At 38.3% G+C, this 60,671-nt stretch overlaps 2 protein-coding genes across 5 annotated transcripts; one reads left to right on the top strand and one right to left on the bottom strand.

The window, feature by feature from the left end:
- Positions 1-7,784: 7,784 nt before the first annotated feature.
- EDARADD (EDAR associated death domain) lies at positions 7,785-22,604 on the bottom strand. 2 transcript variants are annotated; one of them, XM_041414214.1, is made up of 6 exons: positions 22,523-22,604; positions 18,257-18,318; positions 17,021-17,060; positions 13,981-14,069; positions 11,043-11,088; positions 7,785-8,578 (listed from the first exon to the last, which is right to left on the bottom strand). In XM_041414214.1, exons 1-6 carry the CDS (start codon positions 22,551-22,553, stop codon positions 8,202-8,204), a joined length of 645 nt encoding a protein of 214 aa, XP_041270148.1. In that variant the 5' UTR covers positions 22,554-22,604; the 3' UTR covers positions 7,785-8,201. The 2 variants fall into 2 exon arrangements, with proteins under 2 accessions (XP_041270148.1, XP_041270156.1); XM_041414222.1 differs by having other exon boundaries at positions 7,950-8,578; positions 18,257-18,315; positions 22,523-22,579.
- Positions 22,605-31,139: 8,535 nt separating this feature from the next.
- ERO1B (endoplasmic reticulum oxidoreductase 1 beta) lies at positions 31,140-60,187 on the top strand. Of its 3 annotated transcripts, XM_041414144.1 has the most exons (17): positions 31,325-31,387; positions 32,679-32,703; positions 35,756-35,875; positions 38,799-38,882; positions 39,299-39,340; positions 43,493-43,575; positions 45,417-45,490; positions 48,025-48,145; positions 48,237-48,283; positions 49,359-49,370; positions 50,201-50,227; positions 51,620-51,712; positions 51,865-52,111; positions 52,922-52,991; positions 54,229-54,315; positions 55,703-55,836; positions 56,502-60,187. In XM_041414144.1, exons 2-17 carry the CDS (start codon positions 32,698-32,700, stop codon positions 56,560-56,562), a joined length of 1,308 nt encoding a protein of 435 aa, XP_041270078.1. In that variant the 5' UTR covers positions 31,325-31,387; positions 32,679-32,697; the 3' UTR covers positions 56,563-60,187. The 3 variants fall into 3 exon arrangements, with proteins under 3 accessions (XP_041270068.1, XP_041270086.1, XP_041270078.1); XM_041414134.1 differs by lacking the exon at positions 32,679-32,703 and having other exon boundaries at positions 31,140-31,387; XM_041414152.1 differs by lacking the exons at positions 32,679-32,703; positions 55,703-55,836 and having other exon boundaries at positions 31,140-31,387.
- Positions 60,188-60,671: the final 484 nt, after the last annotated feature.

Genomic DNA, 60,671 nt, shown 5'->3' with positions numbered 1-60,671 from the left:
GCCCAGAACTGGACACAGCACTCCAGATGTGGCCTCTGTAGGGTGGAGTAGAGGGGCAGGATCACCCCCCTGAGCCTGCTGGCCACACTCTTCCCACTGCACCCCAGGGTACCATTGGCCCTCTTGGCTGCAAGGGCACTGCTGGCCATGGCCAGCTTTCACCCACCATCACTCCCAGGTCCTTCTCTGCCAAGCTGCTCTCTAGTGGAGCGGCACTCAGCCTGTGCTGGTACTTGGGATTATTGCTCCCCAGGTGCAGGACCCTGCACTGACCCTTGTTGAACCTCATTATATTTCTCTGTGCTCAACTCTCCAGGCTCTCCAGTGGCCCATGATGACTGTGGTCACTTCTTTGACCAGACCCAAACACAGTTTCAAAGCTCACACTGGGTCACTGGCTACCCCAGGACCTTTGTGTTTCTGAAAACCTGGAAATCTTATACCCAACCCTTATATCCAACCCAATCTTTAAAACCACCGCCCCAAGGCTGGGCTTCCATCCTCCTGTTCCCTTGCAGGCCCCACTAAGAGTGATTTTGGCAGTACTGGTAAGGTAAACAGGAAGGCAAACAAAGTCCCTTGCAGTTTTACAGCTTATGATGTGTAACAACAGTCTACTCAGAGAAGCACTACTTCAGGTTCCCCCTGTTAATATGCTGGATGGGGAAAAGATGAGCACAAAAATAAAGAGTGCAACATAAAAGCCTCACAAGTTTAAATCACCATCTCCTATTCAATTAAAGGCATTTGGTATTTCTTTGCCTTGCAAAAAGCAGTGTATGTGGCTATAGAGAATTTAGAATGGCATTCAGCCACTTGTCACCAAGACCTCTAGAGTATCTTAGCTAGATAATATGCAGTCTTCTATTCCACAATTAACCAACACAAAAGCCCCATCTCAAATCATCTATCTACTTGCTAGAGTTCTGCTGATAGTTGTAGGACTGCTGCTTTAATGGGTACCTCAGATTAGCTATATAAGATTTGAAGGATTAATTCACAGAAGGGTATGATGACACTTCTTTTGAGGACAACTGCAGAAATGAGGTACTCAGATAAAAGAGCAGCAAAGCAGATTGCCTGGGGAAAGGTACCTCAGAATCATGCATGGTTGTGAGAGAGGCCTGACAACTATTGTATGTAGTCAGGTGCTAGCAAAAAGCCTGCTATTCAACTGTTCCACATAATTCCACAGCACTACTTAAAAAGAGAACAAATAAAAGGTCCTGAGCCTGAGCTACCACTTAGTTTTTCTCTGAAGCTATTTTTCCAGCCACTCTAGTTGAAAGTGTAGATCACTTTAATAAAACCAGACTGACATAAATACATGAAATACACTCAATTGTCAGTGTGAGACTGCAACCTCAAAGCAGATTTGAAAGTTCAGGTCAAACAGCAAAGACAGAAAATATGCTGAAAGGTTGCAATAAAAAAAAAAATGATGCTGAAAGGAAGAACAATAAGTGGAAATGTTTCTAGAACCACAGAAAAGAAAGTTTTACTACTTTACTACTTCTTGCTCAGGGCTCTTCTACTTTTGGGAAGAAACAATCCAGAGGAGCTACAGTGATTTGAATTATGCACCAGTTCCTTGCTGAAGCAGAACAGCTGTTTGATTAATGTGATTTTAGGCTGAGTCATAGGCAGTTAATGAAATTTGCAGGGAAGTCCCTATTTCAGCTCCCGAACCTGATGCAGCATTGACAATGAGTCAGTTGGGCTACAGCTTCAGCAGCTTTGTACTACAGTGCTGTTGCTTTGTTCATAGACTGTCTTCTGATCCTGCTGATTTCTTGTGACTGCTATTTTTAGCACCATTTACTAATGGCAGTCCTGACAGCAAAAACAAAGTGTTCCCTTATTTCCACAGTCCAAGTCCTAATTCAGGTTTTTTCTTCTAAATTTGATGTGCACTCAAGCATTGCTGGGACTATGTGTAATCCTGTCAGCAGAGACTTCTCATGTTCCAGCAGAATTTTGCTTGCTGGAAAAACAGAAATGCTTTGTCAAAACAGATGCAGCCAATTTCAGCTGAAGTAAATACAGCAGCTCTTCTTGGCCATAAGGCCTTTCATTGAGGACCCTGTTACCCCTAAGAAATTTTGCCTACCTCTCCTGTCCTTGATGCCAAGCCTATAACCTGTGTCTCTCAGGATAGCAAGCCATGGTCCAAAGTCAAGGTGAACATACATGGTCACATTTATTTGGCCTGGTATTTTATGCACAGTTCCAATTATAAAATTTCCATCAATAATGGAAATCCCTAGACTTGACATAAATAAACACAGTCTCCATTGAGAAACCTGCTCATGGAAGTTACTCTCGGCTAGTTTTTTTATATTGTTGTTGTACCAGAATAACACAATTTTCACTAGTTTATACAGTCCTACAGGCCACAGGGGTAAAGCCTCTAGCACATTGGACTGTTCAGCAGACATTTTGTGCTTAAGAACTTCATATGCTCTCAAAAGACTGACATTGTGTCTTCTGTAGTTTTAGTAGAGCTGTTTGTGCATTACAGCATTTTCTGATGGAAATCATTCCCCAGCTTCTTTGAAAAGCTTTAGACTCAAGGAGGACATAAGTCACCACTTTTTGGTACACCAACATTAAAATTTCAGTTGACAGCCCAGCTGGCTCAGCTTTTACTTAGCTATGAGTTAATCAGTGGCCTTCCATAACTCTTCCTTGACATGTCACTATTTAGCTTCAGTGATCATTCTGATCTTCAAGCTTTCAGTTGCAAATCATAGGAAAACAAAAAGTAAGGTGTTTTTAAATGAGCTTACAGATTCAAAAGCTTAAAATGCTACAGCTGCATCAGGAACTAACAAGTATTCTATTTTTTTGTTGCAGTGCCTGCTTTTTAAAGAAAAATGTTTAAGAGAAGCATAAGAGCAAAAAAGATACAGACTAGATATGAGGGCCAAAGGACAAAGAAGACACCAAGAAGTCACTAGACCTCTTGAAAACCAATTATAGGCCATATAACCCTTAAAACATACTCACCCCTTCTTTCTTAAATCAGTGACACGACACTCTAGGTTTCTTGAAGTAGTCAGGGTCACTCCATTTGCATTGCAATAGCTAGGAGCACCAACCTGTGCCTGTGCTGGCCCGGTCTGCACACCACGGCACACCCCCACTCCCAGGCAGTTGTGCCACGATCTGGACACAGTGCCAAGTTTTATCTCCCTGCCTACCTAGGGAGATAAATCCCAGGAAATATCACACATCTCTGCCAAGGGAAAGCCTGTGTGATGTTCTCCAAACTGGGGACTGTGACCAAACCCAAGATCCCTAGAACTCCAGCTTCACACCTTCATCATCCTCCTTGCAGTTGCTCCTGGATATCCCTGGTGGGTCTCTGCAGTTAGAGATGAGCTCACCTGCCCTGAGCCCTGCTGCATTTTGAAGGGAGACGTGCGAGGGCTGTACTATCACCTCTCACCACGAGATGGTAGGTGTTTCCTGATGGTTAGAGAGAATCAGGCTATTAATAGACCTTTGAGATAGTGAACTTCTCTGCTTCAGAAAAAGCAGAGGCAAAAGTGAATAAGGACCAAAAAAACCACCGTTTGCAGGATTGTGAATGAAGTACGGGAAGCTCACGTATATTAGGTGCAAAGACAAAAATAAATTCTCAGCTTAGACTCAAGATATTTTTACTAGTGTAAGGATTTGGGTGTCCCTTTATTATCCTAGCTCTTTCTTTTAAAGAACTTCTTAGTTATGTATTTTTTGTCATCAACAACATGAAACGTCAGAGTTTGCGGTTTTTTTGAGACAAAAAGCATTCCCAAATTAAATATTGGGTAATTTTGTAACAAACTCATAATAAAAAAAGAATAAGCAATTTCACATGAATGTGTAAAGTTGTATATACATTCCTTGCTATATATAGATACACAGAACACATTTACTATCCAAGTTACTTGCGCTGATTTTTAGCATTTAAGAATCTTGGGCAACTCTCATTACCACAATAACAAATATACATTTCCTCAAATGACCTGCCTTTGAAGTTAAGAATCATTGTTTGACAAAGGCAAAATACAGAGACCAAGCTAGTAAGTATGCCCAGCTGGTAACTGCCCCTCTGCCCCTAACAGAGGGTACAGCAAACCTTTCCCAAGGCTGTCTACTTCTCTTTGCCATCCGTTTCTATTGATTTCTCACTTTGTGGGGGTCAGTTAAGTTTCTTGTGTGATGGAGTCAGTCCCAGTCCTTGGTCAAAATACAGGCAGATGCTACCAACTGCACCTCTCAAAGTAAGTTCTTTTAGCACTGCTGATATTCAGCCGGTCTGGCCACTAGATCCATATCTTTCCTATCCACTTAAGGCCAACTGACCTTTGCCATGGAATCAAGACTAGCTGAACTCAGGGACTAGGAAAAGCACTTTTCTGTCAAAACAGGCAACAAGCTCACATCCTCATTTAACGGTACTCTGCCCTTCTGTCCAAAACTGAGCCAAAAATTAAAATTTAGAAGATATATTGAAAGCAGTTATGAATAACTAATTGCTTTGCCTTCATCGACAGAAGAACATGATCTGCTACAAAAATTACACAAGTGGGCTGCTCTTTAAGTTATTATAAATGCCATGCACTTTCTTTGACCTTGTTTAAACAATTCTTCTGTCTGACAAATAATTTCCAGCTATGTCTGACCACAAGTCAAGAGTGCTACCCTAGCTTAAAGAACCATGAGGCAGAATTTACATTTCTTTCCTCTTGCTAACAGCTTGACTTGGAACTGTGGGAGGCCTTTTGAGACAGTGAAAAATATGTAGTCTGTAGCACAAAGCACTGCCCAGGCCAAGCTGTAGCTCTCCTTTTTTCAGTACTGGTTCAGGAATAACCTTTGGTTTACAGTTTCTGTGCAAGTTATTTTGAACCAAGCATCTGGGACCATACTGACTATGCCTATCCTTTATGGTAGGTTCCAAAGGGCAGTCCCAAACCCATCCTGCATTCCTCTCCACAGATCTAAGGGAAGTGCATGCAGAGAGTAAGGCTTTCTGGACCCTGTCACCATTTTATGGGGATACCCATGGTTGTCCTCACAGGAAAACTAGGTTCTCCTGGAGCAGAGCACTGTAACTTTGTCACTGAAGAACAGTTATTAAGCTCATTTTATCTTAGATAAGCTTACAGGAATGAAATAATACAGTGGTTTGGCCAGCTTCACAGAAGTCAAAATGGGTGACAAAGGCCACTGATCATCCTGCAGGCACAGAGACAGCAGGCAAAGAACTGGAAATCCCTGAAGGGAGAGCAGGTCTTATACAGGAATAGGAGAAGGATATGATGGAACAAAAGTAATAGTCTTTTTAGTGTCCAGTATCAGACTGATTATTAATTCAGGAAAAGTTCACCCCATACAGGTTTCATACCTCTTAGTAAATCAGCTACAAGTTTCTGTTCATCATCTCATCAAAATTAACTCATTTTTCATATGGAAAAGATTTAAAAAAATGCATCTTCCTTTCTTCAACAGCAGTATGTGTTGCAAACTTAAGTGTTTTAAGGCATCATGAATTTCATATATACGGTATTTTTTACACAGAACAACTAATTGATAGTTCAGTAATTCCAAGGTGACTGGTGAGAAGGAAAACAGCGGTTTTCCTAGCTGTAATAAAAACAAATACAATAAAATCAAACATTGACAACTATATTTCTTCTAAAAATAGTACACATTGAAACAGAAGACATAATAAATTGAACACTCAGAACCAATATCTTGTGAACAGATATAAAACTAAACAAAGAGTGTGTACATCTCCATTTATGCCATACAAGGAAGAAAATAAGTATTTCAAGTATAGTAATGAGTAATCCAGTGTGTGGTGAAGTTTAAGGCTAACATTTTCAACCGTCAGAGCTGAATTTATACAGAATCCACCTATGAACTCTCAGAAGCAGCTTTATTTCCATCCAACATGAACTCTTGCATCTGACATTGACTTTTGAAGAGCTTCAAGGGATCAAACTCATCTTCACAAGACATCAGAGTTTCCTCAAAACTTTACAGATTTTACCCAGAAATCAGGAAAAGGGGTAGATTTCAGTTGAACACATTAATTCAGGAATGCCACTGCATCATTTCATATTCCCGTTCTGATTCTTAGGTGAGGATTCCAGCTCCTAGCTGGTCTGAATCTACCAAAGTACAGTATATTATAATATGTGGTATGTTATGGGAGGGAAAAGCTGTGTGCATTTGTGCCAGCACTCATCACTCAGAAGAGCAACTTAACACACAGACAGATCCTAAATCCTGCATGCAGTTAGCCCAAGGTATGGGAATTATGTTGGACAAGCTGCATTATGAGCTATTTGCACATTGGCAGTGGATGCCTCTGCAGGACCTGAAAGCAGCAGTCAGCCCAGCCACAGCAATAGTCTCCCAAAGCTGAATCTAGAGCATCTAACTCAAGATAGAAGAATATTAGCAAAAGTTATGAGCTGACAGACATCTGTTGGGAAACACCCACTCTTAGAAGAGAACCATTAAACACTTGAACTCCAACCCCAACAAGACAGAGCAGTAAAATTTTCTCCTTAAAATACAGCTAGAAAACTAGAGTTCTAAAGAGTAGCAGCTTTTTTTGAGGACTGGTTAAAAAAATTCATTACAAATTCCAGTGTTTTCTAAAAAAATTAAAAATTCAAACCTCAAATTTAGGTCAATTTCTTTACCCTGAAACAAGACTTTCAGCTTCTTGAAGTCACTAAAATAAAGCTAATTTTATGTCAGTCCAGAACAAGTGCCTGACTTGAAAATGTTAGTCTTTACTTCTAGCTCCTCTGTAACCGTATCACTCAGTATCTATAAGTAAAGTATTACTAGAGGTCCCTTTTCAAACTCTTACAGTAAGAAACTCAGCATACAGCACTAGACTTCCCTCAGCTTTGCTACTAATTCTTATTATTTCTACTCAAGAAAAGTAAACAGTGTATCAACCTGCATCCCATTCTAGTTTTGCCCCACATCTTGACCAGTGCTTGGGTATATACACCTATGTACATACTACATTGTCTGAGATGTCAGAAGAATGGTGGGAAAAAGGCCAATTTTGAAACATTTTAAATGTAAACAGTATAACTCAGACAATCAAAATCCTTTAAAAAAATCAGTCTAAACCACTGTAAGTGCTTTAATAACCATCCACCTGGGCTGTAGGTGAATTCAGCTGTTAATTTTCCATTAGAGTGGCTTTAATCAATATATAGTGCTAGTTTCACACAAGACTGCAACTGCCTTGGGTAGGACAGAAAGTAGGCCAACCCACAGAACTGTAAAGAAAACCACAGCCTGTGAAAAAAGAAGTTACAGTCAATACTAACAATACCCTGTGGTGCCAGCATCTCACACTTCAAAGTGAGAGGGATTTGATACCTGCACTCAGAGTGCACACTGTCTTTAAACCTTTGGAAAGCAATTTTAAGCATAGAGCCTTTTAATTGGTTTTTTTGGCCCCTAAAGGTTATGGCTTGAAAAGTCTCTCTGAATTTCATGATTTCTCTTAGAGTAAATATATAGCCTATGATGTAGTAGCATGTGAGTAATTATTTTGTTTAACATCTGTTGTTGTTTAATGTCTACTCTTGTTCATAGAAGAGACTTAATTTGCTCAAATCTGAAGCTGAATATTCAGTTAATTGTAACATTCAGATCCAAATTGCTGCCTGGAACACTGAGGTGTTCCTGTGCCAAAAACAGTGCCACAAAGCTTAAAAAACAACTAAAAAGGAAGAAAAAGATTCCACCTCATTTTCTACTAGGTAGAACATACAAAATTGTGCAAGGGCTACCAGTAAGACCAAGGGACTTGCCTTCTAACTGTGGCTGTCCCAGTAACAACAGTACACAACTGATATGGTGCACAATTGTTGCAGTAAAACAAGCAGTCAGGCCTTTTCATTCCTTTTCTATTTAGGAAGGCTGTGAACAGCAGCAAAGAAACTGAAGGTATTTGCAGACTGAATAACACAACCTGGATGATTCCATCCACTTTTGGAAGGTTATCTTTGCAACCCTGCGGGCATAAAGCTTACGTTATGTATTCAGTAGATAAAGCTTACACAGTATACAAACCCTCAGTACAGGCTTTCTCTCTCTTGCAAGGGAAACTTCCAGTGTATAAGTGGTAGTCAGCATTTAACACGTACAGACTAACAACTTTCTTTGACCTAGAAGTCATTCTGGTAAGTTCTGTTCCCTCTCTTGGGCCATTCCTCCTCCACCCATTTCAGCAGCACTTTTACAACATCAATTCTCTTATAAAATTTACAGAGATCAATCAGCTGTTCCACAGTCCGGTCACTATTCCGTAGCAAGAATTCCAAGGTGGGACTTTGGGGCTTTTGTTCAAGGAAACACAATTCATCATAAGTCATCCCCCACTTGCTTGCCAAATTTCTCCAGTTTTTCACTGTTGGATGGCAGGGATCCAGCTTTAGCCTCACTGTGTACAACAAGTCCTCATCATTGAGCATGTCACTGATGGTTGGTGCACGGAATAAGCACAAGGAGCAGGTGACATTTTCCTTGCAGGTTTTCTTGAGATCTGCAGTGAAAACCATTACACGGGAAGAAATTAGGATCTATTGCTGTGGTATCATCAGGAACAAAATATTGAAAGCATAACGGGTTGAGGAGTATTATGTTTCTTTGAATTCCTTTTGAAAAAGTCAGAACAGTGATATGCAATGCCTCTTCTCATTAATAACTCATTAAATTAACTTTCTAGAACTTCTCTCTTCACTACACTCTAATCAAAAGCAGGTTTAATCAAAAAGACAGTAATTTTGAAAGTACCATATTTATACTTTTCCAGAAAAGACATAGGATTCAATGCAGTGTGTGAGCTAGGACAGTCCCCTTTTTTATTTTTGGAACAACGTCTCTTCCTTGAATCTACCATAATGCCCACTTACATTACCAGCAGGATTATGTGTGCATTCTGTGCATCTTGTGTACCTGTGTTGTAGAATGAAGGAAAAGGTTTTGCATTTCTGAGCTGCTACCTTCATAACAAGATGAAATATGTGCACCAGGAGAATCTCTGCTGACAGATCCAAATACAGCTAACATCTAGTACTTAAACACAGTGAAAAAAGTAGATATATTCCATTGCTTTGTAAGGGCTCTTGCAATAAAAACTGTCCCTGTTTTACCAAGAAAGCCCATTTTAAATGTACATCATGAAAAGGAATAAAGTGCATACTCCTTCATATGAGAAAAACAAAAATACCAAGTTGCTGGAAAGAAGTGGTGATATATTCTAAAATCTGCATCAAATACTGAAAATTGCCATTTAGAAATCTCCTACACACCATCTCTCCCAAAACTGGTAACAATGTGGTGCTATCAGACTATATTATATATTAATACCCCTTAAACCACATAGAAACCAATTTGAGTCATACCTCTAGTCAAACTCTTATACCTAGACCTTTAACACTGCAACAGTGCAGGACATGGTCTGAGCATTTTGGCTGCAGATATGACCTTAACTCTCCCTGCTCCTTTTTGAAAGCAGGGAGAATCTGGTATCTCCAAATAGTGGACACAACCTAGAAGCTTTTCATAAAGTTTCTGTGCTCCAGCCTCATTGTACAGCTTGAAATAGGGAAGTAGCTAGTCTTACTTCAGACTAAACTCTATGAAAAAGGGGCTGATAGCAATCAAAAGATTGATTAAAAACAATAGAAAACAGTGACACACAATTTACAAGTGCTGTATCAGAGGCCTGAACTGTATCTCTGGCAAAGGATAAATCTGGTAGTTAATGCCACCTACTCATAAGGACAACTGCATCTGTTCAGGCTCTTTGCTTGTGAAATTTTGTGGCTCTTTCTTTTAACATCAATTATTTATTTTCAGTAATTACTGTCAGATTGTGTGAAAATTCCAGAATATAATGTCTGCATGCATGTTCTATTTTATTTTTAAAGACAGAACAGGCTATTGCTAGTTTTGTAACATTGCTCATCGGATTGTTCTTTTAGCAGGCCAAGGACAACTTCTGAAGTTTTCAACAAGTTAGGACGTGCAGCAACAACACCGCTGCAGACACAACTTATACAAATGCTTAGATGCCCTGTTAAAGGGAAACATGTTCTGGTGACATCTTAGCTCACAGGTATTCCACAGGCCTTGCAGCTGTTCTCTGCAGGAATATGTATGTTAACTCTTCTGTTCTCCTTGTGCACTCTAAACTTGCTGAAGTGAGACAAAACTTTCTTGCTTTATTCATACCAACTTTTACTTATACAAACAAGGCAACATGAATATAATATAATCCAATCAAATTTCTGGCTGAGCTTACAGGGCAGGAGAGCACTCTATCTGAACTTCATCTTATTTACTCTGGCAGGGTTGCCAGGGTAAGTTTTGTCCCCAGTAGAAACAGGGAAGAAGGGGTAAAGAAAACACCTCTGTAAAAGGGAACAGATATAAGTAAACAAAACCAAACCAACCTGCTTCTTGTGCTATACCATCTGGAAGACTATCAAAAGCATCATAAAGAATCCTGCTTGTCTAAGGTACTCCTGTGCTAGACACTGACAAACACTACCCAACTAATTGCATGATCCTAATGCTACCTGATAGGACAAGCTGCCTTACTAATAGGAAACTCTCAGTTTCTTACTGTTAGACTAAGAGAACTGTATATCATACACACACACCCCTCCCCAGCAGAACTCACTCAAATGATGGGATAAACACTCACAGCCTACTGCCAGCTTCTGCTCTCTCCTGACAGCTATTTACACATCACTTCCAAAGGCAGTGGTACTAAATGTATTTGGAAAGCCCAAGTTGCATATTTTGTATGGTCTTCATTATTGATCACCATCCTCTTAGAACAAAAGAGGAAGCTGTAAATTACACTGGTAAGGAAATGAGCTCTATAAGCACTAATTATCCAGGTAGTTATTTCTTATGACAAATAGCAGTTTTTAAAAAAGCACTTTGAAATAAAACCTAGGAATAAAATATGGAGAACAATAAAGTTGACATATTACCTGAAAGTGATTTGTCAGTATGGTTTTGTGTGTCTTTGTCTTCTGGCTACAAAGCAGAAAACAAATATAAAGTAAAAATAAAACAATGTAATTGAACATCAGAATAATATTTGACTAATTTACAACTGGCAGAAGATTACTTAAAAGAATCCCAAGCTGCTTGTGAAGTCAGATAGGGAACATACATGTAGTTTTGAGGAATTGCTAACAATCTGCAGTCTTTTCAGGCAGCATTTCCATGCTTTGGCTCATAAAACAGCCCTGTTGGTTGGAGGCACTGAACAACAGCGTTTTTATTAATGATATGCTATAGCATTGCATCTTTTGACTAACTCTCTCTTAAACACCCAAAAGTTATTTAACAATTCATATGGTTTGATTTAAAAGATTTTTAAAATGTTTTGCAATGCAAAAACCAAGAATTTTGTAACAAGCAGTAGTAAGGGATTGTTTTGTTGATCTAGGCAAAGTGGAAAATTTTTTTTACAAACTTCTTTATGTACACAGGAAGCTTTTATAGACAACAGGTGGACGTGAATATTTTTGCAGCTCACATCTAACCCTCTCTCCTATTTGAAGTTAACATTCCCTCAATTATGTTTTGTCTGCTAATTAAACATAATGAAATTACTTAGCAGCTGAGACTGTAACACACGTTGTAACATTTAAATTCTACTGGTTAGCAACCTCTAAAAACTGGAAGGACAGCCCCTTGGTTGTAGAACTGTGGGGAAACTGCAGCTGCCCTTACTTTAATTATGCAGGTGTGGAGCCAGGTGAAATAGCTTTCTTCTGTTGAGGATTTAAAGATGAAAGTAGAAGGGGATTTTCCCCTTAGATAGCTGCAATGAAGTATTGTTGATCTTTTTATATTGTGTCATTCTTCTAAAACAGCAGGCTTCTTAATTTTGCAGGTTGTGCATACAAACAAAAGTCAATATATGGGTAACAACATAGTGTAATAAGATACTTTAGTCCTACCTGCTACACCTTCTTTACTAAGAAATCCACTAAAAATAGAATACAGGCAATTTCAGTTGCTGTGGTGAACTTGCATGCATTCACAATCTAATTATAAAGAAGGTGAACTCTCTCCAAAATATTTACAGACTTCGTTAAGAGAGGAAAAATTTGCATACTGTTTTCAGTGTTTCTTTACTCCCTGAAACTGCAAGACCACACATGCAACATCAAAATGTCTGCTGTCTGCTCAAGAGAGATCTAACACTGCACATGCCAATTGCAACTGAATAAGCCCTGCCATTATCTTCTAGCAGTTTACTTTTCTACCGTGACAGCTTTATCTGGACAGTGCTTTTAAAACACAAACTTGGCCTTCATGGCAACATGTGAGCACACAAAGTTAAAAAAAAAAATTAAATCTGAAGTTCCTGATTATAGTAACTGTCTCCACTCCCACAAATGCCTTAAAAAGGCAGAATGTTATTACTGAGCCTCAAGGAACAAATTCTCAGAAGACTAACTCATTGGGGAGAACGAGGAACTTCCCAGGACAGCCCAGCCTCCCCAGAGATCTACTTCAAAAGAAACAAATAAGCAAATCAAAAGAAACAAATAAGGAAATTTAAAAAAAAAACAAAAAAAACCCAAAACAAACTAAACAAAAAAAAAAAGCACACTAAAAAACAAAAAAAAAAAAAAAAGCAGATACTGTTCACTTAACTGCTGTCCTGAACTTAATTTCTCAGACTTTATCAATTCATTGAAGTTCAAACCTTACTATGAAAGCCAATGCCTAAGTGCCTTTATATGTATACATGCCTTATGAGGCATAAAAAATACGAGTGGGTAGTACTGCAAAAAGTTCAAAGAAAAGCAGCGATACTTACCTGTGCCATGCATCTGTTTTCAAAATTCATATTTTTACTGATCAGTCATAATCCAGTTTATCAAGTCAGATGCACTCAGGTTTATTCAAGATCATTTTCTTGTAATGTAATTGCGATAAGACAATGTAGTGTTACTTCCAGGGAAATGAAGGCATTAAGCAAGAATATTTTTTGCCCACAATGAAGAGCCAATCATCCTCTACAGGTCTAATCAAAGCCATACACTTATGTCTTCAGACACACAGTCTGAAGGTAAGCAGAAAGTTTTCCAGCTCTGTGGAACCATTACTACCCTAATACACTGAATTATCTTTATAGTGATTCTAAGCTGCCAATAAATGCTTTCTTCTTGATGATGGGAAGGAACAGTTACCTCCATCATCTGTGAAATGCATACCAAACCCATGTTTGTTTCTGATGGAATTCAGCTGGGACTCTGGCATTAGGAACTCCTTTTAATTCTTCATCTTGCTGGAAAAGGCTCATTCATTTCTCTTCTCCAAGTTTTCTGCTCAACCCAAAGAGAATCAATTTGAAATTCAGCAAAAAACATTCACTTGAAAGATAATAACCATGGAGCATGGGAGTCACTCAGCATTGCCCTTCCTATGGCAATGAAAGATGTCACAAAAAGTGGACAATGTTTCATCTATGGGAAGAGCCGTGTTCCCAAAATCAAAGCAAAACCATCTAATGCCTCCCTATAGACAAAATCTAGGATTCCTTACTTCTTCACTTCTTCTCTGCCTGGCTTTATTTTCACCAGGAAATATTTTCATCAGAGGGACATGTTAAAGCATGCATGACAAAGCTTTAACACTTTGCTGGATCTTCTTCAGAACACCCATACATTGATCAAAACCTATTCAAACTAAAAAGTACATGTTAATGATAAAATCATCTCTTTTTTTGCTCTTGTCCACAAAAGCCCCCTTTATTGAACTCTTGAAAAGAAAGCAAATTTCTGGTCTGTTTTACTGAATAATTTTGTGCTCTCCAGATACAGTCTGAAAATATACTTATTTGTTAACACATTTACTGAATTAACAGCAGTAACTTAGTTCACATTCAAGTATCATTTTTCTTACCTGTTGTATTAGGCCAGAATCTGATGTGAGGGTCTTGATGTTCACAGATGCAATTTCCAAAGTAACTTGATCTGTTAGGTATTCCTCATCTAAGGCAAAGAGCGTGAAACACTGGTCTTCCACTCACACACAAATTTAAATAGTAAGACTATCAAACAGAAATTATAGTATAGGTGTCTAATATAAAAAATTTAACTCCATATCATGAGCTAACACTGGGAATTGCTAGATTAAAAGCCCAAAATGTTAAGTCAGCAGAGTCTGTAACAGTCATGCAGAGAACAAGTGTGAGAAGAAATATAATCCTTACAGAGATTAGATATTAAAGTAACAGTTGTTTTCTAAACAAACATCACACTATTTTTAAAGCAAGAGTCATGTTGTTCTTTCAGAAAGCTGACTACAGAATATTAACTAAACCAATAGAACAAAGTAGGCTGAAGATGTCACAAGTCACTACAATTTTTGTTTTGCCTTTCTCATCACACTTAAAATGACAGCTAAAATAAGTATTGCATAAATATTTATCTTATATTCTGCCCCTTTGTGAACTGGACTCATCCTAGTGATTCCTACTACACAGGAATTTGCTGAAGCACTGAAATAATCCATTTCAAACTGTGTTTATCAACAGACCTGGGAGGCCACTGAAAAGCACAGCATTCCCTAGTACAGCACAAACTCTGCTAACTTTTCAAGCATCACTTCAGCTCTCAAAATGGGATACAAAGGATACATAAACCCTTTGTGGACCTTGTGCACTCTGCATGATTAGTAAGGTCCTCCTCATCAAAATATTTGCATAATTCCCCTGAGTCCGGTGCTGACCAACCATTAACATAAGCTTAAAAAGAGTTATATTCTACATGTTTTTACACACAAGAATGCTCCATGGGGGTGACTACATTTTTAGTGTTGGTATGTTTCCATTTGTTGTTGGTTTAGTGGCAAGATCTCATTGAAGAACCTCTATTACCTTTATGAATCATCACATAACAGAAAGAAGCAATATTTTCTTAACTCACTCAAGAATCAAAGAATTCATCCTTACACTTGCAAGAAAAAGGAAACCAAAAATCACTATTCTCCTCTTTTTCTGGTTTTGTAAGACTGTTGGAAGATATTTCATCTCTAGTGATGTCAATGTTTGGTAGAGGATCATCATTATTCTTTATGACTGTACTTCCAGAGACAATGACAACAACAACAACCACCAAAAAAACACCACAAACAAACAAACAAAAACCCACCAAAAAAGCCCCCTCCAAAATAAAGTCTGTCTGAAAATGCAAAGCATGGGCATCAAACCTGTGGAAATGATATGTGTGAAATTTGTTCTATATTTGAGTGGAAATAGTATTATCAAACACTACACTAAGGCGACCTCTGCAAGATAAGAAGTTCCCTCAACTCCATTTTACCTCCCAATCAGTAAAGGGTGCCAAGAACTTTAATAAGTTATGGCTCCAAAACAGCCCATTAATTAATTGACCAATAAAAGAAACAGACAGCCCCTCTCACCAATGTACTGTCTGTTCAAACATCAAATCTGAAACAAACATAATTGTGTGTTATACAGAATCAGACTGGCACATCTGTTGCAATTTTCAGTTGACAGTCATATCTCTAAGTTTTTATTTTTTATAGAAATAACTATGAAAAGCCATTCTCAGAGAAATAATGAAATTTACAGAAATGAACAGAATACTAAGAGGTATTTGTATCACATTCAGCTTCAAAGGGGAAATGTCAAGCTATATTAGTAATTACATAATCTTAAACTTAGTAAGAGGAAGCAAAAATGAAAATTAAATATAAACCAAGTGCACTTCCTTTTTACAGAAAGTGCTGATCTTTCTACTTATGTCTTAGCTTTCCTTTTTAAATTAGGTGCATTTAGAATACGGAATTTTGGACTTTAAACAGCCCTGGCAAATTTGAAATTTCGGAACTAATCTAATTAATTTTGAGGAGGATCTAATGAAACAGGTGAAATAAAAAACAGAACGAGGAAAAGAATTTTCTAATGTAATTGCTTTGGTGCTAATAAACGATTTTGAAGGACCAAACCACCTGCCTGAAAATAAAAAGAAACTAGTTTATGACTTCAAATAGTCTTCATCCCACATGATCCTTCCCTGCTGAGCAACACTTCTGAAGAGTGCTCATTTCCTCTGCCTGGCTTTCTCAAGCCCCAGAATAATCCCCAACTTTTCTTTAACCCCAATGCTCCCACTCGTCAGCACAAGTTTCCATTGTGACAAGCCTGGTTTCCTGTGGCTGTCCCACTGCAGACCTGCTGTGCAACACAGGGTGGAGAACACACTACCTGCAGAGTGCTCCTCAAGCAAGCCCCTGCCAGTGCATTCCCTGGACAAAACTCAATGGCAAAGCCTGGGATGACAACAAAAAACCCACCCCACACATCAAGGAAACATAAGGAGGATATTCACACTGTGTAATCCATGTATTTTTCTTCAGAACCTGCACTCCCTCACTCCATTTTCAGCAAGGAGAGGCAGGAACTTGTGCAGAGTAGACCTAATAGTAGGTTCCCCAGTAGATGGTATTAACATCAGCTGAAGGTAAAAGATGGCACAAAGAGTTTGACTGATTACAAGGCAGGGAATGCAGTCAGAGGCAAAAGAACTGAAAGGTATTTCTTGATTTTATTTCTAACAACATGAAGGTACTGGTAGTCCCTTCAAAGTCACCATCTAACATTATGATTTTTCTACCATCTTTTGTCTGAACCCTGTCTTTCAATGGCACCACTGTATTTTCCTTTCAGATCAAGAACCCAGGTCTTCTGGTGATAGTTTTAGAGTGATTTTAAGATCAAACCTAAACTTGGGAAGGAAATTTCAAAAGTTAAATATACACACCAAACTGACATCAAAAATAAAGAGGGCATTACATTTAAAACACAAATATGTAGCAAAATGTATGAGTATTTTAATCTGCTGGGTAGCACCACTGGTTTTATTGCAGATAGCAACAGATCAATGATATCTGAACAGACAGAATTCACAATACCTACCTTTAGGTACTCCTGTGTCTTGGACAGGATATTTTTCTGTCTGTCACAAAAAGGCAAGAAACACAATGTTTATTATTTTGAGTGCAATTGTGCTGGGGAAGGAAAGAGTATTTATATGTTCTTTAATTATTACTTAATTTTGTAAGTGCATAATTATAATTGTATCTCTCAAGTTGCTACTAGTTGATCTGTTCACCATCAGATACAGCAACACTCTTCTGTGGGAAACTGAGATGCTACTAACACTGCTGATTAGCACTTGAAGAAGCAATAAAGATGGCTCCTTTGTGACAGTATTTTTAAAGCTATTTTTAGTGAAAAAGCAGAGTTCAGAAAAAGAAATTTTGTACTGAAGTAGCAACGTAATCCTGACAAGGTAAGGCATGCCAGGAGGAACAGACATGACTACAAATTCTCTTTTAGCAGATTAAGCTTTTAATAAAATATTACTGCATTGAAATAAAAGGAAATATTTTCCCCTTCTGCTCTAAATTTACATAGCTGATTAAGAAGCAATAGGAAGCTATTATTACTGAGTTTAAGGAGACAGCTACTGATTCCTGGGCATGACACAACTTATTATTTTATCTGACATTTACCTCCTTCCCTATGGCCCTCGCCCTTACGTGAAAGTAGGTGTGGCTTTTACAGAAAGCCACATTTTAAAATGTTTTCACAGAATTTCCTATTACTCCCACCTGGGCAGGAGCCTGGGATGTTTGAGATCCCGACACAAGCGGTGCTCGTGAGCCAGCGCGCACCAGAGGGCGCGGTCTGGTCCCTCCCAGGCTCAGCTGGGCCTGTCTAAGGCACCGCTCTTGGATCCTACCTTTCCATGACTTCAAATCAGCTACAGGAAGTAATAATAGCTTAGTAGTGTTAAAATTTTAAGCCCTAACTGGGTTATTTTATCCATTCAAACTATGTAGACAGAAGAATGTCAGCACTAATTTTTCTCAGTTGCTGGGGCTTTTTTAAATTAGAGATGTCACTGCCACAGCCTTTGGAGGTTATCCATGGGCAGCTCTGCTGATAATACCACCCAGTTCAGCTGAAGCACCTGTTGGTAGTTTTAGTTACACTTTGACTGCATAGATTAATTTATTAAGGTTTTTTGTGCAGTCATACAGATAAGCAAAATCTTGTATATACACTCACAGTGTGAGTTAGCATCTCACTGTTTTTTTCTCACTGTGGCATCACGTAATCATAGAGAGCTAGACCAGAAACACACACCATTGTTAAGGAAAGAGTGCTCGGATCCGTATCCTCCACTGGCTCTTTTGCTGCATGATCTGCTGGAAAAAAGAAAACTTATCACTGCATAGTCATTAAAGTATTTCTGCCAATTCATATTTTGCTTCTTTGCTTGACTAAGGTAAAACAGAACTATACAGCCATTACATAAATTATGTCATATTTCTACAAGAAAACATGACAAACTGAAAAATGTCAGAACTACTAACACAGACATTAGAAACTAGAAACTAGATGTAATAAGGAGATCCAACTCTAACCTAACAAAAGATAGACTTCAAGTAAAATCTCAAAATATCTTTAGTGAAAAAAAATCACAAAACATGACAGCAAAAAATACTAAAATAAAGTAAATTTTCTAAAAGCTAAGTCCTGTTCTCCTATTGACAGCATTGAAATTTTTCCTCAAAGAAATAATTCAAACAGGAAGCTAACATACCCACTACAACAAAAATTAATACTGGAATGAACACCAGATTACAATAGAAAATTGAAAACACTAATTAAAAATATTTGAGCAAAATGTTTATTATTTGTATACAACAGAACAGTAAAATTCAACTATATTAATATCAAGAGAATCAAAACATGTATCTTCAAAGTACCTGCAGGTGAATCAGAAAATGTTAACCCCTCTGCATCAATGGCTGAATTGACAAATACTAGTGGGATACTGACCACAAGTACACTGAGAATGTGAAACAAATCTCATATAGAAGACAGGATTCACAAAATTATTCCTATAATTTAATATCATCCTGACATATTTTTCAGAAATCTCTTCTGTTGATAAGAATAAATGTTTTCAAAAATTGAAAAACATTTTAAATTATGTGGTAAGATCTTTCTTCTTGTCACTCTTACTCTAAAAGTCACTGCAAGTAACATTAAGTTTTCAGCTGCAACAAGTAAGACATGATTGTAATCAGTATTTGGTGATTACCTTCTTTGGAATATAAAAACCAGTAGAATTAGAATAGAGTCACAGAAATGAACTACAAAGCACACATTATAAACACTGAGCCCCAAAACAGAACAGAAGTTTCACAGACAATATTCCAATCAGCTCAAATTTAGCATAGTTGCTTATTTGGAGACCCACTCCTACAAATCCACTCAATACAACAGAACAAGCTGAAGCAATAACCAATGCAAGACAGCACAATAAACTGAAAATAAAAAAAGGTGACAGCAGTAGGACAGAGTTGTTCTCTCTCCTCCTTCTGTGAGGCAGCCCCACCAGCAGCAGTTCCTGGGTGTCCCTGAGATTCCAGGTAAAGCCTTTCTCAGTGCTACAGCCCCCAGGAAATCCACAGGCATTGTCCAGGCAGGTGGCACATGATCAGAGGGGCAGATGACAAAGGCTGAGCAGAGTCTTTGCACATTGCAAGTGTAAAAAAGACAGGGGCCTATGAAACTGCAGTTGAGCATTGTTCACACTGCAAATTAGGAAGCCATATGCAGAAGAAGAAAACCAAAAAAAACTAACTAACTAAACCCCTATGTTCTTGTCACATGTCTTTTTTTTGGTACATATGAAATCCCTGCTCCAGAAACATGGTATTAACAAAATGTTCTGGATAAAGCCTGCTCTGATAGCAAGTCAGCACAAACTCTCAAATGCAGAGAAGTTGATAGTCACTGGGACATGGGAAAATACAATAAGCTGGCATAAGACATTGCTTGAGGGTAGGGCCAAAAATAGAGGCTTCTAGTGGGAACTGCAGTGGAAAGCTTCAGAGGAACTGGGCAAAGAGAAGACCACCCAGTAAAGGAGAGCTTAAAAACAAGGAGGCACTGGGAGCCAAAGAAAGGCTCTAGGGAAGAAGGCCAGCCCAGGCATCCCTAGTCTCACTGTTTTTCCACTCAAAGCCAGTGGCAAAGCATGCACCTTATTGTTGGTTTATTGTGGAGGCCTTTCAGCTCCTCCTTACAGATTCTTAGTATAATTAAAACAAAAAAAAAAAAAAAAAAAACCCAAAAAAAAGCAACCAGCCAAACAAAAAAAAAAAACAACCCCCAGAACTTCCTTTTTCCCATGTAAGAGAAGCCTTGAGGCAGGTGAAGGCAGACCCCACAGAACATCCATGCTTTGGTGAACCTCACTTAGCTATGTAAGGGCTCGGTCCTCTATTCTCTGTTGTTACATCTTCATGATGCCACCAAGGCACATTTTAACACTTGTAACTTACTTTCCACAATCCAAAGGGAAGCACTGAAAAATTGGAGAAGCTCAGAGAATACAGGCATTTGAAACAAGGATTTGACAGACCCACGTGTGGGTGGTCAAGAGGTGATGGGGTACAAGGGTGGTACCTCTCAATCCTGCTTTCTACGTCTTACACATAAACATTCAGTCATGGGAATCTGCACCTTTCTTGCTTAGCATCCATCCTGAACATTTTAAAATTGTATTTCATTTCCTATACCTCAATTGCTTCCATTTATTTAATAGTTCTTTATGAAGAATAGTAATTTCCATTGTTTTGTTTAGGTTGCAGAGTACTACCAAGTCCTCAGTTTTTTTCTAAGTGGCATGTATGTGTGTGAATATTTGCACCTAAGATTAAAGGCTCCACATTTTGGGCTGCAGATGATTCATCAGGGTCTTGTTGACCACTCATAGCAGGCAGATAATCTGAAAACCACAGACCTGGTATTTTATTGTGAATAAGGTAATTTGAATGTCCTTTCTCTCTTTCCCACACATATCTGCCCCAGCATTCCACAGCTCATTTCATAGAGCTGTACTGGTGAACAAAGCACTAGAGAGGAAAGTTCTGTGTTTATCTCAGATGTAAACCATCCACAGTTTTTCATGCTGAAAGGCCAACAGAAACTGAAGGTATCATCTGACTGACTGTCTGATTTCATGGTTACTTTGACAGACAGCTTCATAACAACATTACCTGGGATCCCTCACAAAATCACTACGACTGTACTCGCCCCAACAGGATACAGACAATGGACCACATTTACTTCCCCACACTTCTGCAGGGAGCCACAAGTGAGTTGACTCAGATGGACATAAATCAGCATGTGCACATTGACTAGGACAGACATAAATCAGGCTCAGTCGTTGCTCCTCAGATTCATTTCTGCCACACAGCACCTGCATACAGCTGTGCCAGGGCCCATCCAAGAAGAGCAGCAGACTTGCACCAATGCCCACCTTTCATTCTGCCCAATAGTGCTGCTATAATGGGATGCAATGCTCTGCACTCACCAGTGCAGTTTTTCTGCTTTTCACCCTTGCATTGGAAGGAAGTCTGAAAGCAAGTTTCAGAGCCCTCAGGATTTTGACTTTTAAGCAGGAGGGGGTTCACAAAACACCAAGCAGCAGAGACAGTGTTCTCTGTTACAGTTTTACTCTGCAACGAAGTCTTGACTGTGTTGTGAGTAGTGAGTGAAGCATCTAAGATCGGCTGTAGTTACATAGTTCAACCATTCATGTAAGACCTTTTCCACACCAAGGCTAGGCAAACACATTAATAACTTAACTTAGCACAACTTAAGTAATCAGTCTAATACTAATGTTGCTCATAGAGATGAACTCTTTGACTAAACACAAATAAAAATGTTGCTTTGACTAGAGGCACATGAATTTTAGATTTGAATAGGAGGAGAGGATATGGCAAATTATACTAGAATATTCAGTACCCTGAAAAGCTCAGGTCCATCAGCACTTGTGCATTTTTGTTTACTGTCAACTACTCAAAACTTTGTCCCTGTCTGAGCAGACAGCCATGGAAAAATCTGTGATGCTGCACACCGCAGCTGAGGTGCTTAAAAGTCATTTGCACCATTACCATTACTATGTAAGCTAATGCACGTGGACTTCATAGCCACCCGAGCTCTGGACTTCTAAGAAATCGTATTTTAAAAGGTATTTTGAACATGCTGCTAACTAGCGCAAACTAACGTACACGCTAAATACTGGAGCAGGCTTGACAAGACAAGTTACACTAAATCACACCAGCAGAGCACATGATAAATTATTACCATACTTAACTGGCGCGTGTGGAGGGGGAAGGGAGAAACTTAAAAACTTTTCAGCCCGGCCGGGTCTGCGCTCCTCGCCTGGCTCCCAGGAGCCGCGGTCCCGGGTCTGCCCGGCTCGGGATGGGCGCCGCGGGCCGCACCCCGCGCATCGCCTGTCCCGGCCTGCCGGGGGCCCCGGCAGCGGCCGCCACCCCTCGGGGCATCCCCGCCCTCCCACCCGGCTCCCCCCGGCGCCGGCCTCACCTGGGGGCAGCGGGTCCTGCGGAGCGGCCATGGGGCGCGGCGGGTCCCGGGGCGAGGAACGCGACGTGCCCGGAACCGCCGCCCCGCCGCGCCGCCCCCTTCCTGCGCCGCCCCGCCGCAGGTAGGGCGCTCCCGGCAGGGATGGAGCAGGCAGCTCGGTCCCACCCATGGCCGTCGAAAGCGCGTCCGCCAGGAGCCCGCATTTCCCAGCGGGAAATAGCGCGGGTAGGTCGGGTTAAATCCTCCGAGCGGGAGGTGCTCTCTGAGTGAAAACGCGGTGTTTCGCTAGAGCACAGACACGGGCTGCACGTACCGCTCGTCAAGTAGTGCTACTTCGGATCTAAAAGTGAGCTACTTCAGCAATATGAAATCAAGTGCTCGCTGTCCTGTTCTTGCGGACATTTACGAGCCTAAATCACCGCCTTCCGACAGAGAAAGGTGGTCTCCGTTAGGGCTTAAGGTGCAGTCACAGGTGGCTCAACGTGTACGGACAGAGTTTACAAACGCAAGTACTGCAAAGCAACAATTATAAACTGCACTGGTTCCTCACAGATATTCAGAATTTGTCCTCTTATGCTACAGGCAGATCCGATACCATGAAGAAGTCAAATCTTTGGATGCAATTGCTTTGGAACCCGACTGTCATCTCTGGCAAATTCTCTCACTTATGGTTTCCATGTAAAGTAATACAGGCTTCTTAAATGGGGTCTGTGCATGAAATCGAGCTCTAAATAAGAGATTTTGTGTATTGCTATTTAGTGTACAATACAAGCAAAAGAAGCCAGCACAACTGAATTTACCATTATAAAGATCACTTTTGTGAGCCACCTGGTTTGTTTTTTAAAGAGGTAAATTTACAAACAGAATCTGTTCTGTTACACTGAGAGAGCTCCAGTTCAGCCAACTGGCTTACACTGGCATAACTAAAAGTAGCTTTTGGTCCATTAAGCATTACAATTGAGTGCTTTTCCATGGATTATTTTTCATCTCTTGTGCATGTCATAAATAATAATTTTTTTAAGTGATACAGATTAAATTGCTCTTATTTCCACAATTTAAATTGATGACGGTAGCTGTCATCCTGTTGTCATGAACAAGTATTTCTCACACTGCAGCCTGGAAAGGGCAGGGTGGGGATGTGGAATGCACCACCACACCTGTAATTTGTTTTTTAGCTAACATCAGTAATATTGATGTTTTTCGATTATTTTCTTACTGAATCTCATCTGAGATAAATGGGTTATACACACAAACATACATATCTCTATATATCTTAATCTCCAAGGTGCAGCTAACAGATCACTAAGATTTCTGCAACTCATTATGTGCAAAAACAAAGAAATTTTTTTTTAGATCTATCATTGGAGTCCTACTGTTCAAGGGGTCAGTTGCCTCTCATTTCTTCCACATTCCTATTAAAACTCATTCTCAAAAAATAAGGGCTTACTTTAAAAAGGTAACAGCAAATGAAATTAGAACTAAAACTGCTGATTCTGTGTGTTTCCCTTGATTTCCTTAGCAGCACAAGGGTTTTGGTGATGGATGATTAGGCTGAAAGCAGAAGTGTATTCTTACCTACACAGCTCTGCACAAATGCTATACTAATTATTGGAGTCTCTTTTATAACTGCGAGGAATTATACAGCCACAGTAGAGTTAAGAATATTCTAGACTCATCGAGCCTGTCAAATTTATGCTTCAATTAAATGAATGCCATGTCTACCCTGAGGACTTCCCATGTAGGTATTGCCTCTGTGTGCTGTTCAAAAATTACTGAACTTTACCCCAAAAGTAAACACAGTGACTGCAAAAACTTGGGGGAAAGATATTTACAACCTACATAAAAATGTATCCATTGATTTCCTTCAAAATATCCTCGTGTACTATTGTCACACAGATGGCTGTAAACAACAGAAGGCTACAAAACACCGGTGCTGGGGGCTAAGTCAGGTTTTACAATCAACATGGCATTTACTCTTCTCATAACTTACAATCTGTAATCTTCCTACATGAGGATTAAAAAAAATTATTTCAGTAAGCAGTGACAAAGTTTTTTTTAGTGGAACAACACTTGTTCCAGCAGCCAAAATTGGCTAATGTTGCTCAAAATCATGTATTTTAAGAATATAAATATTTATACCAGTAAATTAGATTAGCTTTTCAATTTGAAGCAGATTTTTTTAAAAATTATTTACAGAGAACTCTTTAAAATAATGAAATTTAATAATAGAAATGAATAGTCTAGATAATATTACTGCTTTAAAACTAAGGTTAGTAATCATAATTTAGCAGTTTTTCCATAGTACTGAAGGAGGAGACTGCAATTACTTACAAATATCTCTAGAGTACTGATAACAGTACAGATTAAATTGGCTGTTGTATGCCTGTTCTTGTACCAGTCTTTAATGAGTGTTGTAGAAGTCTTTTTTACTTAGCCAACTGAATAGTGCAGAAAGCCAGCAACTAGTTTGGCAAAACAAAACACAATCATATCATAAAAGTTAAGTCCAGAATGGGAACTTTAAGCAATGGCATTCCATAGAACGCTGGATTAATCTTACCAACACATTTCTAAACCTAAGTACTATCTGTACCTTATCTTGCTATAACCCTATAAGCTACTAAATCCAGCATAGCTAATTATAATGGGAAGAGTTCAGAATTTTGTCAATTTCCCTTCAAATGCAGAATTAGTAATTTCAAATAGTTTTCACAAATCAAGTCTGTGCAGATCTCCTCTCACTCCTTTCCTCTTGGCCCCATCAAAAAACCCAGCCATATTTGATGACAGAGGCTTTTCTCAAAGATCTACAAACTATCTGGTAATATAGAGCTGGAGAATTTTTTGTTTGAAATAGCAATTAACACAGTCTCAAGGGGCTTCCAACCTTCTGAGCATAAGACTGCAGACAAAACCAAGGGCAATATATTCCTCTCCAGAAAAATATACATCACCACAACAAAAAGAAAAACAAAACCATACACATACAAGACTCCCCCCACCCAAAAAAAACCAACTAAACCAAAAAAAAAAAAAAAAACCAAAAAAAAAAAACAAAACATTTTTTCCAGTTTATCCTCTGTAGCTTTTCCACGTGGAAATAAAGAGTTTTTGTTCCAGATCACAAAAGCTACTATAACACAGGGGATCAGTAATATTCCCCATACCTTGACACAGGTTGCCAATAGTCATGGTAACTGTGGGCCTGCCAAAATCACACGGCAACCTTATTTATTCTTCCTCATCTGTTTGCTTTCTACATTTCAAATATCTTCACTTAAGGAAATTCACATTGAGTAAAATGTCTCTGTGTCAACATAAACTCTTCACCTCTCCTGTATTTCAGGAGATTTAGGAAGAAACCTCCCGGCATTTTCTCTCCCAGTATCTTATAGATATTTTTTAATTGTCAGCAGCTTCAGACTGCTGCTAGAAAAGTTCTTGAAAATTCTGAGACTGCTTTGGAGAAGGGATAATTAACCAGCAGCTAAAAAAGTTAAAATTACTTTCTTTGTCAATAATGATATTGGTCTGCTCTTTATACTTCTTTTACAGGAACGTCACGATTTTGACATTTAATTGACAGAAACAGCAATATATGGAGAAAACATAAGAAATTACACATACCTAGACCATCTTATGTAAGCCTGTGGGAAATTTGTTTGCCTGGCAGGACTGCATGATATGGAAATGTTCCCACCACTCCAGGAGCTGTGCTGTGTCCAAGTCAAACACACCCCACAGAAACAGTGAAACCTTGCTTTCTCTAGATTGACATGTTGAAACTGAGCCTAATACGATTGATTTCAGGCTGCAGCTTTTGCCTCTGCAGGGACATTAGCCCCCCTGCCTGACTCCTTGCTCCATAAATGTACAATTTAGATGAGATCTATACCTCATGGTCAGATTTGCTGACAGATAAGCATGCACACTGAAAGAGCAAGTGCACAAATCTTAGGTGCTTTTTTAAACAAGATTATGTATTTTCATCACACCCACTATACTCAGAAGTTTGACAGAGCTACTAGAGTCATTCCTGTGTTGGCACTCCTTCTTAAAAAAAATATAGGTATTACAGGAATGACAATAAAACCCTGTACATTACTTCTACTTGACATCTACATTTCACTCAGATCATGCTGTTACAGAATACACAAAGCACTTTGTTAACATCCAGCTGTAACACGCACACGTGAAACATAGAAATGAGAATATAGGTGTACAGTTAAGATTTGTAGTTAGTTTTTCACCACCTACAAAAATTTCCTAAAAGTGCACTTCCTCCCTGTAGTTTGCAATTCTTTATTTTTTACTGAATTCTATCTTTCTTGCTTTTTTCCTCAAAGTCACTGTGAAAATATTGCTGTATTTTCTTACTAAAAGTTTACCTTTTTTACCACTGCACTGAATTTTACAGTATTGTTTTGCCATTTGCAGGCCACACTCCTGAGACAACCCTAGACATCCATAGGTACTTTTCAAAAGATACTTGCACCCGTTGCTGCAGACTTGAGCATTGGTTGTGGTTTTAAGGCAGACATCAGTAGGTGTGGAACAAGATGTCAGTGAGGCATGACTTGCAAGGAAACATAACTTGTATAAGGCCTAATGACAGCAGCACAGAACAGGGTGTACAAGCTCTTCACAGTAGAAGGCCTGACAGACCACAGAACTTGTGCCCTGGCCTTGGCTGCTTTCTGTACTTATGTCAGATGGTTTACTGAAAGTTCTCACCCACAGCTGTGCCTTGCTGTATCATTTAAATCTAGACTACCACAAGATGTTCCACTGCTCAACAGGCACTGCCCTCCCACTGCTGCCGTTTGCCCAACTTAAACACAAGTTTGTGACATATTGATTCCCCTGGTTTACTTTCCTAAGTTTAGGAAGGACTCATTCAAAAGTTAATTTGGAAAAATCAATAAAGGCAAAAAATAAATAAAGAAAAATAAATAAAGGCAAAAGTTTCAAGGGCAAACAGTTTCAAAATAAAAATCCACATTTCAGATTACTGAAATCCAGCTCATGAACTTGAAAAAGCAGCTAGGATTTATCAAGTTACTCCTAATGGGAAATGTGAAACCACCCTTTTTTACCATGTATGTTCACTTAAATCAGTCCATAATAATCTCTAAGATCCAGTTTTGGAATCCACAGTTGATGCCCATAGATCATTATTTCTGTCTACAACCAGAGTCCATAAGCTCAATTCTGGCAAACAAGAGCTGGCTAAAGAGCACCACTGGAGGAAATACAATAAAACTTGCAGGACTTGATCAGTTTCAGGCCAGAGGCAAGTTTGGTAATTGCAGATTTGCTGCATCCACTAAAACACTGTCTCTCTCTCGTGCACCCAGATCTGTGCCTACACTAGAGAACATCACAGAGACATGAAGAAGAGGTGACTCTGGTGTTCTGCACTTAATTCTTGTTTAAGAATAAAGAATAATGTTTTTAGTTCCTGTGTTCAAGGCTTTCTTTGCTTGCACATACAAAGAAAACATTAGTGCTTGTAAATGAAACTGTCAACATGTGTAACAGCAGCACATATTATGAAATCACAGATGTTTGTTCCTATGACAACCACTCTGAAAAATTAAGTATATAGGCTAGACTCTTCATGACCCCAGCAACCTGTAAACTGTGATTATCCCTCTCCCCAGTAAAAGCTTGTCCTCAGCCCTTGCTAAAATGTTATAACATCGTGGCAAATTTCTTTAAAAGAAAGAGGCTTAGTAGACACCCACAGCTTTGTAGTATGCTGTTGGGTTTGGATTGCAATTGTAACACTGCTTCTTCTGCAGATCTTTCCCGAAACTGATTTCACACAGAAATCTTATATTAGGATTTTTATGTTTGGGGTTTTTGAGACATTTTTATACCACTAGCAAAGTAGCATTCATAGATTTAAATCTACATTAAAACATAAAATAAGATTGAAAATACCCTAGAATTTAGAAAACTGTTAAGCTACCTTCAGCTCTGCTGTCTTAGATAATAGTCACATATAAAAGGAATATTTTTTTTACTGCCTCTTAAAATTATCCATTATATACTTTTACAGCCAATTCCTTATCCTTCTAATATGGCAGTAAAAAGCTAAACTACAACTGACTTCTGGTACAAGCATCTCTGTGGGGAAGAAATAAAGTACCCTCTGTAACTAACACAAAGTGTTCTGAACTGAAAAGTCGGTGAACACTAAGAATTAAAAATATGATCGTTTACTTCTAACTTTTAGAGTACTTTATGTAGCCCAAGTGTGTGACAAGTGTTTGATTCTTCCAAGTTTTTAGGGCTTTTCTAAATAAATACTCATGATGGAAACTTTTTTTCCAGAATCAAAGGTACAAAATGTAAACAGATACAATGAATTCACCTTAATCTGCTGAACAGAAACAGTTTCTTTGTGAGAAGTACAAACCACTTGTGATAAAGTATGGAGTACTGATACTGAGAGCAAACTATGGCAATGTAAACATTAACATTAGCCGTTCTGCTAATTTCTTCTCAAGTATCTAGCTACTGTATTGCTCCACTGATGCTGGAAGTAGGAATAGGTTCTCATTTAGTACTCTGTTCCCAAATCATAGTTTGTACTGTCCGTATTCCAGAGAGGAAAGGAAGGAGCACTTACATCATCTCTCTGGAACCAGACTAACTACTGCCTACTTCATCTTACGGTCTCTAATTCCTAGACAGCATCCCTTTGAGACATTTTCAGTAATGCAAAAATCTGTGACACACTGGCCCATAAGGACAAATGTAATGGAAAGGTCAATCTAAAAAATTTTAAGCCCTCTGACATAGTTACCCTAGACTTAATGCTTGTCTCCCCACGCCAGTAAAGGGGTATTCTCCAAATGAAAGGATTTAATAAGAACCTGTTAGCATCTGAATTGAAAATAAAATCCTAATTTCAGCTATCCTGCATGTTAAATGTTATAAATGAAAATTGCTAGTCAGCCAATTTTAATAAAAATATGAAAGATAAAATTTATTTCTCGACCGTAGTAACAGTCCGATAGCCACCACCAACAACGGACAGCGTATCACCCCCGGTCGATGATACGGGTGAACGAGAGGAAAGCACCCCCTCACTGGTGCCTTGACCTCCCCGTCCACACCAACTGCTTCGAGGTAGCAGTTCTTATACAGTTTATTTCGCCCGCGGCAGAAAGTCTTTGTTTCTTTCGGAGTTCTTCATATTCATGTTGGTTTCTTTCTCTGGCTTGGGCTGCACAAAGCCTTCGTCTGGGAATAGAACGATGCACTTCCCTGGTTCCCGGAATCTGGCATTCGGATTCAGGGTGATGATGATCCTGTCCCCCCCTCAGATAGGCATCTCGTCTGGGCCATCAGCACCTGGCGTCTTTCTTTGGGCGTAGGTGCTGTTGAATGCTCATCCTTGGTGCAGCTGGAGTCCTCTTTGGATGCAAATGCCGTGATATCCATCTGCTGTGGGTCATCTGGCCAAGAATTCCCAACCTGAAGGAAAAAGGGATTCTTCCCCCCCCCTTCCACAGTTTATTTCATACACTTAATATTTTGTACAGTGTTTATTTCCACGAATTACTAATTACATTCCTAACATTAAACCAGTGCAACTCTCAAGTTTTTCACAGAAATATGACTTTTTGCATTTCTGGAAATGAATTGCAGATATAAACATTTAACTGTTGGGAGCAAAAGACTGGTTCTGAACTGCCCCAACAATGGGGCAGGGGGTCCTGTGGCCCTGCCCAACTCACCCATGTAGCGCTGGGGCAGCACGGCTCCAGCCCGCTGGATTATACTGGAGTGCACTGGGATATAGTGGGCGGAACTGGTTTGTTCAGGTCTGGACTGGGTTGTACAGACTGGATCAGGCTTAGACTGGGGTTATAGGGAGATCTGCTGGAACATACTTGGTTTGTTCAGTCTAGAGAAGAGGAGAGTGAGGGGAGACCTCATTATGGTCTTCAACATCCTCACAAAAGGGAGTGGAGGGGCAGGTATCGATCTCTTCACTCTGGCCACCAGCGAAAGGACTCAAGGAAATGGCGTGAGGCTGAGTCAGGGCAAGCTGAGGTTGCATATCAGGACAAGATTCTTCACCCAGAGGGTGATGGGGTGCTGGAACAGGCTCCCCAGGGAAGTGGTCACAGCCCCAAGCCTGACAGAGTTCCAGAAGTGTTTGGACAACACTCTTGGGCATGTGTTGTTACTCTTGGGGATGGTGCTGTGCAGCGCTGGGAGCTGGACTTCATGGTCCTTGTGGATCCCTTCCAACTCAGGGTATTCCATGATACCGGGCTAAACTGCTTGATACTGGCCTGGACTGGGTTATACTGGGATGGACAGAGATATACTGGCCTGGACTCAGTTTAGGCTGGGATGGACGGGGACCTACTGAACCCGACACGTTCCGGGGGGTCTGCCTCGGCCGCCGCCGCCGCCGCTTCTCAGGCGGCCACGCCGGCGCCGCGCGCACGCGCCCAGCCAACCCCTCGCGCGCCGCCGCCACTTGTTTTGGAGGCGCGCGTGGTCCTCTCCGATTGGGCCCCGCCGCCCCGCCCCGCCCCGGCCCGGCCCCGGGACGGCGAGGGGAACTACATCTCCCGGCGTGCTGCGAGGGCCCCCGCGGCCCGGGGCCGCGCCGGGAGGAGACGCTGCCGCCGCCGACCCGCGGCGCGTCCCTCTCCTTCCTGTGCCGGCGGCGGCGGGGCGAGGGCTGCCCCCTCCTCCGTCAGTCGCGGCGGCGGCGGCAGTAGCAGCAGCAGCAGCATGAGCGGCGGCAGTGGCGGCCGAAACGCGGCGGCGAGGGCACAGCTGGCAGCGCGGCTGCTGGCGGTGCTCGGCTGCGTCCTGACAGCGGAGGCCCAGGTAGGAACGGGCGGCTGGCGGGACGGTGCGGCAGGTGGCACGGCAGGGAGCGGGGCCGGGCGGGGATGCCCGCGGCTGTGGGTAGGGCTGCGGAGCCCTCCCGGAGGGGCAGCAGGGCAGAGGCGGGAGGTGAGGTCACTTCGGGGGGTCGTAGGGCGGAGGGCAGCTCTGGGCCGTGTCAGGGGTAGGCTCCCCGCGGGGAAGTCGGGGGATCTCTTACTGGAGTCTGTAGCCCACGTCCTTCCCCTTCCACACCCTGCGGCTGGCACTTGCCGGGATCCAGCCCGGGTCCGGTGCCGTCGGTCTGCGGGGAGAAGTTGGCTGAACTGGGAACCACAGGTAGCATCAGTCAGTGGGATATGCTGAAGAGCTCCGGGCTGGATCATGCTCGTGGCTTCAGGCAGAAAGTTCGGTGCCCTGATGAAGTCTGTGAGAAGCCGTATGTTCCAAGGGTGATGCCAGTGCCCGGCTTGGCTTGTGCTTAGGTCGTGTGCGTTTGCCCACATTACCGGCAAGGATGAGAACACCCCTTCCTTCTTAAAGCTGCCTTCACAGCTTTAGGAGGACATGTGTCTGTAGTTAGGAGCTCGCTGTTCTCCACCGTGTGACCATGACTGAAATGATAGCCGGTGTCAAGTAGGAGAGGCTTTCAGCTGGGCCAGAGGCGTTGGAGTGAGTTTATTGAGGAATACACCGTCCAGGTGGAGCAAAGCTTGTCCTCTGGATTATTATTTCTCTTATATTTTCTAAATTTCCATGTTGCATAATGTGCTATGTAAGTGGCCACCCAAGGAGGTGATAACTGTAGCATAGACACCTTTTATTGCAGCTTTTTTTTGTTGTAAATTGAGGTTGTCTCTGATTGACATTATTTTACTAACTATTTTAGCGTAACTAAATGCTAATTGAAATGGAGTTCTTAAAGAAGCACTTAATAAAGTGGCATTTTTTTGTGATGCTTGGCAGAGAGTTTGGTTGTTGCTGTTTAATAAAATTGCTAGCATATTGAGTTCAGAGTTTGGCTTGTGCAGGGAACGATAAGCTAACCAATAGCTCTTGGAGTCGTGTTACCTAAGGCTGTTGTCTCATTCTGCAGCCATGGCAAAGTGAAACATCTGAGGAACAAAACAAGGTGTCCCAGGTGGTCTTCTAAATGTTGAAGCAATTAAAGTACAACAGCCTGATAACACTAATAAGGTTGTTTATATGAATAGATTGCTTATTATTATATGCATTTATTCTGCTTTTTTTCCCCTTAATATTAAAGTGCTGACTGTGTTTTTCTTTCTAGATTTCATAAGGAGAAATTGATGCAGGTTGGACATTGACCCTTTCTTCTGAAAGGTTGATTTATCTTGGAGAAGATAAGTTAAAAGTTTCACTTCTCCAGTATAGCTCTGATACCTGTTCAAGAACTAAACTAGGTTTGACAACACCTGGAAGTACTTTGATAAGCATATCGGAAAGGTAGAAAAAATAGCAGCTACACCATGTCAGATGATTTCTTGAACATCAGTGGTAGTAGGCTAATGCTTTTAGAGTTATTTAGAGCTCAAAGTAATTAACAGATGAAAAGAAACCATGATACTTGTCCATTGTAATAAAATTGTGATAACTTACACTATTGTTTGACTTTATATTTGTAGACTAAGTTAACTAGTGTAGTTCAATTAAAAAAAGGCAAAGTACCGATGGTGTGAATAATAAAGTAGGTCTTGCAATGCATAGTTTTAACTGTGTAGTACACTGTTCTTATTTTGATGTCTCCAATTTGAAAAAACAAATTAATTGGAAGATCCAGATGCTGACAAAAATGGAGCCATTTTCTGCATGTTCTTGGAGTGTTGCACCATGAGTGAGAGCGCTGAAGCCTGCGCTTAGACTAATGAAAAAACCTCTGACTGGGGTACTTGAAGCCAGTGTTGCTGTTGCATCATTGTGCTGTGAACTAACTTCACTGCTGTGCAGTATTAGTGTTTCATATATGCTGTTAAAGTATTTTATAATTTGTGGTTTGGTACAGACACAGCTTAGTTTGATTTTAGAGCATGCTTTCCAAGGAAGCATTGGTTTTGCTATTTGATGTGTACAGGGAGCTAACTGTTCCAGTTCTGAAAAAGTTGTGAGGAAAATAAAAATGGAGAAGTTAGTTTGCTTGCTCTGGTACTCTGAATTAATTTTTCTCTTCATAATTTCCTAGATCAGTTCTAGTTTTTGAGGATTCATTTCTGAAACTTCATTGATCTAGGTAAACCGTACTGCATTTTCAAAGTTGTTCTTAGAATTGAGGTCTTAGTGAAATAAAAAGGCTGTAGCTTTTTATTTTTCCATGAGGATTAGACACTGAGTGTAACTCTTGCATTTACCTGGGACATTTTTCCCCTGAAAAAGCATTTTCCATTTTGCAGAGATGGTAAATTGATTTTTGTAAGCAGTGGATAGTCTTAGAAGCTGGTCATCAAAATAGTTTCCTACTCTTTTTCTTCTCAGTCCAAAAAAAGTCCGTATATTATCCTATTTATACAGTTCAGTAATATTTGAGCAAAATGTTCAGAGTTATCTCTTTGCCTTTTTTATATTATAAGGAAATGTTATGCTGTTTGCTTTGTGGTATAGTGTTACCTGTAAGGGCTGCACCTTTACAGATTTCTGTCTATGTGATCAATAAGAAAATTTGAAGTTTTAAATGAAATTATTATATATTCAAGTGCATGGGAATTTTATTCCTGTAAGCATCATTAATAACAAGTTTTTTCTTCTTACTTTGAAGCTGGCAGTCATGTGGACTGTGAAAAACCTGTAATTACACATTGGCTCTTTGACAATTGTTTGCCCAGGTTTGATTAGCAAGGCAAGCATAACAGCAGGAAAAATTTTTGGTTAAAGTATCTTTCCTTAAATTAGCTTTACTTCATTGCCATATCTGCTCTACAGAATTGTGACAGCCTATTTAGTGCCTCAGAAAAAGTAGGCTCTACATAAGGTGAATTTTCCACTTAAGTGCTTTATTGTCATATCCTCACCTCTTTATTCTCACAGAGAGTTGGGGGAAATCCATTTTCCAGGCCTCCTTTATGCTTTATAAAGGAGCATAAGCCTACAATTTGTTTTCTAGTGGCTCTTTTACATCAAGCTTGGTTATATAAGGGTATCTGTTCTGTAAAGTACAGGAGTGATTTATCATGCATAAAACAGATTAGATGATTTCATAATCTCATCTATGTGAAGTTTGTGGAAGAAAAAAAGGCACAAAATATTTTTGTCTCCTTTTCCACACAGCATTTCAATAGTTAGAAGTTCTTCTAATCCCATGCAAGGTATAAGATGTATTTCTGTTTTAAATAATTTCTAGGCTATAATGGATATCAATGAAGAACAGAAGCAATAAGCACCAGTGTTTGGTTCCATTCCCTTTTAAACATATCTGAAGCCTTCAGACATGTTTGTCGTAGTTTAAGAAGCTATGCCTAAGAGAGTTAGTTTAGATTTATATAACTGTTCAATATATAAGTATTTCCACCTTTCAATAAGACATTGCCAGGGTCTCAGCAAGAGTATTTTCATAGCCTAGTCTGCAGCGCTAGTTGGAGCTGCCTTCTCTGCTACATGCACAGTCCTGCCTTCCCTTTCTGTGTTGGCAGTAGAACTTCTGCACACACAGTAGCGTGTGCTGCTTTTCATAGAGGTGATCTTTACCTATTGCAGTAGTAGTACAGCTTGCTGTCCTGGCACAAGAAGAGGGATGAGGCCTGAAAAAAGTCATACTCGGTTTCATGATAGATTCACAGCATTGAAATATAGATCCCTCTGTGTGGTTTTCCGTGTTTATTTTTTGAATTTATTTGTGAAATTGCAAACTTCTTGTGTACAGAAGAGAACCTACACTCCTTTTCCCCATGCCTCTAAGGAAACTAGATGAAGTGTTTTCACACTTGGAGAAAGAAATATGAAAATAAGATGACAATGTGTGATTGTAGGGTTTTTTTAGGCAATTTGACTTGTGAGCATTTGGTAGGAGAACAGTTGATATGCAACTTTGCTAATATACCATGTATTTGTAATTTGGAAAATCTTGTTGCTCATTCTTCAGAAGGTTCTATATGCTGGAAGTGACAACAAATTTCAGGGGTGAAATTGTTAATCTTGCTAACTCTGATTTAGCAATGCATTTGGAGGTGGGCTTAATTTCAAAGTGCTGCAGTTTTACTTTATGAGGTGTGTTACAGAGCATTTTGTCATGAGAAATACCTGCTTTGGAACTGCATTTCACTAGTCTTTCTTTCAATCGCCCTGTTTTTCTCTTTAAAAGATTTTTCTGCAGTTAATATTTCTATATTAAAAATAAATGTTTATGTATTTTTTCAATAGCTCACAGGAGTCCTAGATGATTGTTTATGTGACATAGAAAGCATTGATGACTTCAATACTTTCAAGATCTTTCCCAAAATACAGAAACTGCAAGAGCGTGATTACTTCAGATATTACAAGGTACACTTAGAATAATATTTTCCTGAATAATGTAAATAAAATGCAGAAAATATAGGAAGGATTGCATATCAAGTAAACTTGCCAGTGTTAAGCTGCCTATTAGAAGCCCACTGCTCTTTAATTTGGTTGAAGCAGGTTTTCAGTCCCTGACAGTTATGTTGGTTATAAGTCTTGTTTGCTATGTTCATCCTGGAGTCAGTGACAGTAAATCATGACTGCTTTGATTCAGTTGTTAAGTGGTGGTTTTAAAGATAGTGCCTTTGGAAAAGGCACTGGAAAAGGATCATATTTTAGCAATTTTATGACAGCATGAAGTGCGTATCTTCTAAGAAATGTGTGTAATTTGAAATGGAAATATTGCCATGATTTAGTTTTCTAATAACATACTGTCTTATTTCTGATTTTAGTGTTTGTTATTCTTTTGAAAAACAGGTAAAACCGTTCCTTTTTCAAGTAGTATGTTGTATCACTTTTTATTACTTGAAGCATTTTTTGTCTGTATTACTATCCGATGTGCAAATGAAGATTTGAAGCCTGATACTTCTGTTTTCAGATATGCTTAACTTGAAAGTGAAGTTGCATTTTGACTGAGCTAATCAGGTGGCTACCTGCCACTGGAAAAAGGATCTCACACTCCTCTAGGGCAGCATCCTGCCCCTTTGCTACTTTTACCTCTCAGTTAGACCAGTGCATCTCTTTAGCCTGGTAGATATTTAGTTTGGGTGTTTCCATTTGTCATTTGGTAGGGGGTTTTGTTGGTGAAGTTTTATTGATTTTGTTGGGGGTTTTTTGGTTGGTTTTGGGGTATTTTCTCCTCAGGATGTAAGAAGTCATCTAGCCGATCTGGAATTGAACAAATATTAAACTCGTGCAAGATGGGGTTATGAGTGTGCAGAAGGAAAAGAAAGCACTAGACTCTAACCTTTCTACCCTGAACAAGCAGTGTCATGTACCTTCAACTGCCTCTTGAATCTCCTGCTACATGATATAGTTCTAAATTCACTTTTCAGGAGAAACAGGATATGTGCAGCTTCAGTACTAATACATCACGTAGTAGTGGTAATGATATTCTCCAGAGGCAACAGAAAGATACAAAACAAAGTACATTAAGCTGAGGAGCAACAGGTGTATGAGACTTCATACAACAGTAACTTCATCTTGCAAATTTAGAGCTAGTGTTCATTTCAACAGCAGTTCTGCAGATCAGACTCTAAAGGTGTGCTGCAATCCTGCCTCATCTATCATACCAATCTTCCTAATAGATGAGCGGTTCCAAGGGCCTGTGTACAGTGCCCCCCAGCACCACACTTCACTTAGTACTTCCAGTGGTGGCAGGGAAGAATTTGTGTTGAACTAGCAAACTGAGTAAGTCAGTCAGAACATTTTTCACCCTTTCCTGTTTCAATAAGCAATGGCTCCTTTGATATCCCTGTGCAGAATGATGGAAGTGCTTTGAAGCACATAAATGGATGTGGAAATTTTGAAGGTAGGTGTTGTGGTTTAGGAATGGTGCTCCCCACCAAACCACTCACTCTCATTCCCCTGTTTTCTTCTCCCTCTCCATGCTAGGTCATGATGGAGGTGAGAATTGGAGGCACAAAAGGTTAAGATCATGGGCTGAGATAAGAAAATGAACAGTAACAGCAACAGTACTAATGACAGAGGGCATAAGAAAACAAGTGATTCACACAGAGGGGAAAAGAGTAATAGACAATATCAGATGACTCCTTCTGCCACATTTTCTCCACTGGAAAGAACCCTGGAGGAAAGTAGTTTTTCCCGGCCCCTGGCAATGATGTGTGGTGGTATAGAGTAACTCAAACAGTAATACTGAATGGATGAGGTAGTTTTTATTTAAAGGCCAGAGAAAACTTCATGAAGTCTTGCAGAAATTGTGCTAGGTGGTTTCTAAATAGTAGAACACTTCCCAGTGAAAGAAATAAACATTTGTGTCTCTAGTTTTATACATCAAAACACACAAACTGTGGAAACTTCATGATCAAGACTGTCTTTTAATTTGTGAAAGGACTGCATAATACTCTGAGTGATAATAATGAAATCCAATGCCTCATACCCTGAAGAGGATTGGATGTTCATTCTTGGACTCGTACATCTTGATTCCTATGTGTTCTTTCTGAATTAATCTGCAATTTAGGCAGCAGTATTCTGTTATTTAGAGCATTCCTCTGTGTAAAAACATTGGCTGCCTAGTTACTTATATCTTCCTCAGTGTGTAAGCATTTTTCTTGTGAGAGTTTACTTTGAAGATGGTTGTAATTTAACTATGTTAGCTGATCTTTTTTGATAGAAATTGGTGGGAGGCCAGAGTTTTATATGACAGGCCTTACTGTGAAGGTGATGTAGAATGTAAAACTATTTTGTGCTTTATTTGAAAAGATAGGAGTGAACAAGTACAAAAATAATTTTGCATTATTTTTTTCTAGGAATGGTGTTTGTGCATTGAATAGAGGAAATGGGGGGAGGCAACCTAAAATCTCTGCTTTTATTGTATCTGTGCTTGCGAGGTTTGAGCTGTTATGAGAGGATATTTGTCATCACTTCTAAGAAGTCGTACCATCTGCTAAATGTCTTGTCAGGGGTTTTTTGACTGAGGAATATCTTTAACATTTAAAAATAATAATCTTTTTTTAGTTTGCTTTTGAAATCCAAAATCATCCAAGCACTTATTTGAATTAGCAAATTTCAATTTAATAGTGAGAGATTTGATTTCTGCTTTAATATATTATGTGTTTGTGTTCATTCACTGGAGACCATTATCATTTTACTGCACAAAGCTTCACCTTATGTAGTTAGAGAGACTAATTAAAAGAGTTTAAAGGATTTCCTGATACTGATAGCTTTTTTTTTTCTACAGTTGCCTTTTGTCAGTGTGGATTGTAAACTTCTGGTTTTGTATGTTTAGGTCAACCTGAAGAGACCATGCCCATTTTGGGCCGACGATGGCCATTGTTCTATCAAAGATTGTCATGTAGAGCCTTGTCCTGAGGTATGGATCGAATAATACATAATAGAAAAAGGGGTTTTGGCTCAAAATTTGCTAATTTGCAGTGGCTAGTACTATAGTACTAGCTAATGATACAAGCACTACTAGCAATACTTTCTAGTGAGAACTTAAATTTAAGTAAAAGTTACAAATTTCTTTTCTAATCCAAAAATAGAAATGCAACCAAAATATTTTAAGGTCTTAGTCATTTTATGAAGAAAGCAGATAGTTTCAAGAGTAAATCTCTTCTGAGCTTTAGCACTATTTTGCATATAACATGTTGATGTGGTAAAGGAGCAAGTTAATTTTTCAAAAAACAAGTTTGCTTTGACCTCTGTAGAAATGATACCTAATGTGTAGATTTTAATCAAGCATTTCTAGTAGCAGTCTAAAAGCTGTGATTTATTTTTTGTTTTTAGAGTAAAATACCTGTTGGAATTAAGGCTGGGAGCTCTAATAAAGTAAGTACTCCTTCATTTTTGAAGTTCTTTCTGACTTTTCTTTTTAAATCTTAAATTTATAACAGCTATGTGACTTTTTAGTATAAACCTTCAGTGTTCGCATGCTGATGAAAGAGTTATTTGATCAATTCGTGTATGTGGCTCTACCTTTTTACCTTTATGTACAGCAATGTTTCTGACATAGCTGGTACTGTTGTGTCGTGTTGAGTCTGTCATTGCTGGAGAGCTGGTGCAGACTGAATCAATGAATGACAAGGGACAGCAGTGCAGGGCCACAGAATGCCTGATGCAGAATTGTTGCTTCATTTCTGAGTATGGGCCACCTTTTAAAAAGCTTTAGGCTAAGATGCACAGAGGCAGTAGCAGTGCAATCTTTTTTAACAATCATAAGTAATCACAATATTTAATATTAAAAGAACCCAAATGATTGCATGGAGTTCTGCTATGCCTTATTTTCAAGAGGTCATTAGTCCAGAGATTATTTGGTCATTACTCTAAAGACAGTTTAGGCCAAAGTGGCCAGTTCTAACTTAAGCAGTCAGTTGGCTTTCGCTTGCATCTCTCCAAGCATCCTTTCTAGATCTCCAAGTGATCTTAGCAAAGCCAAAAAGTCACGAGGCTATATATGCCTAGGAAAAGGGGTCAGAGAAGAAGGACTGCTCTCACATCTGAAACACAGTGCCCAAGAATAAGGATTTTAGCAGTTGATGGGATAATCAAGCCCAAATGAGAGATCTTCCCATTGAGTGCCTTGACTGTGTTGTAGACACTTATCTCTTGATTAACTATCACATCTCCATCCTCCCCAATAGTTCACCATATCGTAAAGGACTTAGGAACAGGACTGTTGGCATTAGGTTTAGATCTCATGCCAAGAAACGTTATGAGAGATAGCTGAGATGAATACTTCATTGTGAATTCATGACTTGTGTGCTGCTGTCTGCAAAAGAGCAGGCAAATCTGCCCAAGCTTTAGCTCAAGAGGGAGTCTTGTTTCTTTTATACATACATTGTTAACTCTCTCAGCACTAAAGACTGCCTCTTGATTTAAAGGTTCCTAGTAATCAGAGAAGAAAAATCTTTCTCACTGACATGACCTAAATGTCAGTTATTTGACATTCCAGCACACGCAGCAGTAGTTGTTCTGAAAAGCTGGCACTATCTCTGGGCAGCAGATCTTGTGTTTTAGCTGAATAATCTGTTGCCGGTTCTCTTTTGCGTTGACTCTTTTATCTTCCAAGCTTGATTGTAGAGAAAATGACTCCTGGAATGCCATAATGCCCTCTAAAGAGAGGGACTGTAAGACTTTAAAACTGTTTTAGAAAGGGTTCTTTCTGAATTTGAGCTTCCTGATTGATTAATCTTGAGAGCCATAAATACGTTGTTAAATAGTAACTAAAGAGTATGCTAGTATGCTGTTCTTTAGATACTTCACCTGAGCATATCAAATTGGATTTAGGAAGTGAAAAAATGGATGCCTTTTGCTTTCACCACAATAAAGTAAGTTGGATAGATTCTTTGGGAAGCTGTCATTTGCTGTATGTTCGCTACAGTGGTTTCCTTTGAGTTGCCTTGCAGATAGTTGAAACCATTTATGCTACTGAAAGTTAGGCAATTCTGTACCTTTAATCTGCAGTAGAAGACACTAATATGTGCTGCTCTTCAGGGTGAAATTTGTCATCAAATTGGACATGAATGTTACCTAAGCCATCTTCTTACTTCTTGTGGTTCAGTTAAATGATCTTTCATAGAGCCAATTGAAAATTGACAATCTTATTTAATATCCCTTTTAAGGAAATCTCAAATTCATTTTAGTATGAATGTTTTGTTTCAAGGACTGTGCAAGTTCTGTGCTATTAGCCTGTGCTAATTTCCCATTTGGGGAAGTCATACACCTTATGGCTTATCTGTAAAGTAATGGATTAAAAAAAAAAAAAAAATTTTCCCTCAGAACACATGCATGTCCAGTATCTCTCTTTCATCCTGATAGTGTTGGTCTTGGAAAGCTGAAAATAACCAAAGTAGTCTTTTTAACAATGACAGTTATAATCTCTTAAATAGATATACTTATGGTACAATCCTGTGGATAGGTTTTTCTGTGGCTTCTATCCAGTTTTCCATTGCCTTTCTCTCCTAATGTAGAGGAGCTTGTAAACTTCTAGTTTTATTTAGGTTTTTGTGGGGGATTTTTTTGTTTGCTGAACAATGAAGAAAATAGTTATTTTGAATGCTCATCTAGCTGCAAAGACCAAGGTTACGCTTGTACAGCTTCCCAACAGGAGTGCAGTTAGCAATAGAGGATGTCTTTTTAATTCTTGATGCCACCATAAGCCTTTTGAAACAGTGCTGTAGAGGCACTAATTTCCTTTTCTATAGTTCTGTTGCATTTGAGTGGTGAATGCATATTTTGTGGCTAGACATTAAAGCTGTAATAATCTTTAAAGCAAGGGACAGGATACAGTAACTCCAGGTTACAACATTCAACTTCGTAACTTACTTCCTGCCCTTCTTTTCTGTTTTTTTTTTTTTTTTCAGTTTGTTTGGGTGGTTTTTTTTTTTTGGTTTTTTTTTTTTTTTTTTTTTTTTTTTTTTTTTTTTTTTTTCCAGTAACTGGCCTTAGGAGATACTGGTTGGCAAGAACAGATATTTTATCATGATCTTGTCAGGGGTCCCAGAGCACTGATCCGACAACTGTTGCTATTAAACACTGAAGAATAGAAAAGGCTGGAAACATGTTTTGAGACCTGAATGTTCATTTTGTTAGGAACTTTAAATTTAGGATTCTAATCTTGGCAGTAACCTTTTTTCACTTCAGGGTAGGGATTGGTTTGCAACTCTAGACATGCAGAATGTTTGCTTCAGCATCTCCGTATGTTATTTCATCAGCAGTATCTGTTTCAGTCTAGGTTAAGGCCATTCCTTGTTCCCATTTTTCCTTTTAACATCCATACAATGCTAAAGAATAAGGTCCCATGCCTGCCAAATCCAAGAAAATTGAGTGAGAAATTCTTTCTAAAGTAAATATTTATGGGCAAGACCCCTAACAAGATTTAAATTATTTGTTTTTTCTAATCTCCTTTGTGTCTTAGGTCTTCTGCTGTTTTTCCCCATGTTGGTTCAGGCAAATGCATTTTTAAAAAGCAAATAATTTTGCTTACTTATCTGAACAGTTTTAATTAAATTTCTTTTCTTTTTTTTTTAGTGATACATATTGTGGTGGTACTTTTCCTCTGGCATCTTGACCACAAAGCTGTCCACAGAAATAAATTACTCTTTCTTTTAAAATTTATCATTTATTTGTTTTATTAATTGACCTAAAGTTTAGTCTGGAAAAAACACACATACCCCCCTGCCAATCCAAAAACCCCCAAAAGGAGGAAATTGAGTTTGTCTTTTAAGACAGCACTGTTGCTACCTTTTATGTTCTTAAACTTAGAAGAACTTTCTGAGCTTTAAGCTGACAGACTTAAATTCCCTGCTTACATAACCATATTATTATAGAATAGTGGAATATAATCTTTAATTATTGAAATGTTTTCTTTAGATGTGTTCCAAAAGTAAGTATTTTAGTGGATTACTTTTTAAAAAATATTTCAGAATCAAAGTTCAGCTTATATATTTCCATTCTGTCTTTAAAATAAGCAAAATTTTAGTTCAGCTGAAAAAACTTGTCTTCCAGACCCATGCACATCTGAAGCAGGCCGATGAATTGGATTAAAGGAAACATGAGGGGGAAATGGCCAAAACTAATAAATATACCTACAGCATATGATTATACTTGCAAAAAAAGAGAGTGTGTTTATAGGTATGATGCTGCTCATCTTTCAAGGTCTTTTTATGAGACTGTAAACAAGTATCTGAAACACTCCATGTAGAGTGTTTCATAACAAAAGAACTCAGTTTAAATTAAAGGCAAAACAAAATTTTGACATTTTTACCTGAATTCCCTGTAATATTCAGAGTGAAATCAGCCTGATGAACTTAAGTGAAGAAAAATCAGAAGAAATGTTCCAGAACCATATACTACTTCTAGAATAAGAGGATTTTCCTTAATACTAGGGAACTCACTGCTAAACTTAGAAATGCCTTTCACAACACCTGTTCTTGAGGATTTCAATAATTCATTTGGATATTAAATATTACTTTTTTACAGTATTCAAAAGCAGCAAATAATTCCAAAGAATTGGAAGACTGTGAACAAGCTAACAAGCTGGGAGCAGTTAACAGTACCTTAAGGTATGCTGTGATTTACATCAACAGTACAAAAATAGTAAGAAAGGAATATTTTATTTTCTCTGTCTGATGTGCTGATTTTTGTTCTTCATTCTTTCCATAACCCATTAGAAAGTAAGTGGGAAATTATGCAAGAACATGTGAAGAAAAAGGTATTAAATTATAAGTAGACTTTTTTTTTTTTTTGTTTAAAGTATGCTTTGATACTACTTAAAAGAGTTATCTTATAGCATCAAGAGTCAGAAGAAACTTGCAAATAAAACCACATTTTCTCTATTCTTTGTTCTCAGCACCTGTGCTGGATTAAGGGGTTTGGTCCTGCTTTGTCCCACTGTTGCACTGATGTGCCTATTTGTGATCATTCAGTGAACCAGATCAGGGAGTTGAGATACTTTTGTTGTGTGCAAAGTTATTTTTAGCTTGGGCCAATTCTCTGATCTTGCTTATTGCATGGTACTGTGAAGATTGGGTGGGAAGAATTCTTCAGGATAGTGTTACCCCCAGGTACAGAAGTCTGTGCAACAGCATCTAGAAAACATAGCACTCTACTGGATTCCTCAGTTTTGAAAAACAGAAATAGAAAAATTAGTTTTTCACTGTTATTGGAGGGATATGGTGCCTTTGCCCACAAATTTCAGCAGTTCTACCTGGTAAAGATTTTGAAACTTTTTCTTGTGCCATGAAAAAATGACCATTTCTGCCTGGTGTGTGGTGTTTTAGGAGAAGTAAGAAATTATTAATTCTGTTCCATTTTTGTAAGGCAAAAGAATGTGACAGTGTAAATGAAGAGCTAGAGAAAATGCCTTTATGAGAGTAGGATAGATAATTAAAGTTGGAAGAGGGCAGGTAATGGATCCTGGAAGTGGAGGACGAGTTTGTGCTTTTCAGGAAAATAATGCAGTACATTATCCTCTTGTTTTTGAGTTGCTTTCCTTTATAAGTTGTATTTCTTGTGGTTATCAAATCCTGTCTGTTGGTAATTACCAGAGAATTTCCTCACCTAATGCCAAGTATAATGTCTCCTATTGTGATTTGAAGAAGTTTAGAAATGTATCTTGTTATAGAATTGCCCCTGTTTATAGCGTTGAGCAGGTGCTAATATGATCAAATGGAATAGGTTGTTTTTGTTATTTCAAGGTGCTTCCCTGCACGCTGGAGCAGAGTTCCCAACCTTAACTTTGCTTACATTTTGCTGTCAGTAGTGTGGCATCAGTAGTTCTGTGCTGCACACAGTCACAGAAGGAATGTTTTGGCACTGTTTGTGTTTCTTAGTGTGGGAGCTTCAAACTGCTTGTCTCTCTAGTGCAGTGCACCTTTGCAAATGCTAGAGTGGAATGCCATTATTATTAAAATGGCTTGGGACAAATCATATTCATAGAGTACTTAGCTTAGAAGAGGGATTTAAACATCTAGTCTCCCAGTGAAAAGTAAGGCACTAACAATTGCAGCTTTCATTGAAAGTACAGGTTATGAAAATAGGGTGATTCCTCCCTCCCCCACCCTCAAAGTGACAGCTGCTAAAGTAGTACTTTGAAATGTGTTAAAAATGTATTCTATGAACATATTTTACCAAGCTCTTACTGAAGAAGAGAAGCCACTGCGGTTTGTTTAAATAATGGTGAAATCTTTGTCTCAACATCAAGTTGACTTTTGAAAGTCTTGGAGTTGATGCCTGCTTGAATCTCATTGCAGTTAACAAGGGGTAGCTATGTATATTCTCAAGTTTCAGATACACTGACTCAGAATCCACTTTCAAGCTATATGTGGATTATATTTCTTTCAGAAGCTCTTATTGACATTGTTTATTTAAAAGTTTAAAATAATTTTTCTTTTTTTCCTCTCAGTAACCAAAGTAAGGAGGCTTTCATTGACTGGGCAAGATATGATGATTCACAGGATCATTTTTGTGAACTTGATGGTAAAATGTTTAAGATTTTTCGTGTTTGTTTTATTTGCTGTCTCATAAAAATGCAAAAGATCATGGTTTCTGTACAAATAACCATTTTTAAGATGTTTAAATTTTGTCCCAAGTGACAGAAATGTGACAGTTCATATCATACATACGAAGTGAAATTTTTTTGCAATTTTAAAAGGAGTGTTTGGTAGCCTATGCAGTGCACATTAACTGTTATGTCCTTTTAGTATATTGAACATGAGGTGTTTATGTAAATAAAAAGGATGGTAAATGGGAGGGGGCTAACACTTTTTTTAAAAGCTTCTTACAAAGAAATTGCATCTAGCACAAATAGAAGACAAATGGCTTGCAGCTGGTTGTTTCTTACTACTATGTTGTTTTGTTGCTGTTCTACTGTGCTTGGACTGAGTTTGTTCCTCTTCCAGCCTTGCTGTTTCCAAATGATTTCTGCATCCTTATTTGAAAGGACTTTCTTACTGTTAAAACATTAGGATACTAAATTGTGTCTTTCCTTTCCTCCATGTATGTGAGTCTTTTTATTTACTTGTAACATTCAAAGTTCCGAGGAGTGTTTTTCAGATAAGTGTGAGAATTGCCAGCTTCAGGATTGACTATTGAAGTCCTTCTTAATAAATACCTTAGAAAGCTTCCTATGCTAGGAATATTTAGGGCATAATGCTAGATGTTTTCATCTACCTTTAGGCTTATGTTTGGTGTCACCTGAGAAAGTAGCAGCTGCAGTGGACCTAGCAGCTGCAGTTCTCTTTCAGCACTTCTGCTATGTCTGATCTGAACACTTTCTAGATGAGCTGTTTCTGTTACAGCTAATGAGCATTACTGTAGGTCTGAACTGTTATGTGGAATTATCTGCTGTTGTCTCTATTATCTTCCAGTTGTCTACAAACACTTTTGAGTAATGCTGAGCTGTGAAAGGTATAATTGAGGAGCATTTATTTTAGAAATAATACTAATTTAAGTAGTTCCTGATTCTACCTCCATCTCTCCTTATATCTCCTGCTGAAGGAGGATGTGTCCAGCTGTGGTTTTTTGCACTGGCTCTGGTGTGCATCTTTCTGCATGGTAAGCTAATTAGGCTTACCTAAATAGCAGGAAAGTAAGTTGCCATCTCCCTGCCACCTCCCACACTGTTGTGATGAACTGGCTTATCGGGTGAGTTTGTCATCTGGAGCAGGGAGAGTGAGAGAGAATGACTACTGGGAGTCATGGGGAGGAAGCAGAAACCCTTGCTCTCTTCTCTCTTCCTGTTGGGCTTAACTATGAACTAGATAAGGGAATTGATCTAGCTGAAAAAACTTAGTAACCCAGGTCACCTTTCCATCTTTCTGTTGCATGGCTCTGCAGTGCACATAGACTCAGTTGTATGTGGATAACAAGAAGAAAAATAGACCCCAAAGTGATCAGGGAGTGTAGGAACAGCTTAGGTTAGCCACACTGTCAAATAAATAAGTAAAACTGCAATTTGACTTTCTCTCATTTGGCACTCATTGTTGTGTGTCTTGTATCAGTGTCCTTTTTTTTTTTTTTTTTGCTGCTGCTGCTGAAGCAATGCTTAACTGCTCATGCAGAATCATCTCTTTTTTTAGAACAGTTTCACTCCCTGTTTCTGTGGGGTTTTTTAATATCTGAGGAAGTACTACGTGGCGCTTCTTGGCCCATTCCGATGAATAAGTCTCTGGACTTTTTGGCTTTTATTGTATATGGGGTTTGTTTAAGCATGAGTTGATCTTGACCTAGAATTTCAAAGAAGGGTGAATTCCTCCTGCTTTTTACTGGTTGTAACTTGAAATTATTTCTGTTTCTACAGTGTTTTTAAGCAGAGGGAGTCCTGTTTCACAATTTTCTTTGGATAAGTTACCCTAAATGTGTAGCGAACTTCTGAGATGAGGGTATAGCTTGTTGTAAGGCTGCTTAAGTAACATGCTTCTTGTTGTAACCAAGAGATTTGTTCTGCAATATGATGAAAGTTTTGTACAGTTAAGCAATGTGATTCAGATTTTTCTGCCAGTATATGAAGGTATTTGGAGGAAAAATGGATTTAGCTAATAAATTTACAGTATGTACCAGCCACAAGAGGTACGACTACTTTGATCTTGTCTTTATTATGAACCTACTGTATGCAGCATACCCATTTCATAAAAGCAACCCCCTCAACCAAATATTGCCAGACAAACCCCAAATTTGGAGGCCATTTAAAGCAAAATGCTGTTTATGGCTTAGCCTAGGGTCAGGGAATACAGTGCATGTCAAATCTTTATGGTAGATTTAAAGAAGCCACATAGATGATCATCAGACATTATAGAATTTAGAGACACACAGGAGACTTTGGAATAGATTATGTGCTTTTGAGCTTTGTATTTAGTGTGTATGTTGCTGCATTTTTACATACATGGCACTTAAAATCCATCTGGAGATAGAATAGTATTATAGGAGACCTCTTGTTTACATTTAGTTCTGAGACTGGTTAAATCTTTTTCAATTGATCACTTAGCACATGTAACAAATTTTTTCCTATTTAGATGAGAGATCTCCAGATGCACAGTATGTGGATTTGCTGCTGAATCCAGAACGTTACACTGGATACAAGGGGCCTTCTGCTTGGAGAGTATGGAACAGCATTTATGAAGAAAACTGCTTCAAGTAATTGGGAGGGAGAGGAAGCCTATTTCTTATACTTGTACCTCAGTTTAGCAAAAAAACTGATCTTTGTGTTTTCTAACTTATTTTTTAGGCCTCGATCTGTCTATCGTCCTTTAAATCCACTGGCGCCTAGCAGGGGTGGGTCTTGCCTGTTTTATTTTCCAATGCACTTCTTTTACATAGTGACTGTTGCAGTACAAGGGATACAGATAGCAATCTTCAGTCTGTAGGTGTGCTTTCTGCTTTTTTAATTTCCTCTGTAGATCTAGCTGTACATTTTTAATATTTAGACTAAAGCTTGTGATGCTTTATTACATACATGCCTAGTCTTACCCCTATTAATAGGCTTATTAATGTCAGGTAAGCTGATATTAAAACTAAATTGCAAGTCTCAAACTGTTTACAAAGTGTCACATTAGTTTTCCAATTTGAATGTGCTTTTGTGTTCCTGTTTCTTTTTTCAAAAAGCATTTCATTTAGTCACTTCAGTTCATACTTACCCAGGTGTAATGTAGTTGTACATTTTTCATCCATAGTGTGCAATGTATTGCAAGTGTACAAATAATTACATTATTTGAAGGACTGGACACTTACAAAGAATCAGTTACGTGCAAAATTCTTTTTAAAAAGTATTCTAATAACTTGGGATTTGTTTTCAAATTTAAGTTGAAAGCTATAATCTGATGTTTCTAATGAATCAGCTTTCCTCTGTCAGTGTGTTTCATTTCCCTTAAAAATTAACTATCAGCCAATAGATTCAGTTAAAAAATCACCATCCACTAGAAAATCAAGTTATCTCAATACTTTTAATCACTAAAGGCTGATACATACAAATAAAAATAATTGTGAGAATTGTTTAATGCAGAGATGAAAATTTCAGGAACGAACACTGAATTGATTGTTGAATAATGCAAACTAAAGACTCTGGCTTCTTAACCATTTTTCTGAAGCTAAAGTACAGCTTTCAAGAATATGTGAATCAGCTGCTACTAAGATTGGAATTTCTTAGTGACTTTCATTATTACAATGTGTCAAGTCTTGTGTGATCTTGGGGAGAAAGAATGGAGTGAAAGAAAGTAGCCTATTTTTTATAAATGAAATAAGGTTTCCTGCACTTTTGTGTGTTTGTATTAAAGTTTGTGTTTCATTACTGCTTTGCTGTGGAAATTATCTTTTTAATGCTTATACATTTCTTTTTTTTTCCCCCTCTAAGGAGGAGATGATGGTAAGTCATCTTATTTTCCTTGACCTGCAGAAATGAAGTAAGCATTAGAGAGTTTTGGATTTATTCACTTTACAGTTATCGAATTAGAGAGCAAGAAAGTTATGTTTCTGTTATTGAATAAGAGAGCAGGAAAGTTATGTTTTTATGCAGATTATTGATCAGAAGATATTTTTAATGGACTCATACTTTCATTTGGAGTAAGGGAATGGAGTGGATAAGAGCAAAACACAATTCTCTTCTTTATTCTTATTCTTGTAATGGAATATGTGCTGTAATAATGTTATTAGTTCTTCCAGAGCCCCATTGATACTGATGTCACATCCCTTAAAAGAAGAGGGACCATTATTTGTGTATTTTCTTGAATTGGGAAGATTGATTTTTGGAAAGATTGGGAGACAGCAGGGAGAAAGTATTTGATCTGCCTACAGTGAGGCAGACTTAAAGATTTTTCAGTCAATTGAAAGCTCTCGGGCAAAAGATCTAAGTCTAAAGGAAACCTTTAGGCAGATTAAGGTGAAGGCTGTCAGAATTGCACTGTGCCATTATGTCTTTCACCAGCAGTGCAAGTTATCAAACTTGTCCTTCCATACACTGCTGCCCTGACCAGTAGCTTAGGCATGCTCATTCTTGTATTTCTCCTATTCTGTCCCCAAAAGATTTAAACCAGCCTCCAAGTTAGCTGCTTCAGTGCCTGTTCTCATTTTAACAGCTAAATTATTTAAGTTCATGTTAAATTAGATGGCAGCTGATGTTGTATGCATAGTAATGTAAAGATGCTGTAATGTTGAAAATGAATATTCTTCATTTAACTGTGTACTTTGTATTTACAGGAGAATCTTTCTACACATGGCTAGAAGGTAAGGCTCTTGGATGAGTTACTGTAGTGTTATATTCACTAGAAGGAACGCTGTAGCACTTTTTTCATCTCCTCAAATATTTTTCGTAGTGTAGGCTTTCATAAATCGTCCAGAGCTTCCAAATGTTGTTCAAATACTTCTTACCTTGAAGGTCTTTAAAAATCTTCTCATTTACTTAGACAGCATTCTCCTTAAACATTTAAGTGTTTTATCTTTCATAAAGAGGGAATTCACTTCATTGCCAGTTACTTTGAATTTTCTGGTTATTTTAGGCATTTAAGCAGAGGCATTTGTAGTAGTAATATTGGTAAGCATTATTATTTGGAAACAGCTTTAAAGAACATTAAAGATTTTGGTGGCTGTGTTCCCAGTTTATAATCTGTGTGTTCAGAAGGCAAAGCAGTTTTCTTTTTATTCATGTTGAAATGGAAATTATTATTGCAGTAGTAGCAATCAAAATCAAAATTTGGAGGTGTGCAGAAAATTGAGTCAAATGTACTTAATTTTAAAATTAGTTCATTCTGCCTTCCCTAAGCCTTTACTTGCCTGGTGGTATTGTAGGAAAGCATATAAATGTACATGCCTTTAAAAATGTAACGTCTAAGTGAGGACACATGGCAGCCTCACAGGTAGCCTTTAGCACCAGCTCTTCCATTTGTGGAGATTGGAGTGCCAGGAATGTTGCCCAAACATATTTTTGAGAGGAACAAACTCTGAAATTTCAAGTGTGGTCTCTAACTTTGGTTCTAATTGGAATTATAAGTAATTTCAGCATATAAATTATATTCTGACATCTCAATACCACTGTATTTCCATTTATGCTGTAGAAGTCTGTATTCATCAAGTCATCTTTTCCAAGATTTTGTCTTGTGCATTTAAATCTTCAGTACAGCTATGAAGAGGTATTTTTGCTGTTTTCCAGTGCTGTAAGGTTTTCTGAGCCTTTTGGTGTTTTTCTTCAGGGCCACTCCTCTAATTCAATGGTAGCTCTAATTGTAATTAAGATGGGTCACAGTATATTTCTGATTTCCAGACCATCAAAATTCAAATCAATTTAAATTTATTGCTCAGACAGTATAGGTATCTTATTTTTGTGCAGCAATTTATATGTGCCAATTGAACAGATTGTTATTTGACTGTTTTTACTAGAACACTAAAATAGCAAGCAAGAAATGTCAAATGTTATTAATAGTATTGCTTTATGTAAAAAATAGGAGGTAAGCTTTTCCTATGATGGCTATAAGGGCTTATTAACAATACTCAAGTGCTGTAATTGTAATTCTTGAAAGTCAGCAATGCAGACTTGCATCATTAAAATGTCAGGGTATATTCATTTTAATGAATTATTTCCAGTATTTAGTTTGGGATCTGTTTGTCATTTTTCCTGGACAGGTCTGTGCCTTGAGAAAAGAGTGTTTTATAAACTCATTTCTGGACTCCATGCTAGCATCAACTTGCACCTGTGTGCAAATTATCTCCTTGAAGGTATGTCTAGGCAAAATTGCTGAATGGAATTCTACAATATCTGTAGTATGTATTTTTTTTCTTCTGAAAATTATTGGGGTATGCTTAGTTGATTTTATATTCTAAATGTGTCTCTTTTACTACCCCTGCCCCCTTTTTCTTTCTCTGTGTAGAAACATGGGGGAAGCCCCGCTGGGGACCAAATGTGAAAGAGTTCACTCGCCGCTTTGACCCTGCTGAAACGAAAGGAGAAGGACCAAGGAGGCTCAAGAACTTGTATTTCTTGTATTTGATAGAGCTGCGTGCTTTGTCAAAGGTTGCTCCGTACTTTGAGCGTGCTGTTGTCGACCTTTACACCGGCAATGGCCACGAGGATGCTGAATCTAAAGCTCTCTTACTAGATATCTTCAGGGATACCAAGTAAGGCGTGAGGGGTTTTTAGCAGCAGTTTCAAATTTTCAGTTATATTTGGAGGTGAGAATAGGTGGCTCCTTGATAGGATAGGACAAGGAGGAGAGTGGAATGAAGGAATAAAATTTAAGTAACGGGAGAGATCAAGGGGAATTTGTACATTTGATAGGACAGATTAATAGTTTTGAGGTTTGAATATACCAGTCTTTAAAAACAAACCAATAAAATGCACTCAAAAACCCCATGCAACTCAACACCCTGGGAATACTTCCTGATTTTTTCCTGTGTGTTGCTTTTTCTGATTCTTTAGTATGAGATGCACATGATTTATTTTGAAAAGGAAAGTAGTACATACAGTCTTTTAACAGTCCACTGAGTAATCCTGCTTTTGTCATAGACTTAACCTCTGTTGGTTTGGCCATGCCCTCTTCCTTTATTTATTCCATCATGTTCTTAAGTTCAGTTTCTTTGCTCTCCTTTTTGCTAGTTTTTGTGATTGGTTACATGTTGTGTGGTTTCATTGCTGTCCCTAATCGTGGTCTTGCTAGGTAATTGAGATGTAGTCAGGCAATGATCAGTGGGAAGGCAATCATTAAGCCAATTTCAGGATTAATTTGAACAAAATTCTGAGTAACAGATTTTAAGTTAAAGTGATCGAACAGTAAAACCAATACCACTGAGTAATTTTTTTAAGGTCTAATCTGCAAGGACTAGGAACTCTGAAAAATATTTTACATTGATGGCATCAGCTGCTCACCAAGCTTAATTGAACGCTAGTTTGTGTCAGCATTTGTTTTGATTGCATTTTGTCTTTATTAGGTCCTTCCATATGCACTTTGATGAAAAGTCCATGTTTGCTGGGGATAAAAAAGGAGCCAAGTCACTAAAGGTAAAGCTAGTTTTCTGAATGACATCCAAAATACCTATTTTGGAGTTAGGCTGTGTTACTTTGGAAAGCCCTTCCACCTACCACAAACACACTGCTGAGAATAAGGTTTTATCCCTGCCTTTTCTAGAACTGTATCTGAGGCCTTTTAATCAACTTTGTGGTAAGGTGCTGTGCTGATCCAAGAAGACCAAAAACTCTGGCTTTGTGCCTTGAGTCTGGCATCAGTGGTGGGGCAAATGTGTATTACCAGTAAAGGCAGTGGTGCTTATTTTTGAGTAGAGTAACTGTTTCATAATTATCTGGATGAAAAGAACCTCATGTTTGCTTTACAAAATGGTGACTTATACAATAGAACACAATATAGTATTGTTTTATATATATGAGACTGTCTCATAAATATAAATATATATGTATATATATAAAGACATATATGAGACAGTATAGTCTCATTATATGATACTTAACATTAGAAAACATAGTTCCTAGACATGGGAACCTAATGAGAATGCTGTACCTACCCATCAGCTTCTGGTGTTAACATGCCACTGGTGTAAATTGCGATTCCATAGTTGGAGTGGTGCTTGGTAATGAAGTTCTGTTTAATAAATATTAACACTTAAAGCACTTATTTCAGTAGTGGTTTGGAATGTTATCAGCATTACAAAAAATGCTATTAGAAAAGTGTGGCAGCGTTTTATCGGCCCAGCAGCGTTTTTTGAACCTTAAAAAATTGAGATCAGCCTAGTTAGTTCTGCACTGTGATTGCTACTGCTCTGTCTGAAGTTGCACAGCAACAATCTACCCATAGTTTTGAACAGGAAATCTCTTTTGTGAATTGTAACTTGTTTGTCAAAAAGGTGTTTTGTTCAAAAGGGATTTGAATAATGGAAGAAAAAATGGGTCAGGGACACAGATACAGTACTTACACCTCAAAATCTGGATAAAGTTGGTAGGAAATCAGTGTACAGAATCCAAACATTATGTACATATTATGTATTTTTGGGGGATTTTTTTAAAAATTAACTGTTAGAAGTGGCTTGGAAACCAGATTCTGGGTTTATATGGATCTTTGTTATGGCCTGACTACATAAAGCAATGGTTTTGTTCAGTTTTGGTTAGAGAATTGATATTCTAATGGTACTAGATTTCTAATGAAACTACATTCATTAACATTCTGGTTTTGTAAAGCTAAGATGTACCTTAGCTTGAGCTTTCTTGTTTTGTTTTTAACTGATAGGAAGAATTCAGATTGCATTTCAAGAACATCTCCCGCATAATGGACTGTGTTGGATGTGACAAATGCAGGCTGTGGGGCAAGCTGCAGGTACAGTTTATTTTGTGTAGGTCTGTGTGTTCTGGCAGGGGCAGGTCCCAAGATAAGCATCTATTTCATTTTGGCAGGACACCTCTTACCTTAGCGTTCAGGCTTTCTGCACATGGTTGGTCCCTGGTATCCTTACATATATATTAAAAATAGATGTATGTTTAGTTTACCATTAAACATTTTAATTTTTTTTCCCAAATTGTTTATTTTGTTTATTCAACAGCTGTGTAGTTTACTAAAACATAGAGTTTGTGTTCTAAAAGAGTTACTTTTAAAGTAGATGCTTCATGGTAAGAAATTACTAACAGTCAATATTTCAACTGTATTCAGTGATCAGAGGAGCCTTCCCACTTATGGGAAATCTTCCTTTAAACAGAGCACTTACTTGTTAGGGAATCCAGGGTGATATTTAACTCCACAAATTGAGATGTAAGAAAAATAAGTGATTGAGATTTTCACGAGGGCAGCAAATGAATGCAAAGTTGTCCAGTAAAGGTGAAAGTTGAAAGCCAGTTTCATTTTCTTGGCTCCTACTGACAACAGTATTTTAAACCTCAAGACTAATGTTAAGTCCAGAGTGAGAAGTTATTTTGGAGTGCCTGTTGTACTATAGCACTTACTACATTAAACTTACTAAGAGTGCAATTTTCAAAGAGTTTGTAGCATCAAAAATTTGTTGGTCTCTGCTGAATTTCTGGAGTTCTGCATATCCTGTCCTAGTTAATGCTTCTGATCTATTGTTGTTGTTCCACCTCACTAAGAACTAAAGAAGACCAGATTTGCTGACCTATAAAGTTCTCTTGCAGCCAGCTTCAACCACTTTTTGTCAAAATCCAGTGGTTGCTTATCTAGCCCAACTGAAAGTGAAAATAAGAAAAGCTCCTTCTGTTCTACTCCTGCATAGAAAATAGGGGTTGAAATTGAAACTGCTTTGTTTGCCGCTAGAATTGAAGGTGGGAAAAGCACATGTGTTGTGATACCTCATAAAAAAACTTAGTTTGACTTCAAAGGGAAAGGGGAGATGTGCTCCTGCAGGAGTGGGACATCTATAAGTGAGGGGCAGGAGGGAGCTGGAAGTGTTGTAATAGACATGTTTTCGTATGCATAACCAAGGAGAGAAGAGATGGGAAGAGATTAAAAAGACAAGGATGAAGAGCAAGTATACTTGAGGAAACAAATGCTCCTTAATAAGTGACCTGGTACACAACTGCTGTCGTGTATGTGCTTTAGTGCCCTGGTTTTTGTACAGATATTTGGATTGAGGGTCAGTATATAAGAATTGGTACTAAAGTTTACCAAGATTAATGTGGCTTTATCTTTTTTATGGTTTTATCAGTGTTTGAAGGAATGGTTTTACTGATGTTAAAACATTGGACTTTTCTTATAGACTCAGGGCTTAGGAACTGCTCTGAAGATCTTGTTTTCTGAGAAAGAAATACAGAGCCTTCCTGAGAATAGCCCATCAAAAGGTTTTCAGCTCACACGGCAAGAAATAGTTGCTCTTGTAAATGCCTTTGGAAGGTAAAATGTTATCATTTTAATAGTAGAAAAATATAAAACTTCAGTGTCAATACTCAGTTTCTGTGGAAAGATGGCATTGTACCTGTAGCTGTAGGTTTTGAAAGGCTGAATTACTACCAGTAATATTGATAAACTTAATGCCTTCCAACTGAGTGTGTGGATTTTTAGCCTTAATCTTCGTTCTGTGTTTGGATCTAATTCATCCCCTCTGTCTCAAGTCTCATAAGTCTACCTTTTGTAAGATGAAATGTCTCTTAAATTTCATTAATTTTTTTAAAATGTATCTCCTTCAAATGATGAAACATTTTAACAGCTTTAAAAGAAGTTTACATAGGGCGTGCTTTGCTCATTATGTTAGTTCTTCAGATCTTGAATATAACAATCTGTTCCTGTTTAAACAATCTATTTAAACAATCTGATAAAAGAATGTAATAAACTTTACTACCTGTGGTTAGGGATTTTTAGAAGTTTAATGAAACTGGAATGATTAAACGTATATATAAACTTCAATCCCTGTCATATATTATGGTAATGTAAAATGGAGAGTCAATAGATCTTTTGAGAACAGAATTGTGTCTGAGGAAAAACCTAAAGCAAAATGAATGTGATAATTTGTACTTCTCTTTTGCTGACTTGGTAACATTGTGATGGTTTTTATTTTCCAGGCTTTCCACAAGTATAAAAGAGTTGCAGAATTTTAAAGTTTTATTACAACAAACTAGGTAATGAAGGTCTTTGCACAGCCCGATAGTGAAGATTATTTACATGACTGCATTGAGCAGAAGGAACTGATCCTTACAGGACTCACATGAACTGATAAAAAATAAAATCAAATCCCAACTTGAATATTTATGTTTAAGCTAGGAATGGTTATTAATTAGAAAATATATTTATGAATGAAATATAGAGTTTTTAAATGTGTAAATTATGCTGATCTGTTTATTTTGTAAGTTTTCTGCTCACAGTTCTGTTGTACTTCATAAATTTGCCTATTTCCTTGTCTTTCTGAGACAGCTGTTTTATATGAAAACATGTAACTCCACCCTGACTTGGCTTGTCTTGAAAGGGGGAGATCACTTCTTGTGTCTCCCCATTTACTGTACTTCAGTGTATTCTGAGGATTTGGTATGTTTGTTCTGAATGTCAAAAGGAAGGGGGGGAACCTCCAAACAAACAAAAAATAACAATAAACAAACTAACCACAAAAAGGAAATAAGGCCCTTGGTGAGTTTTAGCTTCTTACTGTAATAATGAAACTTACTTAAAAATAGCAAATTTACTGAGCAGAAAATGTTTTCATGCTGGGCTTCTTTTCATCATGATGATACCAATTTTCTTACCCTTGTCTTGTGCTTTTCAGCACTTTTTTTTTTTAATTGCTACCTTGTCTCTGATGCAGCAGAGTTGAAAATGACTTTTCTGCAGCCCCTTGCTGCAGGCCCCTACCTGCATTTACTTGGAGGTAGGGGTCAGGACAGGGGGAGATGGTTATTGGAATGCTGCTAGCTGAAAAACCTCAATCAAAACAGTCAATCAAATTTCTGTTTACTCCATGTTATTTTTCTACATTGTAATCACAAGTTCAGTTTCCAAAAATTGTCTCTTTAGTGTCTTAAATGTTAAAATAGCACACTTGGTCTTTCAGCCATGGAAATAAATTTGCTCATTATGAGTTATGTTTGAGTGCTATGTTAAAAGGTCAGTGTAAAAATAACTTGCTTTTGTAGTCACTTTTAAAAAAGATGCTTTTTAAAATTCATAATCATACTGACATTTAATGCCACATACTCTATCTATGCAAATCCATTCTGTATCTTATTTAAAAGGATATTCAGCATAAAAAAACGGGTATGTTAATAACATTACTTTCATAAAATAAGAAATTACTCATGTATCATTGTCCACAAATGTCAGTGATAACTTACCAGTGTCAAAACAGAATTCAGAAACAGCATTACCATTAGTAGCAACCAAATATTGGTTTAAATTTAAAATGAAGTAATAATTTATTTTAAACCAGCATGTTTAAAAATGAAGTTAGGTGTTATGAATGTAGGAAGTGCTGGTGCAGTGTAGATACATCTCTTGTTTTTAAAAACAAGTCTTCACAAAATTAAGTGCTCTTAAACATTTTTCACCCTATTAGATACTGAGTGACCTATTTATACAATTGATTGTAATTGTATTGGCTTCCATAATGTGTTCCTTTACAGCTGAAATTTTCTGAAGGCTGGAGTACACTCTGCCCTTTGTTTCCAGACTAGCCTCAAATTTCTACCTGACTGGAAATGAAATAGACTATTCTGCTGACACTTGGCTTTTATAAAAAATGCTGTTGCTTAAGAAGGTTAACCCCTTTGTGTCAAACTGGGGTATGCTAAATGAGACTTGAAAATATAGGAAGGGAAATAAAAAAACAACTAAAAAAAAATCCAAACCACCTTTAATTTGGTGATAGTTGCACAAATTGGCAGTGAACTGGTATCCCAGTGGAAGTTTCTGTTTAGCCTTATAGGTAATTGGACCTGGTGTTAGGGGAAGCTGATGCCAGTTTGGGGATGTTTGTTTTTTCCTAGTAGCCTCTCTGGCCTGTGGGCACCTGTGTCTGAGCAAGTCATCACAGGCCTTTGTTTTCTAGTTAAGCAGAGGAGCATGAGGTTTCTAGGTGGATTCATCTGGCCTCTTCCAAGCTCTGTATTTGCACCCTCAGAGTTTATTTTTCTCTATTAAATTGAAGTGGGAATCTAGGTAAGTAGCTCAGATGTGAACAGCTGTGTTTGGTAAATGAGTTACACACTGAGTATCCAAATCTTCTCAGTAATTGTATATATTGAAAGAGGGTGATTTTTAATTGGCTGTTAATTATTTGCCTTTTGGATAGACCTGCAAGGGCTAGAACTGTAGGCTCACTTGTGTGACGAGTGCCGTATAACTGGGATTTATCTGTATTTTTATATATTATAGTGCCTAAAGCTTTAGGCAGGATTTTCTAGTTAAAATAAAAAACAAAACTGTACGACTGCACTGCCCCAGGCAGGACCTAAGTCTCAGAAATGTTTCTTCCTTTTTTCTCCTTGCTGTGTGGGGAAAGTGAATTGCTTCCAGCCTCCTCCTGGGGATGCAACTTGCTATTTTTTTTCTTTTTCCACCTGTGCCTGGCTAAAATCAACAGACACTGAAGCAGAATCATGCACTTGCTCATGGGACAGGTGAGAGACTCAGGCATGCAGATCCTGGACGCCTGGTCCTTGCAGCCCTTGTTGGCACAAGGTAAATACTGTTAGGTAAGGACATAAAGAGATGTGAAGCTTTTCTTCTTTTCCTTTGTGTCATGGGAACACAGAAATGCAAGTGAACAGCAAATTGTGTGTGTAACTTCTGTTGCACCTGAAGGTACATATCTCTTGACGATCAAATGTGGAAGGCATTTCACTTCACTGTCATTGTAGAGATAGGACATAAGGTTTTTCCTGTAACAAATCTAGTTGAAACAATTTTCCTGTCACCATCTTTTTTTACTGTATTTGATGTACATTCTGTGACTATGCTGCCTATGAAGTTTTTCTGTATGAGTTGGATGACTTAGTTCTTTATATGTTAAATGAAATTTTAAAAATTTACAGCTCTTTTTTGATACTAAAGAATAAGGTTAGTTACACCGTCCATGACCTGTAAACTATTTTAAATTCCAGCTCCCTGTTGGAGATCAGCTTGTCAACATTGTCTGCCATTCATTTTAGAGTAGCAGTACATTTTCCTGTACAAATGACACAATGATTGTAATCCCAGAGGTAGTGAGAAGACAAAGACAAAAATGTTTAATTGTTCCCAAGTCGTGAAGATTTGTGTGAAATGGTGAAAAAAGACTTGGTGCAAACTACTTAGGTAAAAAGTAGGGCACTGTTGCTGAATAACTTGTTCTTCAGTGCTGAGGAGGTAGGTCAGAATATACATTTAAAACAATGAAATATGGAGACTTGTGTAAGCTGGAATAATAAGTGTTTTCCTAGTTTTCAGCTGATGATCTGTGCTGTCATTGTATGTGCATGAAATACACTGTGCCACATTTTCTTGAGTTGTGTTTGATGGTTGAGTTGCCTTTATCTGACCTTGCTTTGTGCTTTTCTGGGAAATGACCTGTAATATGTTGTAAATAATCTTGATGCTCATGTTTATAAAGTAGCAATCAGCAATTCATCACTTTACAATTTCTCCATATAGCTATCCTATTAAAATGTAATATTTATTAGAATCAGAATCAATGATGGAACTGCTTATCCAGATCTAAACACTTCTGAATCTTTGCTATGTTTGAATCTACAAAATGCAAATTAAAGTATTTTCTGCTACACCTTCTTTTTGTGGATGTGATTTTTGGCATATCATTTGAAAATTTTTTTTTTGTTGCTTTTTATTTACCTTTCAATGACACTTGGTAGCTATTACAGAAATTACTTTTGTGATAGTCATGTAAGATTAAAATTGAGATTTTCCCCCTCTCACTTAAATTTCATTCAAAAGGTGAAGACATGTATATGTCTTGCTGTTGACATTGCACTGTCATGGTGTGTCTACACATCAGGAATCCATTGTAGAATTACAATGTTTCTGTATGAGTATTGCCAAATTTAGCCCCTGCTTAAGTCCAGTTGTTTTAAGATACAAAAAGACTTATTTAGAAATGAAATCTGTTCTGTGTCTTTCTCAGAATAGCTTATAAAATCAATTTGTGAATTCTTTTTTTGTTTGTTCATCCAGTGGGGGTCTTCATGTTGAAATTATTTCCCTGAAAGGAAAAATTTGAAAGACATAATTCACCCCCAGCTTAGGTAAGT

Source organism: Onychostruthus taczanowskii, unplaced genomic scaffold (genome assembly GCF_017590055.1).
Source record: "Onychostruthus taczanowskii isolate IOZ18803 unplaced genomic scaffold, ASM1759005v1 scaffold104, whole genome shotgun sequence".
NCBI lineage: Eukaryota > Metazoa > Chordata > Aves > Passeriformes > Passeridae > Onychostruthus > Onychostruthus taczanowskii.
The sequence above is the reverse complement of the archived record's forward strand: the minus strand, read 5'-3'. Positions and strand labels throughout refer to the sequence as shown.

Excerpts from the sequence above, each read along its gene's own strand:
- EDARADD (XM_041414214.1), bottom strand. The coding sequence starts at position 22,553 with ATGGCCGCTCCGCAGGACCCGCTGCCCCCAG. Across the intron at positions 18,319-22,522 it reads GCAGGACCCGCTGCCCCCAG|CAGATCATGCAGCAAAAGAG; the intron begins GTGAGGCCGGCG and ends TCTTTTTTCCAG. Across the intron at positions 17,061-18,256 it reads GCACTCTTTCCTTAACAATG|ACAGAAAAATATCCTGTCCA; the intron begins GTGTGTGTTTCT and ends TTTTTGTGACAG.
- ERO1B (XM_041414134.1), top strand. The coding sequence starts at position 31,289 with ATGAGCGGCGGCAGTGGCGGCCGAAACGCGGCGGCGAGGGCACAGCTG. Across the intron at positions 43,576-45,416 it reads GCAGTTAACAGTACCTTAAG|TAACCAAAGTAAGGAGGCTT; the intron begins GTATGCTGTGAT and ends TTTTCCTCTCAG. Across the intron at positions 45,491-48,024 it reads TCATTTTTGTGAACTTGATG|ATGAGAGATCTCCAGATGCA; the intron begins GTAAAATGTTTA and ends TTTCCTATTTAG.